Source organism: Rhinopithecus roxellana, chromosome 17, assembly GCF_007565055.1.
Source record: "Rhinopithecus roxellana isolate Shanxi Qingling chromosome 17, ASM756505v1, whole genome shotgun sequence".
In the NCBI taxonomy this organism is placed as follows: Eukaryota; Metazoa; Chordata; class Mammalia; order Primates; family Cercopithecidae; genus Rhinopithecus; species Rhinopithecus roxellana.
Window position 1 is genome coordinate 48,368,164 of NC_044565.1, and position 72,089 is coordinate 48,440,252.

A 72,089-nucleotide genomic window follows, 5' to 3' on the forward strand; every position below is an offset into this window, starting at 1 on the left:
TTGTTGAATAAAGGAATGAATAAGTGAATGAATAGATAGCAGGGGATATTTTGGATGGCAGCCTTTTCAAAGGATGTTCCTTTCATGATCAAGGCAAGGTGATGCCTTAGAACAGATGCCTGTGGACCAGAAGGGAGTATCCAGGTTTTAGGAGAATACTGCACCCTGGGGCTATGAGGTTTGGGGCAGAAGAAGGTGGAAGGTGCTGGAAGGAGGCTGAGTAAAAGGACATAGCTCCTGAACATGTGCAGGCCCCCAGAGCAAGAGTTCAAATGGGGCCCATGTGGTAAAGATCTTCATATTTAAAAAATGACGCATTTTGCTTATCCATTGTTGAGTAAAATGGTTTATCTCCTACTACCTTGACCTCGACGGCTAGGTTTGAATTTGGAATTCAGACTCCTTGAGACTTCGGGCCAGCAGAAGGCCTTGGAGAAAGCTGCTTCCAGCCCCTGCTGCCCTCGGCCTCCCCTCCCCCTCTCACATCTCCTCTTCTCCCTCCCTGGGCTGCCCTCAGCCTCTCCTCCCCCTCTCACATCTCCTCTCTTCCCTCCCTGAACTTCATTCTTCCCTGCCAGGGTGCTCCACCCACAGGGGTGGACCTTGGGCCTCCCCAGGTTCTGGGATGTCCAGGGGATCAGACTTGGGCACTGGAAGTAGGTTTGGTGACATCTGGGCTAGGAATTCTGGGGGCTTGGGTACAAGGCGTGGGTGGGATCAGGTCTCCCTAAGAGGGCTGGCACCCTGACCCATTAACTCTTCTGTCCCTCTCTTCGTGATAGGAGTGCTGGACCCAGGACAGGGGCCCCCTGGTCCCATCAAAGGGCTGTGCTGGTTCAGGGAATACCCTTCCCCTTATGGGCTGTGACAAACAAAATCATCTTAAGGGGAAGCCCCTCATCATGGGGCAGGAAGCAGGCTGCACAGGGCAGTCTCTGCTTCCCTCCGATAGGAAGGGTTGGGCTGACATTGAGCTAGGGCGGCCATGCCTCGCTCTGACCTCAGGCCGATGGGCCCGGTGGACCAGCAGGGGCACGCAGGACAGTCCTGCAGGGCAGGGCAGTAGGGTTTCTGTTGGCAAAACCCTGTGATCCTCACAGTAGCCCCAGGAGTTGGACCAACCTGGACCCTTACCCCATTTTACAGGTGAGGAGACAGAGACTCCAGAGGCTGGCAGGGCCTGGCTAGGACTGCTTTTGCAGAGAAGGGGTTCAAGGCCTCATCGAAGGGTGTGCAGCTAGCAGGAGGCCGGGTGCATCATGAATTGGCAACTTCTCATTCCGAGTCCAGGAGCCTCTTGCTGACACCAGCCCTCGGGAAGAGTGGCCTTCCCAGGCCGGTGGTCAAAATGGTTCCTGCTCGGCCCTGGGGGTGGCCTGAGCTCTGGTCCATCAGTCTTAAGAGTGGGGACAGCCATGTGAACTGCCCTAGCTGGCTTGACTCTATGGCTCTGGGTGCCCAGGAAGCTCGTATTCTTGGATGAAACCCCTCCAAGCCCCTAGATTTGTGAGTTAGCCCAGGACTGCAGCTTGGCATGGCCTCCTGTGCCTGGCCCATAACTTCTCAGAGGGACTCCAGGTCCTGTTTAGGCACAATTTTAAGGCCCCCTTGGGTTCATGAGTTCTCTGGGCCTCACTTGTCTCCAGGAGACTTGAGCTCTTGTGAAGCACCCAGGTGGCTGCTACCCTCCTACGCCCCTGATCCCTGGGAGGCGAGGACGGACTCCGAATGGCCACTCTCACACTCTGGTGGTTGAGGCTGCACTAGGCCTGGGGGGGTCTCTGACCCCTGCCCCTCCCAGGCCAGGGTGAAATGCCTCAGAGGGGGATCTGTGTCCCCTCTAGCTACCTGGAGAAGCTAGATGACCCCGTGGGAAGTATGGGTGTCACTGCCTGTGGGGTGATTGTGACTAATAGGAGGCAGGAGATGAGGGAGCTGGCAGACCACTTCCTCCGCTGGACCCCTGGGCAGGCTGCTCTAGGGCGGGTCTCTGTGCAGCCTGTTTCTAGGAGCCCCACATGGCCCAGGGACCCTTAAATCTCTTGGTGGCTTGGGAAGCAACTACCACGTGTTTACACCCCGACCTTGTGCTTGCTTTCAATCCTTCCCTTTCCTCTCATTGTTTCTGCCTGGGGATTGGATCTTTCAATAAAACATTAGCATGTAAGTCAGCCTCAGTTTCTGTTTGGTGGGGAATCTGGGCTAAGTCAAGTCTGCAGGTGGCTGCTGCCACCTGGGTTTTCTCATTCTGCAGACAATTCTCCACTCCGCTCTTGCTCTGGCACTTTTTAATTTTTCCCAGCATTCATAAACATTTGTCAGCTTTTCTTCTACTCTGACTTCCCTGGTGAAAAACAACAGCAGTGAGCCATGGAATGGTAGATCCTCAAATGGAAACCCTGAGCCTCACCAGCTTCCGTGGAGGGGTTGGAGATGTCCTGGTGCTTAAGAGAATGGCTTCTGTTGGAGGACTGTCTGTGTTTGCATCACAGTATTGACTGTGTGACTTTGGGGAAGCTACTTAATCCTTCTGGGTTTTACAGTCGTCTTCTGGAAAATGCAGATGTTGACAATATTTGCATCATAGGATTATTGAGCGGAGTAAATGAAATAAGAGTAAATGAGATAAGATCAAAGCCAAATACACAGTAAGTGTGTGATAAATGTCAGCTGTCACTTGGAGCTACTCAGTGGAAGTCTACCCTCCTTGACTTAATTTCTCTTGAGATATTTAATAATTATTAACATTTATTATCTTCCATGTATGTGCCCATAACTTTGCCCGACTCTTTCACTTGACTCTTTGGCATTTAACAGTGAAGAAACTGAGGGTTAAGGTCCCCTGGATGGCGAATGACTTGAGTTGGAATCTGTACCCAGGTTTGCCTGATGCAGAAGCCTATATTCTTTCCACTCCGTGACACTGAAACAGGTCTTCATTCTTCCCTTTCTCCCAGGAACACCAGCCCCATCTTTTCACCACGGAGTTTCCAGAACCGACCTTTGAAGTATAAAGAAAAAGATCAGATGTTGGGCCACAGTAGAGGGCTTCCACCAAAGGAGGGGTTTGGGGTTGAAGCAGGCAAACAGGCAAGCTCCAGGCAGGGGCTGCCAGCAAGCAGGCTTCTCTCGATGGGGACAACAGTGCCGTAAAGCTGACAGAGTTTAGCTTCATTTGAAGGTGTGAAAAGAACAGCCTGACTCTGAGAGGCAAGTCCACCGAGCACAGGACCCCAGGGGAACTGGTTCTCACCATGCATGCAATGCCGCAGCCACTTCCCAAGTCAGGAGGGCAGCTGAAGTCTTGCAGCGGGGACAGTTGGATCAGCTGTGTCTGTCAGACATCCCCCGATGACACAGAATGCCTCTCTCCTCTGAGAGCAGGACAGTGTGTTAGACAGTCCCTGGTAAATGTGAGCAGCTGCGAGAAAGCCAGCCTTAAGTGGGTCAAATTAACCTCTTCTATATGGATGCAGAGTTGAGCTCCATCATTTGCTGCCCACGAGAGAAAGATTGCCACGGCCTTAAGAAGTGGAAACAGAACTGTTAATATTATTTTTAAGTTGATGCAAAAAAGGACTTCTATCTCCACTTTGAATATGTTGTCATCTTGGGTGAGGCATGAGGACCATGTAAGGTGGTGACCACCACTGTTGGCTTTTTTGGGAGAGCATTGGCTGGTTCCATCCACTACTCTGGGGTGACAGGATGGGAAAAACCAGGGTTTACCAGGCAGGTGTTGGGATTGAGATACACTTTCATTTTTGAAGCACTTTGCAGTCACTAAGTGCTCACCCCTAATTCTCTTCTAGACTGAGTTTGGCCATGGTCTCCCTATGCCTCCCCTGCCTCTTCTCTGAGTCTGAAGGAACATGCTCTCACTGGCAGATGTAAGAACATCTTGTGCTTTATATATATATTTAAACCTTCCTGGGTTGCTTGTCTAACTCACCCCTCCAGTAGCTTAGTGAGATTAATGCCTCTTTCTAAACTGTGATAACTAAGAGATACTTTCCAGGCAGATGCGAATGGGGCTTTAAGGGCTGTGAGGCAGGATGACGAGATCTGGGGTGAGTTTCAGGTTTTACAAAGAACCTTTTGATTTCCTTTTTAGAGGAAACGTAGAAGGGCTTTATCAGCGTAGGTAACACTATAGAGCTGAGTGCAATGTAAATGAAATTCCCGGTTTTCATTTTCCTTCTTCATTTGATATTTGTGAGTTTTAGAAGTAGGACCAGCTGGATTCATCTGCAGAAAACACCACGTGGCTGTGGAGCTCCTTCCGTTGTTAAGAAGTGTGCCTTTGTGCGGAGGGGAAATGTTCTGAAGGCAGATCTGGATGTGAATTTTGGTTCAGACATTTATTAACAGTGGGACCCTAGGCAAGCTACTTTCTGAGCTTTGATTTCCTCATCTGTAAAAGGAGGATAATAAAGGATCTCTCAAAGAGTTGTAAAGATCAGAAGTAAAATACATGCAAAGAAGTAGAGAGGGCTGTTTCAAGTCACTTACTTTTACTTTAACATACTGCTGGTGGGCCAGCAAAGAGTGAAGACAAAGCCATTGGACAGTGAGAGGATAGAGGGTGCTCCATGGATGTGAGCTGCATCTGTGTGTTTACATAGAAGGGAGAGGGAAGGAGCAAATGTGGGCAACAGCTGTCAGTGACACATCATTTCCCCAACAGCCACAAACAAGATAAGAGCCTTGCAGGGGCCCTTAACTGCTGGGTTCTGATGGTTCAAAGAGAAAAAGCACATGATGACTTTGAAGGAGGCTGCCTGGCTGAGCTGATCGGATCACCTAGAGACTGGAAATGCTTTCTGGAAAAGTACATACATCTCTGCTACCCATCTCCCAATCCAGAACTGAGCGTCGCAGATGAAAGATACCTGCCTGTTGGTTTTTTTTTTTTTTCTTAGCTGATTGTTTCGCCCTCTGTAGAGTTTAAGTAAGGTGAGGACATGGGACTGTGGTAGAGCGCTGCCAGTGTCATTCTTGGCTCTTCCAAAGTGTGGTACTGCAGCCACTGGGTTTGAGTTTCACACCGGCAGGTGAGGGTTTGATTGGGTGATGCTCTGAGTGTCTTTCTGCTCTAGGAGTCGACTTGTCTGTGATCCCTGGGCTGTCTCTCACTTCACTGACACTCACTTACCTAAGTCCTGCCATTCAAATGCATCCATTTTAAACCTTGTTACTAAACAATTGCCAAAGTGAAGGAATTAACATCAATTCACACACAAATTCAAAAAATATAAATAAATCAGAAAACATTGGAAGGGAAGAATTCATTCATCTTTTTTCTCTAATAGCCTTAGAGATGAAGTAAGGGATTCCTAGTTATCTTATGCTGGGTTCAGAGCTTGGCTAATATCAAACACATACAATATTTGATGAAACAAATGAAGATTTCCATTTTTCTGCAAGCTGAAGATAAGAATAGCTGTTTCAGAGTTGGACATAGATTCATCAAAAGCAGGATCATGGATCTTTGAAAATTTGGGCTAGATTTCAAACAATAAAAATCCTAAAAATTCAAAGTGAAATTCCCTAAAATTTGCTCATGGTTTTCAACTGTTTTAGTACTGTCACAAAGATGATCTCACTGCATTCTCTCTTTTATAATCTCTTCCACTTACCTCATAAGGTTAACAGACCAGGAGTTATATGCATTTTATAGAATGTGGGTCCCTGTAGTTAAAAAACAAAACAACAGAAAACACATGTCTATTTTATTCCCTATTTTATCTACAGTGGTTAGCATAATAAACATGAAGATGAACATGAAAAGAACTTAAAAAAATGTATGTGAGTGACTGATTTATCAAACGAATGAATAAGAAAACTGAAGTACACACAGCAAGTTAAGCGGTACACCTGATATCATTTTGTATAAGTGCCAAGATTTTAATGAAAGAGACAAAAATGCTGTCTTCTGAAGTCAAAGCTCAAGATTCCATGATCCTATTGCAACAGCTGTCAGTTTAACAGAGCAATTAAAGAGTTCTGCCATTGTATGAGTCTACGATTTCCCTGAGAATGCTGTGTAACAAACAAGTTTGAATTCTCAGTGTCTTGTAATGAATGTGTATGTTTCTTAGCTAGCCGTGCATCTGTGGTTTGGCTGAGGTTCTGCTCATCTTATTGGGCTTGGTCAGGCTTGGTTCCAAGCTCAGTTCAGGTTCAGAGTTGCTCCAGGGGGCTTATTCTGGGGCCCACACTAAAAGGGAAGGGGCTCTCTGGGCCATATTCTTTTTTTTTTTTTTTTTTTTTTTTTTTTTTTTTTTTTTTGAGACGGAGTCTCGCTCTGTCGCCCGGGCTGGAGTGCAGTGGCCGGACCTCAGCTCACTGCATGCTCCGCCTTCCGGGTTTAGGCCATTCTCCTGCCTCAGCGTCCCGAGTAGCTGGGACTACAGGCGCCCACCACCTCGCCCGGCTAGTTTTTTGTATTTTTTAGTAGAGACGGGGTTTCATCGTGTTAGCCAGGATGATCTCGATCTCCTGACCTCGTGATCCGCCCGTCTCGGCCTCCCAAAGTGCTGGGATTACAGGCTTGAGCCACCGTGCCCGGCCTGGGCCATATTCTTCTCACGCTGGATTACAGGAATGCAAAAGGACACGCCAGCCATGAGAGCACATTTACAACCTTTGCTCCTATCAGGTTTGCTTACATTTCCTAGGCTAGAACAAGACACTGACCAATCCCCTCAATAGTCAGTGGGGCAGCAAAGTGTGTTCTATTCCAATGAGAGAGAGAGGGACTGTTTGCTAGATAATAATTCAATTTATCACCACCAGCCTGAAGGGAAGAAATTTAATTGACAAATTCTCAAGCTCTCTGTTAGCTTTGTGATTCTTTAGTTCTTGTGTAACACGTTAAAGGGAGCTTAGTCCTTTGTCAGTGGAAACTGTCTAGTCATACCCTGATCAGAATTCAAGGCCAAGCAGGGACCATTATTTGAGCTGTGGATTCTGCTGTTTGGTATTCACACGTCCCTAATCATCTTGGAAAGTATAATGTTTTCTAACAGCTGTAAAGACAAGAGATTCTAACATTACAAACTATACATAATATCCATGAAATTACATTGAATAATGTAATGATGTGTTATGCTGTCATTAACACATTATGAATACCTAATTTGAGAGGTTAATGAAATTGACAAACATATGAACACTGTGGGTATCATCAATACCACTTAATGACAAACCTCTTGTTTTCATTTACAGAATCATCTGAAATGAGAAGATTCCATCTTTCTAGCTACATTTTCTTGGTCATAAATTAAGAAGAGTCTGCACGATATGTTTTGTTTTAACGTGGAGTGCGAGGTTAGAAAGTATTTTACATTGCAGGTTTATGTAGTAACAATATTTAGAATAAATAAATTTGTGATTATTTGACATGACCATTTGTAGTTTTTTTCTGAAAAGGATTGAACTTGCTAAGGGTAAATATATTTTAGTTGGACAGATTGAAGAGGAAAGTGTCAGGACCAAGGAAAACTGCCCAGGGGAAAAGAATTCTCAACAGTATGTTGTATTCTAGTGAAGGAGCCCCCATCCAGTCTGGACTCAACGGTCTATAGTTTTTCATCTTAAAACTGGGAAGACCGATATGAGGAGGCTGTTTTCTTACTCTCCACATCACTGGTTAAGCTTTTTGTCTAACCAATTGTATTTTAAAGCAGTTCAACCTGTATCCATAGATAAATGAGTATCAGTAAAACTCAACCATATTAGAAGGGGCCCATGTTATTTTCATCTCCAATGTAATATTCCTAAAATAATGGATATAATGGATGTCAACATTTTCATATAAAGTAAAAAATGTGAATATGTTTTTTCTTGAGTGTTAATGTTTTCTGTCCATAAATGATAATAATAATACAGAAATAATAACGGGGAGGCCTTTTATATTGCAGAAAGCATGTTATATACATGATCAGATTTGACCTTTTTAGAAATGCAATGGAGTTATAGAGAAGGCATCGTGATTCCATTTTGCCAATGATGAAATGAGGTCTGGAGAGGCAAAGGGACTTGGCCAAGGTATAATGGCCCTGAAGTGGCAAGGTCATGATGTGGTTAATTCTGTGGTTTTCTCATTACACTCCACAGCTTCTCCACCATCAGCCTTCCAGAAGTCATGGCTTTCCGTTAGCCATTTGTAGTGACACATCAGTCTCATTAGAAATGATTATCTTTTCTAATTATTAAAGTAACAAGTATTCATTGCAGAAAATTTGAAAATATAGAAGAGTGTAAGGAAGAAAATAATAACCGCTCTACTTCTGGAATTTAACTGTGCAAAAATAACACACTTTTAACTCATTTTTTTTTCTTTCTCTCTCTCTCACTCTTGCTCTTGCTCTTGCTCTGCCTCTGTCTCTCTTGCTCTCTGTGTGTGTGTGTGTGTGCCCGTGTGCCATATACATACTTATCATGTGTTCTTGGCACTTTGCACATATTCAATCAATGCTGTGAAGTCGATACCATTATTATTTCTATTTTATGGATGAAAAAAATTGAGGCTCAGAAAGTCTATGTAACTTGCCCAGGGTCATGTGAGTAGGTCTTTCTTCATGTAAAATATGATTAAGCCTCTTCATGGACTCCGAATCTAAGTGCACATGTGCTGCATTTGAGACTTTTAAGGTAAACATCAAGCAAGACATAATTCCCTCTGGGTTTTATTATAAAAGAAGTTTCTCATCTTTGACAGCTTCAGACCTGCAAAGATGACTTCACTTCCCCATTCAAGGATTAAAAGAAAGTCATATGCTTCTGTGTGAGGCTACCATAATTGGCCTCTGCTCCACTCCCAGGGGCAAGTGCTGTACCAGGATAAGTTTGTAGTGAACTATGCGATGTTATTGAGGACAAATAGACCAATGCTGAGGAATTTCTGAAGGCATAGCCTTCATCAAATGGATAATGAAGAAGAGAGATCCCAAGTCAGTGCTGGAAATCACTTGGAAGTTTTGGAATCTTGTCCCTTTTTCAAATCGCCTTACTTGGTGGTCTTTTAGAGCCATATGTTGCGAATTTTCATCTCCATGCAAATCTCATGGAGCTCTCATTAAATATAGGTTCTGACTCATTGGTTTGAGTGGAACCTACTGGGTTGTGAGTTTCTAACTAACTGGCAGGTGGGGCTGATACTGCCGGTCCGTGGGCTATCTCTTTGAGAAGCAAGTGTCTGAAGCACCCCCTCTTGGAATAGTAGAAATACCATTGCTGGCCTGCCACTGCAGCCATGTGGAAACTTTAATTAAGTAAATTATTTATGCTTGCCACAGAACTCTTTCATTAAATGAAATCTCAAGTGGTACCTGGGCATGAAGACGAGTCCTTTGGTTGGGGGCTTGCCTTGCACCTGTGTTTGCATAGCAATCATCCTGTTTCTCATTAGTGGATGTGTTCATTTGTGGTGATTGGGTAAGAAATTGTGTAAGTCCTGAGAAGGTAGAGCTAAAGGCCACCTCGAAGCCCTTCTGTGACCCTCTGCTCTGTCACTGCCTTCATGGAATCCCAAGACAGAAAGAAGAGCTGCTCTGTTTGAAGAACAATTGGGAGCCCCAGGACCTGCCGCTGTGGCCACCTCTCATTTTCCCACTCACAGAAATGGTCCCTGAAGTATCCCATGGAAGGAGAGGTGCTGGTGGGTCAACCTGATGCCTCCTGGGTTTCAGCTCAGCTTCACTCCATGTTATCTGTGTGACCTTAGTCAAGTGATGGAATCATTCATGGAATTCCAGAGAAAGTTAAAAAGATAAAGTGTCTAAAATGCTCAACAGAGTGGCTGGTCCGTATTAAGTACTCAACACATGTGAGCTATTACCATGGCTGTTAGGATCATTATTATTACTGTTGTTGTTAGTTCAGGGTCTCTGTGGGCCACTGTTTGAAAGCCTTCAGTATAGGAGCAAGAATGTAAGATGCTTAATCAGAGGACCTGGGCTCAAGTACAGGTAGCTTGGGCAAGTAGCTCATGTGAGGTTGCAGAGCCCTAGTTCTTGCATCTATAAAATGGGGATAATAGCAGCTACCCTGAGAGCTGTTGAAGGATTAACTGAGATAATATAGGTAAAAAGCACATCAAAAGAAATAATGTATCCTCCTAGTCGGTTGCTGGTTTCTAAATAGATGAATTCCTGAAGATTCACCATTTACTCTGAAATATTAAACTTTGTATTGGTGCCCATTTATGCATCATGTTGATGAGCGCATTTTGAATGATACATAGATCTATTTCCCAGAATGATTGCAACATCCTTCAGGAAACTTTAAAGGCAGGTCTTAGCAGCTTGGAATGATTTAGTCTCTCCTATGAAAGCCTGGAGACAGGTGTATGCTTGGGTGGGTTCATGGAGGGGTTTGGCTTTTTGTGTGATGAACGTGGCTATCTCCACCACTGTATGTCCCTCTGGCTGGCTACTTTCTCAGTAACTAAATTACTCAGTAACTAAAGCAGGAGGCTTTCTATTCTCTGGTCTTGAATTTTTTCTACCCACAGGCTTTGTGCTTTTAATATTGTCTCCTTCTTTCTAATATTTTCAAAAACTCTTCCAGCTCATTAGGGAGAGAAAATTTCTACCACAGAAAACCTGGGACAAAGAGTCAGGTGTGGACTGTCACTCTTTGATTGGCAGTAGGAAATCAGAATGTCAGAAAACGCAGAATTTTAGAATCTAAGAATTCCGGGAAAATCAGGACACTCTTATGCCAAAATCTTCATTGTCACCTCCAAAAATATTTCAGCACAGTGCATAGAATTAGGTGTTTTACAGAGCAGGTTAAAAACAAACAGTCTTTAATGTTTTTGGAGAGTGTTTTTCGTCTACGAAAGCAGTCAAACCCTTTTATTCAACACAGTCTCAAAGATAAACCAAATATGATAAATTAATCAGAGACTCTTGCTCTGGCTGAGGTTGGGGAATGCTTGAAAAGGATGCTTGATGCCCCAAGTCTGCCCCTGAGAGGAACCCCCAGAGCCCTGGATGCTTCATTGAGTAGTGGAACTGAAGACTGCAGATTTCCAAGCAAACAGCAGTGAGTGATAAGATATGAGGCCGCTGTTGACGAGTGGTTTCTAGAGTCCACCTCAAATTGATACTATTCTTGTCCTAAATCAGCACCCACTCTGCAGGTCTGAGCAGGTCTAGCAGGCAACCCTGAGTCTTTTTTTTTTTTTTTTTTGAGACAGGGTCTTGCTCTGTTGGAGTGCAGTGGCAGATCATGGCTCACGATAACCTCTACCTCCTGGGCTTAAGCAATCCTCCCTCTTTAGCCTCCCGAGTAGCTGCAACTAAAGGTATGCACCACCATGCCTGGCTAATTACTGTTTTTTGCCATGTTGCCCAGGCTGGTCTTGAACTCCTGGGCTCTAGTGATCCACCCAACTCAGCCTCCCAAAGTGCTGGGATTACAGGCATGAGCTACCATGCCCGGCCTGCCCTGAGTCTTTGGAGACAGTCTTATCTGCATTCATTCCTTCTGGTCAAGGTCTCTCTTCCTGACTTGCATTTCTGTAGCTTCTTTTCATTCCTTATCTTGTCCCAACTGCATATCATCATGGATTGAACAGTCTCATCTCTGATCTAGGAAGATATTCCTTTTAATTTATTCCCATTTTTGGTATGAATAAACTCCACCCTTCTTTGCCCTAGGTTCTGTTAGGTGACTGGGTGTGCACAATGAGGACTCTGAAGAACACCAGGTCAGAAGACTGATCCCACTTCTGGGCCTTATAGAATCTGGAGATAGAAGAGATAAGGTGTCAGAATTGCTTTACAACATCCCAGGAAAATGTTCTTCTAACTCCTGCCTGAAAGCTTCAGTGATGGGAGGCTCACGGCTTGTGCAGCCACCTGCCCTTCTGATGATTGTCTCTTGTTGTTCGAGGCCACACATTTCCTCTTGTCCTTCAGGCTCTCAAAGTCCACTTCATAACCAATGTCCAGTGACGTCACTCCTCTTGGGCTCACTGTCTTCATTGATCACGTGGTGAGAGGAGCACTGGGTTAATTAGCATGTGTGAAAAACCCTGAACGCCATCAGACCCCCAGCTCATTCTCATTAGTGTCAATCACGTTGCTGCTATGGTTGTTGCTATTAGGATAATTGTCACGCCACTCTTTCACCTTCTGCCTGGCTCCTTTGGCACCGCTTGGCTTCATTAGACCACTTGCTGGTTCTCAGACACACCATGCACCCACACAGCACCCCGGTCCTACAGTGGCTCCTCTACAGGATGCCCAGGGCACCCTCCTTCCCAGCATTCCTGCCCTCACCATGCTCCCTCTCTCCTGAAAACCTTGACTCACCCTTTGGAGCTCAGCTACAACCCAAGTTGCCCAGGACACCCCTAACCTCATGTGGGAATCTGATGCCTTGGGGCTCAGGGGCAGCCTCTGCTGCTAGCAACTCTCTGATATTGAAAAATGTACTCACCTTCCCTAAGCCTCCATGTCCTTATTCTTAAAACAGAGATAATGTGTTTATTGCAGGTTGTTGTAAATATTAAATGAAATGAGATATTTAAGTTGTGTGTTGGATAACACATCAGCCATTCCCTCTTTCAAACACATTTTTCTACCTGATTCTCACAGCAGCCTGGGAGGCAGGGATCTTTGCAGGTGAAAACACTCAGCTTTGGGAGTGGCTGATGCAGGGCTACCCAGTTCCTAAGTGCTTCATTCAAACTTGAACCTAGGACTTTGGAATTTACATATTTTGTGTTAGCCACTGAAAATTTGCAAAATTATTGCTGATGGATCTAGTAGGGTCTCAAAAAATTCTCAAATCAATGAGATCAAACAGAACTCTGTGATATTCTGATTTTTCATTCTTATTTATTTACTTGCATTTATGTTGGGTTTTGACTGCAAGATTCTCTGGAGAAATCAACTAAAATTTTATTATGAAGTGATATGGTTTGGCTCTGTGTCCCCACCCAAATCTCATCTGGAATTGTAATCCCCACATGTCCAGGGAGGGGCCTGGTGGGAGGTGATTGAATCATGTGGGCAGTTGGCTCCATGCTGTTCTCGTAGTGAGGAAGTTCCCACGTGATCTGATGGTTTTCGTGAGTTCTCATGAGATCTGATGGTTTTAAAGTGGCAGTTTCCCCTGCTCACTCCCTCTCTCTCCTGCTGCCATGTAAGACAAACCTTGCTCCCTCTTCTGCCATGATGGTAAGTTTCCTGAGGTCTCCCCAGCCAAGTGGAACTGTGAATCAATGAAACCTCTTTAGTTTAGAAATTACCCAGTCTCAGGCATTTCTTTATAGCAGTGTGAAAATGGACTAATGCATGAAGGAATAGATGGATATAGAATAGAAGTTGCTTTCTTGTTGCTGGGCACCAAAATGGGTTTTCTAGGTTGTTTGGCTTTTGGGGGGCCTGAGAGCCCCCCAAAACAAAGGAATTTAAAAGCCTAAAAGCCAAGTAGCCTCTTCTGACATAGTTATGATGGTTTCTGTCACCCAGGATCTGCATATGGGAATAACAATACATAGCTCACGTTGAAAAAGTGCTTGAGGGTACACAGAATGTTTTTTTCAGCCCCACGCTTTGGTTGATGCAAGCCAGCCAGCAGCCCTGTGAGGCTGTGTGAGTGTGAGACTTACTACCTCCAGCCCAGCCTGCCCATGTTGACTATCCTGCTAAGCCCAGTGGGGGTGGCCTGTGCCTGGGTCTGCTGCTGTTCCTCACCCCTCACTTCCAAAGCCACATCAGGCGTGCTTCTATCTTGAAGACTGCAGATCCACCTTGAACAGGAGCCAGCTCTCATCGCGTCATTCCTGACAGATTTCTTAATTAATCTGCTCAGATTGTCAATAATGTAATTCACTGTTGATTTAGAAACTAGTTATATGAGGACTGCTAGGGCCATTGTGGGAAAACATCTGAATAATTCAGCTAATAGATGGGAAACTCACCCAGATTGCCAGGGCACAGGGAGGGAGCAGCTAATTCGAACGGGATGAGCTCAAGTAGGGTGATTCCGGCAAATTCCAGGGAGCAGGGAGAGGTTGTCATATTGCTAGGGGCAGCAGCTGCCTGGTTTAATTATTGTCATTTTGGTTTTTGGGAAAAAGCACATGGGCCCACACTTGCAGGCAGAGGCCATTAACACACTCTTGAAAAAGAGTGGAGTTTCAGTGTAAAGTACACAATGTGGCTGATTCTACCTCCGAGCTGTGCTCACATCGTTAGTGGGGCTTATTCTAGACATACTGTATTTATAATTTCAAATAATGTGACTATAATTTGAAATTTGTGAATTTAGTAATAAGTAACATAAGAGAACTGTCAACATGACCTTTCCCCCACTGGGAGATTCATAGTTGTTTGGGTTTATCCCAGGATTGTGTAGATGTCTTGAGATTACAGTAATCATCCTTGGGGCCATGGTAGAAAATGCAGTTTATAGATGGATGAGTCTAATGATGTGAAGAGTCTTACATAAACATAAAAACCCAATTCTATTTAGTTATATACATAACATTTTGTTTTTATTGGAAATAATAAAATTATATGGAGTTGAGCTATACTAAATTTTTTGCTATGGTGGCTAGAGTTTTCACAACCCTTAAGTGCAGTTAAGTTAGTGTTTAGATGTAAATGTTAAGAATTATGGGACTTCGGGAGGAAATATTAATTTGGTTGCATTTATCTGCGGCGTCATATGCTTTTCTTCTGTTTCTCTATCTTGCCTTCTCTATCTTCCAACATCCTCACATGCACAAGAGCACATGTATGCACACACACACACACACACACACGCACACGCATTGCCCTGTTGGTCACCTCTCTCCCAAATTTCTATCCTGAAGACCTTCAAAGAGAAAGAAAGACTAGCCATATCCAATTCCAATATTTTGACACTAGTACAATTCTCGCACAGCAGAGTCATCCTGCTTGAGATATCTTGCTTTATATCTTAACAACATAATGGTTGATTTTATGTCTGAACTAGATTGGGAACCTTAGGGGAGAGAATTGGATTTTGAAAGCTTAGCAAACAGAGCTTCAGCAAATAATTTGTCTGTGAATCAATGAAAGAATCACAAATACGCTGTCTGTAAATGAGCTCTGGGTTTCAGATGAATGCACCTGCTACCGACCCTAGCGTGACATGTGCATGGCAGCCCTGAGGATCAGGTGCGGGTGCACATCACAGAACACCCCACGAACAGACGCTCCGGTGACACAAAGGCTAGTTCACTCTCTCTGTAAACTCAAGCTGTGGATGGCTGGGTGACCGTGGCATGGTCACCCCCACTCAGGCCCCTCCTGTCTTATTCTTCCACTATGCTAGCTCATGGCTTGCTTAAATCTCAAGGTTATCTCATGGTCAAGATATTTGTGGGTGTTCTAGATATCACATCCATATTTCAGAGAGCAGAAAAGAGGAAGAGGGAAAAGAGTGCCACTCCCTTCCCTTCTGCTTTTATGAGGCAGCCTTTCTGAAAGCCCCCCGCCTTGCCATTTCACCCCCACATACACCTCCACATACACATTTCATCTTGCACAGCCTCTGCCAGAGCTCAGATGGCCACACCCAGCCAGAGAGAGGGTGGTAAATGTAGTCTTTCTAGTGGAACATCCATAACATTGAGTAACATATGCCGTGTTCTAGGGAGGCGGAGGGACCGGCTATTTGAAGATATTTTGCAGGATATGTCATAATACCTAACCTATTCCTAGCAATAGTACATGCTTTAAAACAAGCAATTATAACTTTAATGAAACCACAGATAAATAATTCCCATATTTTATAGAGTGCCCAAGTATTTTGAATTGAGAAAATAATTTGGAAAAAAGTATTTTGTAATGATACCCTAGGACTAGAGAGTATCTGTCTGTCACTGTCCCTGTATACATTCTCAGCTGCACTCAGGAAGACTAAGTGGTGATAAATGCTCTCAGTTGTGGGCTGGTGCTGTGGCAGGTCCCTGAGTTTTCTAACATTGGCTACTGGAAATGGTTTGTCTTTTATTGAACAATAGTTTGTTGTGATTTAAGGGTGTCATGCTTACATTTTCTGATCATGTATTCCCTGGGAATCTAATTTGTAAATAATTACTTGACAGAAACTGAACTGGCTGGAAAATTCTGAGTATGCAGAGGCAGAGGCAGGCCCCTGGGAGGGGACTTCAGCTGAAAGGCTGAGCACCTGAATGGTCTGACCATAATTTCTCATCTCAGCAGTTAACAGCTAATAAGGTCCCTTGTTTCAAAAAAAAAAAAAAAAAAAAAAAAAAAAAAAAAAAAAAAAAAAAAACAAATTCTCAGGCTCCAGAAGCAATGGACACCCTTAGCTGGTCATTAGCAGCCGTGGCTTAGGTGGAGTGCTGAGGAGACGATTTTCCCCTTTCACCTCTCCACACCAGAGAATGCGGGGAGGACAGTGTTGTTCTTTCTGTGTACAGAGCCAGGGGGGGCTAGGGCAAGAGGTTGCTATGGACTGAATGTTTGTGTCTCTGCAATTCCTATGCTAAAGCCCTAACCTCCTCTGTGGCTGTATTTGGAGATGGGGCCTCTAAGGAAGTAATTAAGGTTAAATGAGTCATAAGGGTGGGGCCTTGACTTAATCATATGTGTGTCTTTACAAGAAGAGACAGCAGAGCGCTCCCTGCCTCTCAGTTTGTGTGCACACTTCTGGCCATTTGGAGACGTAGCCAGCAGGTGGCCGTCACCAGAAACCAACCCTGCTGGACTTTGACCTTGGACTTCCAACCTCCAGAACTGTGAGGACTAAGTTTCTGGCCTCCTCACCTGCTCTCTCTCAGCAGGCGGGCCCATGTCTTCTGCCTTCCGTGGGCCACTCATTCTCTGGATTTTCCATTTCAGCAGTGCCTGAGCCTCTACTGGCTGTTCAACACTGGCTGCACTTATGGAAACCACAGACAAAAGATGGAAACAGCCTCCACCAGCATGGGGATCAGGTGTGAGGCAAACACAGGGGACAAAGCCTGTATTAGTTAACTCGCATTTAGCACTGACCATACACCCATGTTCAAGGCACTCAATCCACATGAAATCATTCAGGGCTCCAAATAACCCTCCGAGGGAGGAAGGAGAGGCTGCTGTTATCCTCATTCTACAGGGAAAGAAAGAGGCTTAGGGGTGTGACGTGGCTTTTCCAAGGACACAAAGCCAGTGAGTGGCAGAGCCAGGGGTCACACCCGGACCGTCTGCATCAGGCCTCGCGCTCAGCCAGGTGCCATAAAACCATCTCACCAACATCCAGCTGACAGGTGCTTCTGTAACTAGAGCCCAGGACCCCACCAGCACACAGAGGAGGCACCGCCTCTGATCTCGGGGACCAGCGAAAATCTCCCAGGGGAAGTCAAATCTAAGTGAAGATCTGAAAGGACAGGCAGGAGCCTGCTGTCATAAAGAACGAGAGAAGGGGCTTCCAGACATCTGGGGCAGGGGAGTCCTGGGGTCCTGTGAATGTAGAGAGCAGGAGGTGGGGCTGGGAGGACTCAGGGCATGGGCAGGGGTCCACGCCACAGGGAGAATGAAAACACACCGAGAACCATCAGAGGGTTCAATCAGGGGGATGGCAGGGTCACACTTGCCTTTTAGAAAGATTTCTGCAGCTACCCTGTGGAGAATGGGTTGGAAGCGGGGTACAATGGGAGGAGTAGCCACTGCTTTTGAGGCAGGGAGACCGAGCAGAAGGATAGAGCCGCATTCCTGCAGATGCGATGGTAGCTCAAACCACAGCTGTAGAGGTGAGTGAAGAAGTAGCCCGGAGTGTGCGAGCTGGCTTGTGTCAGTTCATTGAGAGCTAATTGTTACACTTTGAGGAAACTGGGGAGCTGGTTATTCAACACAGCCATTATTAAACATTAAATTAAAAAAATTTACAACAAAACAAATGGTAGCAAAAGCAAAGGTGATAAATACTCAGATTCATCACTTCCTAATTATTTTGCTATGATCTGTTTTCCTGAAGGTATCTATGCCCTTCCTGTCTGTAGGGTGGCACACTATACCACGGTGGCCACTGCCTGTCTCTTCCCAACTCTGCATTCAGTGAAGTCATGTTGGTCTCCACTGGTAACTTAAAATTTGCTATTCTTAAGTGGGAGTGTTTACAATAAGGAAATTGGCAAACATTGAAAATCAAGTTTTATTTTTTTCAACTGAGCACACCTCTGGATAAGCCACTGCATTCTAGAGATAGAGCACATGGAGGAACCCCATTTATCCTTCCAGATCCATCCCAGAAGCCTCCTCTAGCCACAGCCAACAGCCTCTCTGCCCTCCGGAGCCACTTAACCTGTCCTGCGCTTCCCTCTCATCACTATGGCTGGTGTCAGCCTTTCCTTTCATTCTGCAGGGTTCTTCTTGATGGCAAGATCTGTGCCTCATTCATTTCTAGAACAGAGGTAGTACAGATTTGGGCTCCTTATGCCTCTTTGAAGTGAGTGGGCAAGTGAGCAGGGGAATGAGATGGCTTTGCTTTTCGACCTTTGTCTCTCTTCTGTCTTTTTGGCAGCCCTCTCTCACTTACTGGGTAGGATACTTAGATCATGATAAACCTTGGGCAGCTTTTGGCCTCTGAAGCAGCCTGGTGGCTGATGTGATGTTTTACATAAACGTCTGTACAGCTTGATGCCAAAATGTCTACTGAGAAACTACTTCAAAGGGGCTACTTTTGAAAGAAACTACTTTGAAAACGACTTGATAGTTAGCTGGGCCAAGGAAAATGTACCCACTAGCAAGGACCAGTACTTCAAAGGCATTCTGAAGGACAATTTAAAAGGAGCATCACGTGTCCGGATCACCTTGGGGGAAGTTGTCTTTGAAACTGATCTAAATCAAGGGCAATAGGGCGCAAGGACATCAGATTTGTTTGAAGACAACAGCATCCTGTTAGTCTTGGAAAATAATTGCACAAAGCCACCAAAGTGCCACTTCCTCCCTTCCTCCCACACACCCTCCCGCCACACAAGCCTCTCTGCATCAGAGATCTTTCCAGGCCCGCTTCTGCCTTGGGTGTCACTTTGGTTAACCATTTGAGGGCAAATACTCGGAACGTTGATAAGAGGGTTAGTTAGAAAGACATCCCACTTCTCCTGTTTACTTGTGGGGTGCCCCCTTCTCTGGGGCCCATTCCCGCAGGCTTGCCTTGGTAATTTTTCTAGACCCCAGAGGTCAAGAGATCTGAGTTCAAGGACTGGTCACTCCCTCCCATGAGAGCCAAGCCTTTGCCGCCATCTATAAAGTTAAGCTGCTCAGTCCACTTGCCTGTCTCTCCGAGCTGCCGAGAAGTCGGAGGAGTAAATGGTGAGAAGCCACCAGGGTGCTGAGCTGGGGTGCTAGTCGTTCTCCACGCCACTTCTAGTTTAAGTACCCTTGTATTTTAAAGGAGGAACCCCAGGCCCAGCCACAGTGGGCGGCTTGACCAGGCCACACATAGGCACTTTACTGCAGGACTCGGGAGTGGGATCCTGTGCCCTTCTGCTCTAAACTACATCTGCCTTTCTTAATTATTAGCCCTGTCAGGTAATGATTGCCACCCATTTCGTTATAAATTTCCATCCAGGGAACGCATACATACCCAGCCACCCCCACCCCATCACCACCACATGCCCTCTGCCACTTGGTTTCAGATGGAGTAAAAGTTCCCCTCTCCTAACATAGCCATGTTAACCAGGTGATTGTTCTCTCCCTGTCATCATTTAATATACAGCACTATAAAATCAGAGTGCATATACATGCATAACTGTATGTTAATATATAAATAATATTAACAATCATGATAGCAACAACATACATAGCACTGACTATGTGCCAGGGCTTATTCAAAGTGACTTGCATATGTTACCTCTTGTAATCCTGACAATTCTGTTAGGTAGATACTGTGAGTATCCCGTTTTCATGTGAGGAAACTGAGATACAGAGAGGTTAAGTAATTTGCCCAAGGTCTCATAGCTAGTAATTGACAGAGCCAGAATTTGAACCCAAGCAGTCCAGTTTCAAAATCTATGTATGTGTGGACACATATGCTTTACTGTGTGAAATACTCAAGACTACGTGTGTCCTGGATGTTAGGGTGAAAGAAAGGATTGTCAGGGCTCTGATGTGCTAACTTCAGACTCTATCCCATTGTACTGTAATACGCCTGACCTCAGACCTGGTAAGTTGTCCCAGGAGGCTGGAACAAGACAGAGCAGATCAGGCACCGACATCCTGCCCTGGCTCTGGCCAGGGCTTCAGTCCCCAGCCGGGCCTCCCCACCTCCTGGGTTCCTGCTGCAGCTTCTTCCTTCATACTCTGGCCATCGCTGCAGCTGTGCCAATGTCCTGTTCCCTCTGCACACTGAGCATGCCGGATCCTGTTGGCTGTCCTAGAGGGTCTGGCCTGACACAGATCGCAGCTTTCCTTTTAGAACACCGCTGCCTTCTCCTGGGTCGCCAGTCTTGGTCAGCTTCTCAGCTCTTTCCCGGGGGAAGCTGATTATTTACAAGACAGGAGCTTCCAAAGCATGTCCTGGAGGACCAGAAGTAACCAGAAGTGACCCTCATCAGCACTTGCTGCCTTGTTTCCATGCTGGGTCAGTTAGCTCGGGGACCAAAGACAGGGACACAGAACTCAGAATTGCAATGCACTCCAGAAAGTACCTAGAAGTGTACCTGCCTCTTGAGAGGGGGCAAAGTTTGAGAACATCCCTGTCTTCCTGCCACCCTGTGAGTCCCACTGTCCCCTCAGTCTAGCAACAGAGTTGGCCTTCAGTAAGAGTTTATCGAATAAATGTGTTCCTGGGTTATCCCCACCTTCCCAGTTTTGCTCATTCGTTTCTTCAGTCATTCAGTTAGTCTTTTGTTGAACTTGTATTGTGTGCCAACTGTGTGCTAACTACAGAAAGTACAGACACCAACTTTTAGCCTCAGAGAAACTTCATTTCAATGGGAGAGACAGAAATGTACACAGATCATCATCTTGCAATGAGGTGAACGCAGCAATGGAGAAAAGACAGGCATTCAGGAGAGCCAGACCTGTGGCAGGGAAGGGCATGGTATGTGGGGGGTAGAGGAGGGGTCAGGGAAGACCCTGCCAGGAGGAGAGAGAACTGAGAAGTCACCCTGAGGCAGAAGAGCCAGAGAGCAGGGCCCTGAGGTCGGCAGGAGATGCACCCTGAGTCTGCAGGCCGCCTTTCCATGACCGTAATGCCTCTAAAAGCACTGATTTCCCACCAAAGCTTCTTGCTTTGGCTTCTGGGAGATCATTTGGGATCACTCGGACGAGGGAGAATAGACCTCTGGAAGTTGACCACTCGCATCCTTTCCTTTCTACCTTCTGCCTTCTTTCTACCTTTCTTTTCACTTGTCGGCAACATTCAAGTGGGCTCAGGAAAGTGGAGCTGCTTCTCCACCCAGAGCCCCCCAGAGCCCGTGTTCCAATTACGTAATGGATTCTAAAGGCTTCCCCAGATGGAAGCCATTTCACTACCAGTGGGCTTTGATGAGCGCAGGTTCTTCCTAAGGCAACGTGGGCCTTTAGTGCAAGTTTCAAATGCAATCCTCAGATAAGACCATTTTCAAAGGCCTTTAAAATGCAGATAGCCTCCGGAATAGGTTTCAGGCTCCATGTAAATCAGAAGCCACTCGGAAACAGGGAAGCCAGCCTCCATACATCCACTCACACACCGCCAAGATGCAGAGCCAGGATGTAAGCCTGAAGGGCGGCCTGTGTCTTTATACTTCGATTACTTGGATGGGCAGGAGCCCAGGTGAGTCGCTTCTGCAGCTACGTTCTTGGGTAACAATCCCACATAGAAGATAAAACCAAATTGGACTTGGATTTCACACTTGATCCAAACTCTTGATTTTATTAAGGAAGCTGAGGCTGGGGGAAGTTAAAAGAAGTTCCGAAGTTAAAGTAACTAGTGAGTGGTAAAGTGAGGATCAGTGCCTTGTCTTGCAGCCAGTGTTTTTGACACTACCTTACGTTCAGTGGCCTTAGAGAGAACGTTTTTTTTTTTTTTTTTTTTTTTTTTTTTTTTGAGACGGAGTCGCCATCTGTCACCAGGCTGCAGTACAGTGGCGCAATCTCGGCTCACTACAGCCTCTGCCTCCCGGGTTCAAGCAATTTTCCTGCCTCGGCCTCCTGAGTAGCTGGGATTACAGGTGCCCGCCATCACACCCAGCTAATTTTTGTACTTTTAGTAGAGACAGGGTTTCGCCATGTTGGCCAGGCTGGTCTCGAACTCCTGACCTCAGGTGATTCGCCTCCCAAAGGGTTGGAATTACAGGCGTGAGCCACCACGCCTGGCCCAGAGCGAACTTTTAATGTAATTTACCAACACTTATGATCACCTATGTGCCAAGCATCACACTAGGTGTTGTGGGGCTACACCTATGTGCCAATCATCATACTAGGTGTTGTGGAGCTACACCAACAAGGAGTGTAGGGCCTTGGCATGTAAGTGTATTACTACAGTTTAGTGAGGGATGAAGGTTCCCATGTATTAAATTGACAGGCAGTGCTGAGTGGCATCATCACTAAACAGAGAGGTATAGGTAGCTGCAAACTCCAAAATGTTCCTTTGAAAAAGAGAATTGAAGCCAGGGCAAACATACCGTGCTGAGTGATGGATGCAGAGGGAGTAGGGAGTTCCTGGTAAACACTGTCTCTGGAAATATACCAGAATGAATCACTCTTTTAATATCATGATTCCAGCGATATCTTTGACAATTATTCTTAAATTTTGTTTCTAAATCAAACAAAAGTTTTGAGTTGCTTTTTCTTCTTCTTTCTCACTTTCTTAGAAGGAGCAGTGCTGCCTAAAATGGTGAGTGTGCACACATACACACACACACATTTGGAGTTTTTCTTTTCAACAGAGAGAATTCTGCGCTATAAACTCTCCTTCAGTTAGATTATACACAAGTGTTGACTTTCAATTCATACCTCTGATATGAGTCATTGAGTGCTCTGATTCTTAGTTTATTTGTGCTGTTTTCAGTAAAATGGATTGAATGTGGGGTTATCCAACCATGATGTGGTGCCTTGCTGCCTCTGACACGGGACTGATGAGATCTGAGTGCTTGGCACTATCTTACAGGAATGTCAGAATCGGATTTGGTCGGTAGCCAGCTTTCTACCTTCTCTGGAACACGGACAGAACATCTGGGAAAATTCTCAACTTATTACCCAGAGCCCCAGACATTCCCATGCCACCTCATCTCTCAGAACCTGACTCCACACTGTTAACTGGCCTTATGTACCGCTTACATAGCTGACCATGGTTACGAACCTGCTTTAACATCTTATCTTTGTCTTAGAAGCATTGAAGGCTCAAGTTTTCAGAGCTCACAACAAAATCATGATATCTATTTCTAAATTAAAATTTCAGATTTCCAGACTTCCCTAGCTACTGTATCTTCTGCCTCTCTTTTGGAGAAATTGTCTTTCAACATCTCCTCCAGAGTTGAGAGTTTTAAACCAATCCTCCGGGACAGGCTTCAGGGGTTCTCTGAATCCTCTTTCACTCTGTGTAAACTTCTCCATGTTTATGAGCCTTTGTCTATATTTCTGGAGATAAGGCCCACGTGTTTATCAGCTACTCATAGTGACCCAAGGCCTCAGATGGGTTAAAAAATCTGTTGCAGAGATTTCCTATGATTTTGAAAGTAGAAAGGCTCTGAGATAGTGCTTAATTGAAACTCTCATTTCACATATGGGGAAACTGAGGCCCATAGAGATACAATTCTTTTTCTCAGGCCAATCATAGCATGGAAGTCCAGAAGCAAAAATCTGATTTTTTTAAACTTGTAAGTACCTTCCATTGTTCCTTATCTTGCCTAAGATTGACTTCTGGGAAGCCTGGTAATCTGTGTACAGGGAGTAAGGATGTTAGATGACTGTCTTTGGAAGAACTGTTTTTCTCCTTTGCTTTTTTGGTAATTTACTCTGGCAGTGGGTAGCTATTTTATTCCCAGACTTGTTCAGAAAATCCTGTTCACGCTGTTAAAGTCTTTGCCCATGCAAATACCCGTGCTGTTCTTGGCCATCAGGAACCATCACACTGGGGCATTGCTCCATTGTGCGTGTGTGCACATTTCCAGGCACGTGCGCAAGTGTGCACTTACTAATGGAATTGCAAAGCAAACTGCAAATGCCCATAATAGGGAATCAAGAGAAAAGTCTCAAGTTAGACTTTTGTTTAACACTTGGCTTCCTAGAGGTTTGTAAAGAAGGTGTCTGTTTAGGGAAAGCCTTATTAAGCCTGGATGGTTGCCCTTAGCAAATGAAAGTGTTGACTAAACCTTGCTCTCTGTTGTGAAATGTAAGTCTAGTGAAATTCAAACACATTGTAAATTTACTAATCAGCTTTAATCAAAGCAGAGGGATATAAATACTCCCAGAGGGTGGCTCCCTGTGAGGACAACTGATGAGGTGACTTGAGAGGCCCTGGGTGGCTCTTAGGAGAGTTAAGGATGTCCATGGCCATCCCTGCTGCAGCATGAGCCCGTGTTTGTATGAAAGCACTGGCTCCAAAACAGCCTGGAAGATAGCTGACAGAACACCTAGAGTGAAACTTGTATTTTACCAGCAAACTAAACCAAGGTCCCTAGAGAAATGGCTTTGCTCAGGCTTCACACTGTGGCTTAATGGCAGGTCAGAGATGAGGGCCCCACACCTTGGTGTCTAGCCAGGGATCTGGCCCTGGCACAGTGTTGCTGAGTCATGTCCGGCTGCCTAGGGGATATCGCAGAAGGAGCCCCTGGAGGACACACGCATTCGTCATCTGTTCAAAACTGCACAGCAGGTGAATGGCGACATTGACGCTCTCACAAAAACAAGACTGCATGGAGAGCAGCGTGCTCAGCACTTAACAGGAGTTATCTTAGTAAGTCTTTACTACGCTGTGATGAAGTAGGTAGCATTCTTACAACTGTCATTTTACAGACGAGGACACTGAGGTTCTAGGGGGTTAAGAAACTTGCCCAAATGATGTAATTAGTAGGTGGCCAAGCTGGAATTCCAAAGCAAGGATTTGTAAAGATTATGCTCATCAAAACTCCCACTGCCCTTGTCTGTTTTTGCTTTTCCCCTAAAGCATACCTACGTTTTCTTGTCTCAGAGAATAGGATGCGTGAAGGACTTTGGTTCTCATTGGCCAGAGACATCGAGTCCATCTCAGTCCGAAGTCCTGGGGTCTGAGGTACCCTGAGTGTGTGGAGTCCCTCCTAGGCAGGATGCAGTTTGACTGACAAGTTCCTTTTCCTTTATTTTCTCCTATTTAGCCACCTGCTTTTCCTGATATCCTCTTTTAGGAGGTTGTTAGGCCCCTGGGCCAGAGGCCTTTTACAGCAACCTAAAAATTGCCTTGTAGCAATCTGATGATAATTTTTTACAATAATTTGCATCTTATTTCTAAATACAGTAACAATTTGGGGTCTTTCGTGTTAGTTTTGTGTTTTGGCTCACCATCATTAGTTTGGATTTGTCGTGTGAAGTTCCCCAACTCCTGGCCTATTTCCACCCACCCTTTTATTCATGGGACAAACAGTAACTGTGTACCTACCCCCAGAACCTCCTATGACAAGGCACCCTGGGGCTTAGAGTAAGTTGTCCTTCCTTTTTTTTTTTTACTGTTAATAACACAGATAAGACTGCAATGACTATCTTGGTTGACACACAGCTTTCCAAATGCTTGTCGATAGCTCTCTGGTGTACGACCTTAGTCTTTATTGCGTCCCTGCCTCGCCCGCCCATCCTGCCCTCAAGGGGATACAGGGCTCCTCTTTGGGAAGATCGAGGGTTGGCAGAAAGGAAAGATTTCCTTCTGACTTGTGATATGGCCTCTGTGCCAGGCTCTGTGCTAGGCCCTGGGGATGGAGCAGGGAGTGAGGCTCAGCCCTGTCCTCTGGACAGCCTGGACTGGCTGTCTGCATCTTACAATTGATTTTTAACAACAGTAGGAGGGGACGAACGCTGGAGAGGAACAGAAACCAGAGATCTGGGCTTGCAGCCCTCTCTGTTAACCTCGACACGGCCCCCCGTGTCCTCTTGGTTTCCTGTCCCTCACCACAAGAAGCAGTGTTCAAATCGGTTTCTAGATGGCTCCAATGTAGCCATGTTTGGGTGGGTCTGGTGCATGTTGGCTCAGCTGGGAACATGCCAGTGTTTGGGGGTTGTTGTGCTAAGCCCGAGGGCCTGCTCTCTGCACAAGGTCAGGGTGTCCTGGTGGGCCTTGTTCTGCTTTGTGATGACAGTGGCCCTCCGAGACGGTCAAGCCTGACCATATAAATTACCATATAAATAACCGTGATGGGTATGAATGACTCATTTAATAATTTCATTTCTTTATTTCACACCTTTTGGTGCTACCATGCTATGCATTGCGGGTCCAGGATGTGGAAGGCACTAGTACAGCACCTGAGATATTTTTGAGTGGTGGAGCAGAGAATGTGGTACAAAAAGATGAATGAGGTTGGATGCAGTGGCTCACGCCTATAATCACAGTGCTTTGGGAGGCTGAGGGGCGAGGATCGCTTGAGGCCAGGAATTTGAGACCAGTCTGGTCAACATAGCAAGATTCCATTTCTTACATTAAAAACAACAACAACGTCATCAACAACAACCCGTGAACAAGATCTAAGGAGTGCAGGGAAGGGAGTGGGTGCCTCTCAGCACACTTTGATGCTGGTGCACTGAGAGGTTTCCCCTCATTGGGGTTTCTTTGTTCCCTTTGCTATTCCTCCCATTCAAGCAACCCTTTCTCTGCTCTTCCCTAGGTAAGGGGTGTGAGAGCAGAAAGACAAGCAGTCCTGTTTCGGCTGCAGTGACCACTGGGGTGCTCTGCCCAGGCCTCCCTGCTTGCTGCAGTGACAGTTGATGATGGCCGTGGCAGAGCGTGAACTGGATGCCCCCTCCTGCTGCAGGGAATGGCCTCATTTCAGGTCATGTCCCCCAGGTTCTGAAACTGACTGAGGAAGGAATACAAAGAACCAGCCCTCTTGCCTCAACTTGGGCAACTCTGATGGGCTGTCCCAGCTCGAGAGCTCCACTTAGGACTGGTTGGGGGTGGCCCCGAGTGTAACCTCATTGCTGCCAGCTTCAGCTTCTGCAGCATCCTGTCTTTCTCACTTCCTTACAGGAGAATCTCCCAAGAACATCCCCTGATCAGTGCTCTGCATGCAATTTCCATCTCAGACTCTGTTTCTAGGAAGCCTTTCAGGCGGCTGACACTGGACGTGGTTGTGAGTCGCAGACCCTAATGAAAAATTGGAGAGGAAGCAGGTGGCCAGCTGATGAAATGATAACCAGAAGGCCTGTGGGCTTGGGCGGCTGAGGCTGAGGCTGAGGCTACTGAATGTTGAAGAGAGGCAGAGGTGCAGATGACTCATCATGGGTTTCAGGCAAACTGTGAAACCAGAGCACTTCCTTGGCAGCATTTAAGAAAACCCCGATCATCTGCAGCTGGAAGGCAGGTTGGCTGGAGGACCAGTCTGAACCCTGAGTAGGTTAAGTTCTCAGTCCTTCAGGCACAGGGCTCTAATGGGAAAGAGGTGAGACCCTGACACTTAGGGAGCCCTAAACAGTTGGGAACCTTGAACACTTACATGTCCCTGAGTTCCCTGGGCGTGCAGAAACAGCCTACTTCTCATGTCATGTAGAAGATTGTAGACTGCTTGAACCCGGGAGGCGGAGCTTGCAGTGAGCTGAGATTGTGCCATTGCACTCCAGCCTGGGCAACAGAACGAGACTCGGTAAAAAAAAATTAAAAAAAAAAATAAGGAGGACTCTCCTTTTTTGAAGATCATACAGAGGTCTCAAATGAGGTAGGTATCATATAAGACATTGCTTGACCCATCAGGATCTACCCTTGTCTTTCCTGTTGGCAAAACCAGCTGAAGAATAAGAACCAAATCTCAGCACAGCCCGACTGGGGATGAGCTGGGCTGGCTTGGCCAAAAGGGTATATCCAGTGAAGCAGCTGTGGGATCAACCTAGTATGTCCCAGAGGACCTGGGAATATATTCATGGGATTGGATCAGAGTGTAGATATAAAATAAAATAAGGTTGAGTTTATTGAGAGGGAGCACTCTAGGTGGCACAGGATTAAGCATCTTGGTCAAGTTCCCTGGAGAGAATGCTAAGACTCAATTCAGATGATGCTTAAAAGCCTAGAGAAAGCAGTGACCCACACTCAGGCAGATGGTGGAGGGAGGGACCAAATGGCTCAGAGAAGAGGGCATGCTGGAGTGGATGTGCTAGTATCCACAGCGCTGACTATCTTCTCGAGATGACCTGGAGGATTTCCCATGTACAAAGGAATGCACTGGTGAGAGTGGTCCCAAAGCCACTCAGCTCAGGAATGGCTGTGCTCTATGTGCCAGAGCTGATGACAGATGAAATCAGAGAACTGGCTCCTGGTAGCAACAGGGATGATGGGATCCTGGGATTACAAAGGCCAAGTGGGTGCTCATCATTGGATTCAAGGCAGAGGCCGTGATCACAATGAGAGGCAAGATCAGTGGGGCACCCAGGGGGTTCCTGCCCTGCAGAGAGCCCTCAACAGGCTCATTGTTTTAGAAGGGAAATAGATGGGCATCCAACAAGGGCAATGCTTAATTTCTATAAGAAAGCAAGTGTGGATTACCAGGAGGTAAAATAGTCAGGATCTCTTGCCTAGTTTCTTGAATGGAGCTAATTCTCAGCCCCAGAATCTGTTGACTGAAGGAGAAGCAGAACTCCTCCCAGGAAGGACGGTACCACATTACAGCAGGTGCATTCAGCAATAATTCCCCCAGTTCTCTCCTAAAGGTATCTAGCACATTTATTCAAGCAAATGCACACTGGTGAAAGAGGAATGCCTTAGCTTTTCAAGGACTATTAAACTAACATTGATATTTGGAGACCCAAGATGCTACCATAACCCTCCTATTAGACTGGAGACCAGGAAGGCACATAATAAATTGAATCTTGGTTCAAGCCTAGCTCACATTCTTCATTTCCCTGGTTCTCTAGTATAATAGGAGTGAATGGCGGGTTCATTGGCAGAACCTGTGCATTGACTCCTTGGCCTAGAAGAAAAGATGTTGTAGTGAGGTAGGCCTCTTCCCCTACGAGATTGTAAACCACAGACATGACCACATCTTGTGCTGATGGCAGGAATGTCAGAGATGAGTGTTACCCTCAAAGACTTAAAGGATTCAGGGGCTGTGGTCCTTGCCATAGCCTCATTTAATTCACCAGGCTGCCCCGCACACAGACCTGGTGGGCCATGATGGGGGACACTAAATATCCATACAGTGAGTCAAGTCATATCTCCACCTGCAGTGGCTGTGCCAAGCGTGGCACTTTTGCTAGAGAAGATTAAGCGGAGTCTTTGGCCTCTCTAAGGAAGCTATTGACTTGGTGAACTGTTAGTTTTCATCCTTGAACAAAGGAGGATCGGAGGCAGTTTGCATCAACCCGGAATAGGAACAGACAAATAATACTTTTATGGTCCTACTCCAGATCCACGTGAACTCTCTCAGTTTTGTTGCTTAAAAAAGTTCTTATTTATGGTTTATTTTTTGTTTCTAAAACAGACTCCTCATATAGTAAATGAAATCATAATATTTTGATAATGGTAGAGATTAAATCATGTATTGTAGTTGTTGGTTTTATATTGTTAAATGCATCTTTAGTTTTTAAATGAGGCAAATTTCGGTTGTCTCTGAGGAGCTTAGAATTACCCAGTTATGTTTTAAGCATGCTAACTTCTGTTGTTTTTTAGTCTAAAGTCACCTGCCCTGTCTGGACATTCCATAGACTACCATTTTTACCCACGACTTCGATGTGGTACGCTCATTGGACCAGATGAGCAAGCAGTGGCGAGTGGGTTGGAGGTCTTGGTAAGCCACATGCACAGCGAGGCTGGGAGGTCAGCCCTGTGAAGACTTAGAGGGCTTCCACATTGGTGGAGTTTTTAGGGACTTAACAGGGGAGTACCTCCAAAGTAAAGAGAGATTGCATTTCATACCTCCTCCCATTAAAGAAGCAGCACAGTGCTGAGGGGCCTCTTTAGCTTTTGGAGGAAGCATAGTTGGCCCTTGGGAACGCAGCTTGAACCCATTTTCTGGGTGATGTGGAAGGCTGTCATCTTTGATTGGGACCCAGAAAGGAAAGCATTCTTAGTAGGTCCAGGTGATGATGGTGCAAGTAACCTTGTCATTTGTGCCATACGGCCCGGACAACTGTTTGGTACTCTGTGGCATTTATGGTGTGGTGTGGCAGAACTTGAAGGCACTACGTGCATATATGATACATCACAGAGTTATGGAAAGGACATTGTGTGGAGCTCATGGCAAGCCCTGGGAGAATTACTGCACTCCTGGCATTCTGGAGAAAGGCCATGCCATCAGCACCAGAGAATACATAATTTGAGAAGTGGCTCCTGGTGTGCTTCTCAGCCTTGATAGAGATGAAGCATGTCATCATGGGAGGTTGAGTAACCACATGGCTGGGCTGGTTTCTGTCAGACTCAATTGCTTCTACACTTGAGTGGGCCCAACAGAAGGGGAAGTAGGATATCTAGGACTGCACATGAGCAGGGTCAGAGAGAACGAGGAAGTTGCACAAATGGTTTGCTTGGCCCTCAGGTCATCCCCTACTCTTGTTCTGGTTTTTCTCCATCTGCTTACACTGACTGCCTTCTCTCAGGCCAGGATGACTTGTTTCACTGGTGCATGTGCATTTAACATGGATTTCAGGCAACACCACTCAGGGATGGCCTTGGGAGACAGCAGTGAGGAGAAATCTTCTGATGCACTTCTATCTGGGAAGGTCCTCTGGTCATCCACTTTGTAGGGACAGTGAGGTGGCCTGAGGTAAGCATATGTGCCCTGTGACATTTTTGGCAAAGCTCACAGGCTGGAGGATGTTAGAAAAAGAGAAAGATTGGAACACGAGAGACAGGAAAGTCTGGGGAAGGAGCCTGTGGATGGATCGGGGTGAGTGCAGAGTGTGAAGATCTGGGTGTCACATGGTGATCACCAGCAAAGAGCGCTCACTGTGGAAGGGGCAGAAACAACCAAATCGGCAGGGCGACTTGGCCGGTGGACATCAGTAAGCCTGTCATTGCCTCACCCAGTGCAGGAACAACGGATGCCCTAGTTGCAGAAATGAGGCCGTGCAAGAGCCCATCAGCACAGGCTCCCACTCTCTGTGGCTCTTCTACATGCTGCTGCTGCTGAATGTCTAATCTGTTAGCAGCAGAGACTAGAAACACCAAGCCTCCATGTTAGTCTTTTAAACAGACTAATCAACTATTTGGTAGTAAGTTGGCTCTGTGGACCTTTTCTGCCATGCAGGGGATACAGACTCCTCTAGACTTGGGTCATCAGATAGTCTTGGCATAAGTTTACCTTTCCTGCCTGCAGCGCCTACGCCAGCATCACCGTCCACCAACACGGGATTCCACCTAACAGTGCTTTAGGTCAAGAAACCTGTTTTATCACAATGGAAATTCAGCAGTAGGCACATGACCATGGGTTCCACTCTCCCCATCACATATGACGTCACCCAGAAGCTCCCTGCCTGACAGAGAGGTGGACGAGCCTTCTATAAATAGTTAAGGGCCCAAATTAGAGATGATACCCTATGAGGATGGGCCACTGTCCTTCAGGACAGTGCACATACTACATCAATGCTGCTGTATCCCAAATAGGTTGGAACCAAAGAAAAGAATAGTAGTAGGAGCCGCCTAACTTACCATCACCCCCAGTGACCTACTTAGGGAATGTGTGCTTTCTTTCTCTAACATACGAGGTTCTGTGGGTGTAGAGATCCTGGCTTGCAGAGCAAGAATGCCTCTGTAGGAGGACACAGCAAAAGTCCCAATGAACTTTAGTTTACACCAGTCACTTGGTCATTTAGAGTCTCTCATGACAAGGATCAGCCATAAAGGAAGGGAGATATCATCCTGGTGGGCACAGTTGACCAGGGGAAGTGGGGCTGAAGATGCACAGGGGCCAGGGAAGAATGTGATTGTTGCTCAGAGGATGCACTGGGGTGTCTCTTGGTGCTCCCAGGCTCAGTTTTAACTACAAGTGTCCAGGTACAGATGTCATAGCTTGCAAAGGGGATGATAACTAGAGGTGCAGACCCGTGAGAGATGATGGTCTAAACTGCCCCACCAGGCAAGCTACGTAGACCAGCAGAGGTGCAAATTGAGGATGGGGGGAATCTCCAACCAGGGGTGGAGGAGGAGAATGATGAATATTGGTTATAGCCTTGAGATCAACTGCAGCAATGGGGGTTGAAATTTATTCTACTAATCTTCCCTTGTAAATTTCCCAGGTAACCAGTCTAACCAAAATCCTGGGAGAGCTGTTCCCCAATGTGGCACACTTCCTAGAAGAAGCAAGTGAATTTAAAGGGGGGGTGAACTGTAGGGAAGTTCATCACCAAATCTGTGGTTCTTTCCCCAGATCTTTCTTCAGGGCCCACACATCCATCGCTCAGCTGTGATAGACAGGAGTTGCGGGTGGCTCACCGCTCTCACTGGGAATTGCCCTCAGCAGCAGGGAACTCATTCAGGGTTAAGGCATCTCCTTGAGGATGGCCCATGTTCAATTACTGGCTGACACAAGAATATGAAGGCCTGGTCCTTGTCTCAGCTTGGAACAAATCTGAAGGCCCATCACAGCTTCAGAGATCCTGGGAGAAGGCTGAGGTCTCCACTACAACCTTACTGGAGAGTTGTCTTCTCTCTGCCCAACTCCCCTTTCCTTCCTTAAGGTTTCTTTGAGAGCACTTCTGTTCTCATGCTGCTAATAAAGACATACCCCAGACTGGGTAATTTATAAAGCAAAGAGGTTTAATGGACTCACAGTTCCACATGGCTGGGGAGGCCTCACCATCAGAGCAGAAGGTGAATGAGGAGCAAAGTCACGTCTTACTTACATGGCGGCAGGGAAGGGGGGGGGGTGCAGGGAACTCCCCTTCATACAATCATCAGATCTCTTGAGATGTATTCACTATCAGGAGAACAGCATGAAAAAGAGCCACTCCCACGATTCAGTTCCCTCCCACTAAATTCCTCCTAAGACACGTGGGGATTATGCCAGCTACAATTCAAGACAAGATTTGGGTGGGGACACAGCTAAACCATATCACTCCTCGATAACCTTTTTCATGCAGTTTCAGGCTGTTTCCTGTAAGCTGGATTTTAGAACATCCTAGGCCTTTAGGATATTAGGCTTTATGGAATATGTCAGGTTCTAGAAAAAATGATCATGAGCAAGAGTAATAATGACGCCTCACTAAACAAAAACAAAATATAACAAAACAAAAAATGAGACTTAGGACAAAAATTTCTCAGTGAATTTTCTTTTATTATGATGCTGTGACTGTGACTCTCTTTATCCCTATGGATGTTTTGCTTTGAAATTTATTTTTGTCTGATATTCATAGAGCCAATTTGATTTTGTTGGTAGTAATATTTGCTGGAAAGTCCAAAAATCTTCGAGCTACGAGTTTTGTTTTAGTTAATGCAAATTTGCATTGATTTGAGTAGAAAGCCTATCTTTCATTGTAAATTCTCAAAGCCTTCTCCTGTTCTCAGTCCAGTCTCTCAGCACCAAGGGTGGTCCCTAGGTGTCTGTGCATGTGGGGTTTACTTTCCCTACACCCTCACAATGAGGATATAATATTTTGGGATCCCAGATTTATGGAAGAAGCCTCTCCTATTAGACCGTCCACTTTTTCATGGGACCTGGGCTTTTTCATAAAGGCTGTGAAAATGAAAGTTCACCAGATTTGCTTTCAAGGCAAAAATTATTTCATTGCTCTTATTTCTCATTACCAACTTTCCTTTAGATTTTGACCTGATAACTCCTTATTGTGTAACAAAAATGTTTTTAAGAATTTTAAAACATTTTAATCCAGAATTTTTAGTGTTTGATCAAAATACTCAGCCTTGCATGTTATTGGAAACAGAAGTCCTAGAGGCAATTTTTTAAACAAAGAAAATTTTGATAATGGTGAAATGTTATCATCTACTCACTCTGCACATGCAGGAAACTGGTTTAACTGGTATGATGCAAATACACACTTTGAAATTGGCATGATGTGCTATAGGATCCTGAGGCTGCATCATGTTCATTTTAGTTCACTTTATGAGAGACAGAGAGAGAGAGAGAGAGACTGTTTCACATTTATTGGATGGTGTTTCCAAACCATTTCAACAATTGATTTGCATTATACAGTCGAGACAATAAAATTGAAAATAAATTAAAGCCACTTAAACAACTGTTTTGTGGAATAAATATGTAAAATTTGAATATTTATGATGGTAAATCAGATTAAGTTGCTGAATACTTTTTTTCTAATCTTTCATCAATGATGCAAAGCTCTCAGGAGTAAGTTTATCAAGTTTTTGTAGTGTGTTTTGATTAAATATAAATAAACTAATCACATTTTTATGGTAACAAAATAGTTCATTAAATGGGGAGGCAGTGATAGCAGACTTTTCCTCTGGAAACACACGGTTAGCAATGTAGATTTGCATTCCACAAAGGCTAAGAAATAACAGGTTTTATATAGCTGATGAGAAAGCTTCATGTTGGCTTTTAATAACCATTACACTGAACACTAAGTTTTAATATTTTGAACTTGTTCCAGAGAACCTCGAGTTGTACTCATTAATTCTTTGGGACCAACTTACTGATGTTCAAGTTCATGAAACAGGCTTTGCCTTTAAGATTTATTTTCCTCAAAATACAAGGTATGACATTTGGGAGAATTTGTAAGTTTTTTACTCAGGGATATAAGAGAAAACCCATGATTTCTTTGAGTGTCCTTTCACCTTGGACTGTTGATTCTTCGGTTTTGAAGTGGATTCTGCACTCAAGAAACATACCATTGAAGAATGGGACTGGTGGGAAGGTGAGGAAATGGAAACTCTGCCGTTAAGTAACTTGTCCTTGGTCTTTTACCTGATAAATGGTGGGACACTTTTCTGCTCTGCCAAATGACACCTTCACTTCTTGGATCCCCTCCAACCTCCTAAACCCCTTCCCTTCCCTTCCTTTCTCCTCCATCTCACGTCCCTAAGCGGACAGAGGCAACCAGGTAACGACTTCATCTTTTCACCCATGTCTTCCTACACACATTCCATACTTGAGATCAATTGCAGCAGTGGTGTTTGAAATTTATTCCTCTAATCTTCTCTTGTAAATTTCCCGGGTAACCAGTCCAACCAAGATCCTGGCAGAGCTGTTCCCTGATGGGGCACACTTATTGGAAGAAGCAAGTGAATGTAAAGGAGGGTGGACTTAGAGGAGACTGTGGAGCTCTACCCAGATCTTTCTTCAGGGCCAACACATCCATTGTTGAGTTGTGACAGACAGGAGCTGGGGGTGGCTTGCCTCTCACCCTGGGAATTGCCCTCAGTCATAGGGAACTGCCTTACTCAAGGGTCAGTCACCTTCCAGAGGTTAGCTCATGTTCAATTCCTGGCTGATACAGGAATACGAAGGACCAGTCCTTGTCTCAGCTTGGGACAAATCTGAAGGCCCATCACAACTTCAGAGATGAAGGGTGGGAGCTGCCTCCACTGCCGCGTTTCCTCCTGTAGCTTCTTTTCATGGCCAGTGTCTTGCGGTGTGCCCTGCACTCCATCCCCCCAGCACTCCTTGGCCTTGCCTCTGTGTGAAGATCTGTTCTTCAGTTTCTGCTGCACTTCCCCATCAGCATTCAGACTCCTCTAAAGTAAACCCAGGACGCTTGTTTGACCTCCCGTGCCTCTCAAGTTCCTTACACGAGACCTCTGCTGAGATGCCTCACTCTCTAATCCTCTCCAATCAACGCAGGTTGGGAGCCTATACTTGATGAAGCTGTTCCACCGAGGTTCCCTCTACCTTAACAAATCCTATGCAAAGTTCTTTCTCTACATCAGTGGAATCTTTCCGCAAAGTCTGGCACAGAGCTCTGCTCCTTTCTTTTAGAAATAGTTTCCCCGACGGATTTGTGGGACACAAACAATCTCATGGCTGCTGTTCTCCCCGGGTTCCCTGGCCACTCTTTCTCTCGTAGTGACTCCCTGCATTAATTGCCTGTTCTGCTGTGAAAAATCACCACAAACTTAGTGGCTTCAAACAATGTGGATTTGATATTTTACCCTTTTGTAGGTTAGAAGTTCAACAAGGATCTTTCTGGGCTAATACCAAGGGGGTGGCAGGGCTGTGTTCCTGCTGGTGGTTATAAGGGAGAAATTCCTTGCTTTTTTCCAGATCCTAGAGGCCACCAGCAGTCCTTGGCTTGTGACCTCTTCCTCTATCTTCAAAGCTAAGAGCCCAGCGTCTTCTCTCCTCTTTGGCCTCTGCTTCCGTCTTACGTCTTCTTTCTCTGCTTTGAACTCTTCTGCCTCCTCTTCTAAGGGCCCTTGTCAACCAGGTGCCCACCCAGGTGATCCAGGATAATCCTCCCCATTGCAGCATCCTGAGCTCATCTGCAAGGTCCCTTTTCCCACATAATAGAATGACTCACAGGTGCTGGGAATGAGGACGTGGACACGCCTTGGAGGGGCCATTATTTAGCAGACCACAATCCCTCTCCCTAAATTCACCTCTTAATTTTGGGGCATCCTAAATTTGGTTCTCTGCTCACTTCTCTTCTCCATCCATACTCTCTGAGGAGAAGAGCTCACCAAGGACCATGGCTGTAAATGCGTTCTTTGAGCTGGCGTTTTTCAAATTGTATTTCCACTCCGGACCTCGTCCCTGAGTTCCAGGTTTGTATTCATATCCACCTGTGTGCATTGTCTACCCGACAATTCATGTGGATGTTTAATAATGATCTCAAACTCAAATATCTACAAAAGCCTCTGAATTTCTCCCCCAAACTTGTTTTTCTGCACCCTTCCTCTCGCTGTTAATGGCTCCACCATCCACTTTGTTACCTGAAGAAAAAACTCAGGAATCTTCTGGATTATTCTAATTTACTTTATCTACCTCCCACATCTAATCTATTAGCAAAGTATCTCAGCTGCCATCACTGATTCCACGCTTCCTTCACCTCCTGCCTGGGCTTGGGAAGCAGCTACTCAACTACTCTCTTTGCTTCTGCTCTTCCCGTCTGAGGTCTACCTTTCACCCAAGATTGAGGTTTTCGTTTTTGTTTTGTTGTTGTTGTTGTTATTGTTGTTTTGAGATGGAATCTTGCTCTGTTGCCCGGGCTGGAGTGCAGTGGCACAATCTCAGCTCACTGCAACTTCTGCCTCCCAGGTTCAAGCAATTCTCCTATCTCAGCCTCCTGAGTAGCTGGGATTACAGGTGCACACCACCACGCCCAACTAAGTTTTGTGTTTTTAGTAGAGATGGGGTTTCACCATATTAACCACGCTGGTCTCGAACTCCTGGCTTCAAGTGATCCACCCACACTGGCCTCCCAAAGTACTGGGATTACAGGCATGGCTCATCCTGCCTGACCCCAAGAGTGATTTTTTTGTAACCACTTTTACTAGCAAGAATTTCAAACCTTCCAAACAATACAGAAAATGATGAAGTGAGCATCCAGGTATTTATCACCTAGATTTAATATTGTTAACATTTTATTTTATATCACTATCTTTTTAAACAAAGAAATGATCACATGCTTGTGAAGGTCTCTACTTATTCCTCCTTAATCCCATCCCCAGCTCTCAGCAAGGATAGATGGCATTGTGTGATATGTTTTTACACTTTACATAAGTGTTTTGTATTCGATGTTTCTGGCACTTAATTTTTTGAGAATTATATTTGAAGTGTATACATGTATACGTGTATATATAGATTGGCTTCATTCATCTTAATAACTGTTTATCATTATATAAACATGGGACAGCATAGTTAATCATTTTCCTTTTGTTAGGCATTTAGTGATAAAATTCACTGCACACCACTGCAGTGAACATCTATGTGCCTAAATCTTTGTGCACAAGTGTGAGAAACAGTAGAACAATTTGAAATTTTAATGTAGCTAAGTTTATCAATCTTTTTCTAAAATGTTAGTGCTTTCGTAACTTGTTTAGGAAAGCTCTTCCCAACTCTATGAAGGCATTCAATTAAATCTTCTAAAATTTTACTTTCTAAATTGAGGTCTAATCATTCTGGAATGTGTGTGTGTGTGTGTGTGTGTGTGTGTGTGAGTTAGATATGGTTAGCCAATTGTTCATCACAATTTAATGAATATTCTAGTTTTTACCCACTGAATTTTAAGGCTGCTTCTGTGGAGTACCATGTTTCTAAAAGACATGGTACAGCAGCGGTCGCGGAGGCATACAGCCTGGCTCCAAAATCTGGCTCTGTGACTGATGAGGAGGTAGGTGTGCCATCTTTGACTGCTTACACACACTGTCTGCATCTCTGCCCCAGTTCCCCCCATTTGTAAAAGGAGAAACTATGAGTAACTACTTTTTGAGTATTAAATGAGCAATACTGCACTTTGATTTCTTCATGCGGAACCTGGCACTAATACTCCGTGAATGTTAACTATCATATTTAAAGTATTATACTTTTTATTTTATGTAAGTCTGCTTTTGGGTTCTCTATTTTGTATCATTGGTTTAGTATACTATACCTATATCAATGATGAGCAATTCAATTACTGTAGCTTTAGGGTAATCTTGCTATGAGAGTAAACATAGCAAACATTGCTATTTTTCTGCTTGCTCTGAGAAAAGCAATATTAAGATTTTGATTGCAATAGTATTGAATTTATAGATTATTTTGAGAGAATTGCATAGATTATTGAGTCTTTCCACATGTAAACATACACTTCTCAACTTACTTTGTCTTCATGCCTTTGAAAAATGCTCTCTATTATTCTTCATAAATGTCTTACCCACTTTTTGTTAGATTATTTCCAGGCAACTTATAGTTTGTTGCTACTGAATAATTTTTATGTTGTTACTTAAACATTATTTTATTTTGTTTATTTTAACTTAAAAATCGTGTTTTTTTTACTGCTATTGATTTTTTGTTTTGTTTTGTTTTATTTTTGAGATGGAGTTTTGCTCTTATTGCCCAGGCTGGAGTGCAATGGCGTGATCTCAGCTCACCACAACCTCTATCTTCCGGGTTCAAGTGATTCTCCTGCCTCAGTTTCCTTAGTAGCTGGGATTACAGGCATGCACCACCAAGCCTGGCTAATTTTGTATTTTTAGGAGAGATGGGGTTTCTCCATGTTGGTCAGGCTGGTCTTGAACTCCTGACCTCGGTGATCGCCTGTCTCGGCCTCTTAAAGTGCTGGGATTACAGGTGTGAGCCACTGCACCCAGCCTATTACTGCTGTTGATTTTTAAAATTGGTTTTGTACTCCAGCAACTTTATCTTTAATAATTTATTTGTGGTTTTCTCATACTTTTTCTAACATTTTTCTCGATTGCTTTCTACTCGTTTATATTTTTAATGTATAACTGTACGATAATAATTATTAATGTTTATAGAGTTTTTTTAAGTGCTAGATACTCTTCTCAACACTTTTCATGCATTAACTCTTTTCATCCTTGTGATAACTCTATGAGGTATGTTATATTGTTATTCCTGTTTTATTGGTAGTGGTAAAGAAAAAATAATTCAGACATTTGTTAAGACAGTAAGGAAGACTTTATTTGGGACGATATGAATAGGTGTCAAGACTGTGGCAATCGGGAGAGAGATGGGGCTCAACCATGAATACAACAAGACAATTGGGCCTTTATGGCCAAGGAGCAGAGTGGGAGTGGGGTGGGGTGTAGATAGAGAATGACTAAGAGGAGACATCAAGAGTAGGGCATTCTTGCTGAAGGTAGGTCGAAGACTCAGACATCACAGGTGGAAGATGTGGAACTAATCACATATGGAGGGTGATCAGATATCAAGGCAGGGATGTCCAATAAACTGACTTAGTGGAATTCTTGCTACGACTGGAAGACGCGGGCTAAAGGCAGGGCCCAAGGATGAGGCTAAATTGAAAAGAGGGCTCAGAGGAGCTTGACTGAAGTTTGGTGGAGGAGAGAGTCTGCCAGGAAGCAACTGAGGTGCATAGAATTTAAATCTTGCCTGAGATGACACAATAGTAAGAGCCCAGCCAGGTTTGAAATCCTGACAGTTTGGCTTTAGGGTCCATGTTTCCCACCCCTCTTATGTGAGCAGCAGTGGCATCTGTAGGGACTATTGCTATACGACATGGTTGGGCTGTGTCCCCACCCAAATGTCATCTTGAATTGTAGCTTCTGTAATTCCTACATGTTGTGGGAGGGAGGAGGGAGACAATTGAATCATGGGGGCGGTTTCCCCCATATTGTTCTCGTGGTGGTGAATAAGTCTCATGAGATCTTATGGTTTTATAAGGGGAAACCCCTTTTGCCTGGCTCTCATTCTCTCTTGCTTGCTGCCATGTAAGACGTGCCTTTCACCTTCTGCCATGATTGTGAGGCCTCCCCAGACATGTAGATCTGTGAGACCATGAAACCTCTTTTTCTAAGACGGAGTCTCGCTCTGTCGCCCAGGCTGGAGTGCAGTGCCACTATCACGGCTCACTGCAAGCTCTGCCTCCTGGGTTCACACCATTCTCCTGCCTCAGCCTCCCGAGTAGCTGAGACAACAGGTGCCCGCCACCACGCCTGGCTAATTTTTTTGTATTTTTAGTAGAGACAGGGTTTCACCATGTTAGCCAGGATGGTCTCGATCTCCTGACCTCGTGATCCACCTGCCTTGGCCTCCCAAAGTGCTGGGATTACAGGTGTGAGCCACCACACCTGACCCCATTAAACTACTTCTTCTTCTTCTTCTTTTTTTTTTTTTTAAAGAAAGTGCCCAGTCTTGGGTATGTCTTTATCAGCAGCCTGAGAATGGACTAATATACTTTGTTACTGATATTGATGGGAAGGAGGTCAGTTTGCACTATTTAGGATGATAGTGTGGAAAGTTTGGCTGAACACTATTTCCGTAGCTGAAGAAATTCTTATGTATTGCTCAGAAGCTTTTTTTCTTAAAGGAATTTTGAAATTTATTGAATGCTTTTTCTGCATCGATTGAGCTACTCTTATAACTTTTCCCCTTAAATCTGTCAATGTGGTGAATTCCACTGATATATATTTTTATATTGAACCATCCCTGTATACATAGGAAAAATCATAAGTCAAAGTAGAAATAAATTTGTTCTAAATCTTAAATATCTTACTTTAGCTTTAACGTTTGAAACATAGTTACAAGATTTTTGCTTGTTTTTTCCTTCAAAAGAATCCTTGAAAAGCTGTTGACCAAGTATCTTTGTGAATACAAAGCGCTCAATTCTCATTAATAATAATAATGATAATTAGCATTATCCATTACTTAGAAACAAAGATAAGAGCAGAAGTCAGTGATTATTTGCCATGTAAAGTTAACATAATGTTTAGTTAATCGATGTTGACTTTGCATTTTATCATCAAAACGCTGAGTAAAGGGGAAAGAGCTTTCCTCTAATGTTTCATGATTTGTTGAATTAATTCCAATGTCTACTGACCATAATGTGGAAACTATAAAGGGTGCTCTTGTTGTTTCTTTTCTTTCATGGAAATTGTACAAGCTTTCTGGGTGTGTAGGTCTTGGTGATACAGTAATCAGCTGACGGGACCAGTTGCTGTGTGCTTGGGGTTTAGAAGACCTGAATAGGAGGCATCTCTCTGCTGTAACTACTACTATTTGTAGTGTGTGCTTGGCTGTAAAGTAGGGGTGACCACGCCACCACCCAGCCCCACCTGCAGCTTGTGTGAAGATTGAATGAGATCAGGCATTAATATCCCTTAGAAACACTCTCCAAATGGGATACGTCCCCCTTGCCCTGGGGGTAATGAGGACTAGGGAGGAAAGCCAGCAGCTTCGTGGCTGAGAACAGTTAGACTGAGGGGTGCTTCCATCCACGCTTTGACCGTGACCTCTCTCAGCAGCTCCCCCTCTGCACAGTCTCCACTCCTGATCAGGCAGGGACTGAGCCATGCCATATCACTTATTTTGCAAAACAGGTTCTGAGACTCAAGTCCTGGTCAGGCTATACTTGCTCCTTCAGTTGGGGTCAAATCCTGTGAGTTTTCCATGCTCTGTGATGATCTCTCTGCTCTCTCCCTGCTCTTTTTCTCCTCTCCCTCTAAAGCACATTTGCCGGTGCAACTGTGGCAGGGTGTCCTTGTGTCAGGAGCGCCACCTTTGAGCTGCCCCCGCGCTTCGGACCCCAGCCCTTCCTGGGCCCGATTCCTGTCACTCTGACAATGTTCCATTCTCCTTTGGCAGCTGGGATTCTTATAAAGGGGCTCAATTGCATTAATGCCCATGTTCTGGTTTTGTTTGTTCAAAGGGAAAAAAAACTAAAAGGAAACACATTTTCTAGTTGCACATCATGATCAGGCACAGAGTCCAGATACACTTGGTGTAGCAAGCATCCATCCTTGTGGAGATGCACATGAACCAGGACTCTCTACACCCACCCCTCTCAAGTTTTATTTTCTGATGGCTGGAATGTTCCAGGACACCTGCCATGATGGAAGGTTATCCAGGACCTGGCGGATACCTGCTACCTGTGAGCTTCCTCCAAATTGTTTTATTATAATTTTTGTCATTACAGGATTAATTTGTTTTAATGGGGACATTTGTCTTCTCGCTGTTTGTGTGCGTCATAAATCTGAAGGGGAAAATACAGAAACAGAAGGGCGTGTGTCTTTACAAGTGTGTTTGGAGGCAAACCAAATGGTGCATTTCTTTTCAGATGCTTTCTGCTTTGCTTTCTGATTTTTTGGTCCAGGACTTTTGGGATAAAAATAGGATGCCTTCTTGTTATAAGGACTGCTAGTGTGGCTCCTCCACGGGCTGTGTGTGTACAAAAGCCGGTTCCTGGGCTTGGGTGTGTTGACTCATGAGCCACTAAGGGATTTATGCCTTGGCCCTAAAGAATAACGTAACACAGGTTTAATTACAGTGAAAGCTTAACGTTGATGTTAATTTAACAGTACAGTCAACTTTCAGTTATCCATGCTGCTGAAAGATGGGGTGGCATGGATCATTACAATTAATGAATGGCCTGGATTACTCTTTTCCCTTCAATTCATCAGACTTGCTGCTCTAATTTTGCTACAAGGGACTAACGTTGAAATGATCATGAAAGTCGATTTCTGGGAAAGCTGGTAGGAAGGTCATGGTGTGCCATGGATTGTGTGAACCCCTGTAGCTGTCCGAGGCGAGTTGCTAAGACTCAGTGGAATAAGTGATTTTCCTGGTTCGGTCTAACCCAGGTGTTGTGCAGAAGAAAATGAAAAGTTTTAATGCAGACTTCAACTGCAATGTGTTGTGGTTAAGAGAATAGTGTGAGGCTGGGCATGGTGGCTCATGCCTGTAATCCCAGCACTTTGGGAGGCCGAGGTGGGTGGATCACCTGAGGTCAGGAGTTCGAGAACAGTGTAAATTCTCTTTGGAGTATATGCTGTTTTCTTTTTAAGCAAAATTCCTGCTTGGGATGAAAGGCATAGTTTGGAAGAAAACCATAAACAGAGATAAAAGTACCCTATTTTGCATGAAGAAATGAGTAATTGAGGGTGGAGATGGGAAGGAGAGGCCTATGGAGGTGAGCAAACATATTTTCTTACAGAGTTGATGGGACTCTTGAGAACAAGGGCATCTAAAAGTCAAGATACATGTCCCTGGCAGTGAAGGCCTCTGATGTAACAAAACCCCTTTACTCCAAATCTTTGGCCAAGTGTGCTGTGAACAAAACCTTAGCATTCATTGGTGTGATGGTGTCTGGGGACAGGTCAGCTGGGAGCTGCCATGGGTTTGTTGTGAGACAGAGGAACGAGAGTCCCTGATGGGGTCAGATGAGGTGAGGTGTGGGCAAGAACCACCCCTGGCAGTGTCAGTGACTCAAATTAACAGGCATCTGGGGAGGACTTGGAGCTGCTCCCTAGGCATGGAGGAGGGAGGTCAAAGCGATTTCATGCAAGTCATCAGGGACAGGGTGAAGTTTGTGGATTTATGCCTTACATAGTCTAGACAGCCAAACAATAGGACTGGTGGCCAGTTAGGTATTCACTGACTTTTAGCCTGACTTAGAGCTATGCAGATGTCTAATGAATCCTAGAACCTTTTATTCGAAGTGTGGTTCCTGGGCCAAGGCAGAGGCACCACCTGGGAGCTCATTAGAAGTGTGGAATCTCAACTGGGCACGGTGGCTCATGCCTGTAATCCTAGCACTTTGGGAGGCCGAGGCGGGCTGATCACCTGAGGTCGGGAGTTTGAGACCAGCCTGACCAACATGGAGAATCCCCGTTTCTACTAAAAATACCAAATTAGACGGGCATGTGGCACATGCCTGGAATCCCAGCTACTCAGGAGGCTGAGGCAGGAGAACCGCTTGAACCTGGGAGGTGGAGGTTGCAGTGAGCTGAGATTGCGCCATTGCACTCCAGCCTGGGCAATAAGAGTGAAGCTCAGTCTCAAACAGAAAAAAAAAAAAAGTATGGAATCTCAAACCTTTGGAGCCCTGGCTTCATGTAAACAAGCCGCCAGCCCATCCCTGGGGACTCTAGCCACACGTGTGAGCCTGAGAAAGGTTGACCTGGAACATACCACACGTGGTGCCGGGGAGAGGTCGACGTGGAAGGGGGAAATGAGGGTCACCCTGGGGCAGTTAAATCAGCGTTTTCAAACGTTTTCCTGGTATTCTGAGTGGCTCCCCTCTCCCCATGTGCTGAGACCCTGGCCTCCAGACCAATGCCCCTCATGCGCGTCCAATCCTGTCCTGGATTCCTCGGTTCCTCTAGCTCCTCTCTAGAGGTCCAGCCTGCAGGGGGAGATATTTGTTCTCTTTCCTCTTTCTTTTCCTCCCCCTTGAAATCCAAGTGTGTTTGTGTGGTTACCTTTACTGTTTAGCTCCTAGGACATGATCGTAAAGGGAAATCCAGGAGGGTCACCAGGGACCTTGGACTCTGACGAGCTCTGATGTTGGAGTGGCAGTGGCATGGCCTTGCCTTGGGAGCAACTTGACCTGTCTTCGTTGGGAAGGGGAATGTGTTTCCATCAGTATATTGTGTTAGGCAGGGATATTTCTGAATGCATGGGATAATGTTATGGGTGTCTGTGTTGTGTTGTGTTTCCTGTGTAGCTAAATGATAGGAAGCAGTTGAATGACTTTTGGGGTGCCTGCTCAATTCATTGTTTCTTATTTTGGGGAGGCTTCGTGGTTCACTGGGCGAAGGTTCTATGGTCCTTTTCCCCTGACCAAGGCTGATTCAACCTGGCATTATGTGGGATAATCTGACACTCCTCTTAGGGGACCTGAGACTTGGAACAAAGGGCCACTTTGATTGGGAATGACTGCAGCTGAGTCACAGTAATCCCGCGATCTGACTTCTGTCTGTGCATCACGTGGAGTAGGACTGTAGTTGGGAAAATAGCATCAGACTCTTCGTGTCCTTTAACTAGGCTGGGCGCCTATATTTTTCATCTATGGAATATATGAGGAATGTTTATTACGTGCTGGTTACTTACTGTGCTAGATCCTAGGGCTATCTAGCATTGGCTCTCATGGAACTTACTCTCCAGGGAAGAAGATAGGCTCTAATCAAATAACCACTGAAATAAATGTGGAACCATAGCTGCAATAGGTGATGTGAGAGAAAGGGTGTGCAGTGCTGGGAAGCAGTGTAAGAAGGAGAGTTAATCTAGGAAGAGAGACCAGGAAGGATCCCTGGGAAAGGGACAGTTGGAGGGAAGTCTCAAGGAGGACTAGGGGCCCCTGAGACGTGCAGGCCGGGGTGAAAGTGCTCTAGGAGGGAGCAGTGTATGCAAAGATGTGTGTTAGAAGAGATGAGAGAGGACCAGCCTGGCTGAAGCCAGGGTAGCGAAGGGGAGGGACTTTGGGTGAAGTAGGTGGGGACCAGTTTAAGGACTTTAGCTGCTGCGGTTGATTCCCACTAGTAATGAGAAGTCTCCAAAGCAATTTAAGCAGAAGGTGGTGGCTGGTGGTGACTGATGGGATGTGTCCCAGGGCTGGGGAAGGTTGGTAAGAAACAAGCAACTAATGATTTTTGCAACTTGGAGAGAAAGATGAATGCAAGACCAAATCACAAACCTTTAAAAAGGATCAAGGCAAACTGTGGGAATAAACCTGAACTGCGCACCTGCATGTTGATGGCTATGAACACACTTTAGAAAAGGGACAGAAGGGGCCGGGCACGGTGGCTCATGCCTGTAATCTCAGTGCTTTGGGAGGCTGAGGCGGGTGGATTGGCTGAGGTCAGGAGTTCGAGATCAGTCTGGCCAACATGGTGAAACTTCGTCTCTACTAAAAATACAAAAAAATTAGCTGGGCCTGGTGGTGTGTGCCTGTAATCCCGGCTACTTGGGAGGCTGAGGCAGGGGGATTGCTTGAACCAGGGAGGTGGAGGTTGCAGTGAGCTGAGATTGTGCCACTGCGCTCCAGCCTGGATGACAGAGCGAAAGTCAAAAAAAAAAGAAAAGGAACAGAATGTTGAAATGCCACATGCTGCAACTACAGGCTGCGGAAAAGACACACGAATGGAGTGTTCAGTGAGAGAGAGCTTTCTCAGTGTTAGCAAAATCACAACTATATGGGCTGTGTTCTTCTTTCTTAAGTAAAATGGGAAGAAATTTTGTTTCGCCAGGATATCTGCAACTTCATTTCTCGAAGCAAAAGTCAAGGTCTGATAATCGCCTCAAGATGATAGATTGTGGCTTAGTAGAGTCTCACCGTGCCCTTGGCCCTGGTGTTTCCTTTGTGTTCCCTCTTGCAGTCACTTCAATTTATTGATTTCATTAGGAGATAAGGGTGACAAAGATGGGTTATAATACTTGGGAGAAATGTAAAACCATTAGCAGGTCATTGTTGAAGTCAGAACATGCCCTTTTAAGCTTCTTAGGAAACCCGTGGCAGCCAATGATACAGGGATTAACCTGTTCGTTGTGTGTGCATGCATGTGAGTGTGCGGGCCTACGTGTGTGCACAGGCCATGCGCCCGTCTGCCATGAGGAACTTACATGCGATAAGCTCTGTCAGTGAAGTGATGAATACATGGGTTATTGACCAAAACAGTGACTTTTTACTTGCCTTTCTATTTTCTGTCTTTCTAGGTTTGAGGCTCCAGTTAAACATGCATCTGTTTGGCCTTAGGGCTGTATTTGGGTGGGCAGGCAGGAGGCTCTCTGAGCTTGGTTCTGCTAACCAGCTGGGTCAAAAGGTATAATTGGATATGACGGTTAATTTTAAGAGTCAACCCGACCGGGCTAAGGGATGCAGGGGCAGCTGGTAAGCATGACTTCTGGGTGTGTGTGGGAGGAGCTGAGACTGAGTAAAGAAGGCCTGCCCTCCCCAGTGTGGGTAGGCATCAGCCAGCCTGCTGAGAGCCTGAACCCAGCAAAAAGGGGGAAGACGCGGGGGTTCTCTTTTCTTGGATGGAGCGGGGACGTCTGTCTTTTCCGGCTGTCCTACCCTGTGCTCCTGGTTCTTGGGCCTTAGGACTGGAACTGAACCACACCCCCAGCTTTCCTGGTCTCCAGCTTGCAGACGGCAGATCATGGAACTTCTCAGCCTCCACTGTGTGAGGCACTTCCCAGAATAAACCTCCTCTTCTCTATTTATAATCTATCCTATTCATTCTGTTCCTCTGGAGCACCCTGGCTGATACACGGGATGGCCACCGCAGCTCCTGTGTGACCCGCCCGGTGGCCAGCAGGTGACACAAGTTGGCACTGTGGGTTGTGATGTGGCATCTGAGAGGCTGTCTCGGTGACTGCTCCTCAAAGCTGGAGAAGCGACCAGAGGGTCAGTCTCTCCTGACCTTTGCCCCACGGAACGAGACAGGATGGACCAGCTGGCTGGTGGAGGGTGTGTCCTCACTTGAAGTCTTGAGACTTAATAAACAAAACTGAAGACATGTTTTAACACTCAAGGTTGTTAGTGCTTGTGGGAGATTAAAGAGCAGGAAGGGAATTTTCCTCCATCTCTGTTGTCCTTGTTTATTTTTGGTGCAGGCAGTGTAACAATTTGCCAATACCTGATGTGGACATTTCAGAAGATCATGGGTTGAGGGGTTTTCAATACTTGTTTGAAATTGTTGAAGTTGTCTGAATCGTTATGATAATTGTGTGGAAGTATTATGCTCCGAGGAAGGTGGGGAGCTGCTGTGTTTTCGAGGGCAGGGCAGGAAGAAACAGGCTACAAGTATAGCAAGCAAAGGGTGAGGCGGGCGGACAGTTGTGGAGTCTTGGGTGGGGGCTGAAAGCCAGGACCCCTCCTCACCTTTCTGAGTGGAGCTGGCTGAACACAGGGCCACGACCATGGGCTTCCTGAAGGCCTGCCTTTCTTGAGGGTATGGTTTTACGAAATAAAATTATTTCAATTATTCAGCTAGCCATTCATTTACTGCTTTTAAATATGTGAACTTTGGAGCTGAGATAATAAAATGTAAGAGTGAACCTTCACCCTTAGCAGCGCTGTATCTTCTAAAAATCAACATTGATACTAAAATATGTGGCTTCTAGTTCTGCCCAGATCCATGTGGCTTTGAATGATTAGCACTGTCGAGCTTGTCCATCTGTAAATGGGGAATAATAGTACCAAATCTGTTTCTCTTATATGTTGGTTGTGAGAACCAAAAGATAATAAATATATACAAAATGCGCTGAAAAATCTCCAGTGCAGTGCCAGCCTGGACTGAGAGATTTATTATTAGGCACATAAAAAAGTAGGCACACAGAGGTCTAGAAAACTCACCTGGGCTGGGTGCGGTGGCTCATGCCTCTTATCCCAGCACTTTGGGAGGCCGAGGTGGGCGGATCACTTGAGGTCAGGAGTTCAGAACCAACCTGCCTAACATGATGAAACCCAATCTCTACTAAAAATACAAAAATTACACGAGTGTCGTGGTGGGCACCTGTAATCCCAGCTGCTTGGGATGCTGAGGCATGAGAATCACCTGAACCCAAGAGGCAGAGGTTGCAGTGAGCTGAGATTGCACCACTGCATTCCAGCCTGGGCAACAGAGTGAGACCCTGTCTCAAAAAAAAAAAAAAAAAAAAGCTCACCTGTCTTTATTTTATTTTTTGCAGTATGGACATTCTGTTTGTGAGTCTTAGTAAATATGCGACTATGCAGGTAAAGTCAGGGCAAGAGTCAAATTTTACGTAACAACTTGAAAGCACTTTCTGGGGATTTGTCTTCTAATAATATAAGACTATTACAGTCTTCTGTTGATGTTGATTTACTGGAGTAGAGTTGCCAGATAAAATACAGGATGCTTAGTTACATTTAAATTTCAGATTAACAACAAATATTTTTTAGCATGAGTATGTCAAATATTTGAGACATACTTATACCACACAAAGTACTTGTTATTGATCTGAAATTCAAGTGTAACTGGGTGTCTTGCATTTTTACTTGCTAAATCTGGCCACCCTACACTGGAGGTCCTTACAGCAGACACCTGAGACAGAAATCCCATTCTCACATAAACTGCTTTTTAAAATCTATTTATTTATTTATTTATTTTTGAGACGGAGTTTCACTCTTGTCACCAGGCTGGAGTGCAGTGGTGTGATCTCGGCTCACTGCAACCTCTGCCTCCCAGGTTCAAGCAATTCTCCTGTCTCAGCCTCCCGAGTAGCTGGGATTACAGGCGTCTGCCACCACACCTGGCTAATTTTTGTATTTTTTAGTAGAGATGGGTTTTCACCATGTTGGCCAGGCTGGTCCTGAACTCCTGACCTCAGGTAATCCACCTGCCTTGGCCTCCGAAAGTGCTGGGATTATGGGTGTGAGCCTCTGTGCCCGGCCTTTTTTTATCTTTTTTAACAGAAATGGGAATCAATGAATTTATGTTGGCATGTGTGGTAATTTTTTTCACCTCTCTTCTTTATTTGCAAAATGGAGAGACTATTACCTTACTTAGTTGTCCTCAGTCTTGACTGCATATTGAAATCCCAAGGAGACCATTTACAGCTTCTAATGCCCAAACGCCAGAGTCCACATACATGAGGATCTTGGGTGGAACCTGGGGGCGTTATATTTTACAGCGCCTCCAGGTGACTCTCAGGCATGCAAGGCTGAGCTGGTGTTCTCCTCAGCGATGCTGTGGGGTTAGATGAGGTAGCATCTGTAAAGCACTTCACAGACTATCAGGCATGCAATTAGAATGCAGCAACTGGCCCATGCCTTGCATTGGGAAGAGGGTCGGCAGAGCAGGAGAGGAAGAGGAAGAAGAAAGGCGCCCCAGGTGGGTGGCAGGCTGAGCAATGCCCCACACAGGAGTTCCAGGTGGATCTCATGGATCTGTGTGACTGCAGCACAACTGGGGGTGGGGCAAGAAATGTGGGAAAGGTGGGCAGAGCCAGTCATGGAGGCTTCGAACTTGGGCTTCATCTTGTAGGAGATCAGGAGCCACGGGACAGGATCCACGTGCTTGAAGGAAAGTGTTTTCTTGGGGAAGCCAGGGTGGGGAGACCGCCTTACATCTGTGCAGGGGTCCCATGTTTGGTGGGCTGACGCGGGCCATGTGGGATGTGTGGAACATAAAATCCCCGGGGTCGGAATCTTACCTTGCTCCGTGTTGTATCCCTAAGTGCTAGAACCGTGCAGGGCACATAGTAGGCACTTGGTAGAGTGGTAGAGGGTATCGATTGGGAGAATACATGAAGGACAAAAAACCCAAACGAAGGAGAAGCTCGGCAGAGGCGGGGGGGAACAGACTGCAGGACCAGCCCTGTGAAAGCAGAATCCAAGGAGAAGCTCTGCAGAGGCGGGGCGGAGGCGGGGCGGGGGCGGGGCGGGGGCGGGGGGGGGGGGGGGGGACGGACTGCAGGACCAGCCCTGTGAAAGCAGAATCCCACTCCCAGCCCTGCACTGACCTGCTGGTGCCCCTGGACAAGCCTATCCCTGCTTGGCCTTTCTTTCTGCTGCTTAAATGGAGGGCAGGGCCCTTCTAGCTCTAATGTCCACCAATAATTAAATGCTTCTGGTCCTGAATGAGTTTATGACCTTCCTACTGATGTCCCAGGTCCTAGGTGGAAACTCCATCAGAAGCCTTCCTGTTTCCCTGAGTTCTGGAAGCCGGGCCCCAGGAGGCAAAGTTGCGGCAACTCATCCTGGCTGTTAGGAAACCCAGGCTTGGAGGGAAGGCAGCTTGCCCCTGTGGCTGGTGACCTTATTAGCAGTGATTGGACCAGATCCTCCGAAGTCCTTTTCGGGGTTGTAGGTCCAAGTGCTGTGATGGTGGGAGGCAGGTCTTCCCAGGCAGGGAAGGGGCACTGGCCGGGGTGGGGAAGTCTAGCTCCTAGTCTTGGCTGCTGTGCCTCCCCTCTGAGAAAGTCATCTAATCTGTTTGCATGTTAGTTTCCTTAGTTGTAAAACGAGGAATTTATATTAAGTTAACTCTAGCAGACCATTTTCGGTTTTCAACTCCTATGATTTCGTAGCGTGCTCTCGGGTTTCTTTTATCTCCATGTATCTTTGTTTCTAAAAGATCCAGGCCTTGATGACACCTTTTCCCCCCTGGTACTTTCAGCCCACGAGAGAATCTAAAAGCTGACTCTGCACCTCCGGGTGCTGCCGAGCCTTTTGCACAGAAAGAGGAGAAAGCTGGATAGTTTTTTTTTTCTTTTGCTTCTTCGTTAACAGATATTTTTAGCTTTTCTAAAAGCTTCTCATTCTGAGCCTTAAAAAGAAATAAGAACCTGTTCCAAAAATGCAAATTCTCTGGCAAGAAGCAAGAGGGGTGTTTTCAATCTTTCCTGAACGATTGTTTTCTCTCCCACAGACCCTCGTGGTACAGCGAGGGGCAGCTGGGGTGCGGGAGGAGGTGGGAGGGTGAGGCTGTGGCCAGCAGGAGCCCAGCCCCAGGGTGCCAGCCTGGATTGGGACCTTGCACTGGGGGCTTGCTTTCTGCAAGCAGGCACTTTTTTCAAGTTGGTTCTGAACAGTTCTGGACTGGATGGCGGGCTGCTGTATGTGACTGAGAATGTTGCCTGTCTGAGCCCTGAGATGAGCTGAGGGTTCCTCCTCCCCAGCCAGTGCCATCCTCACATAGCCCTTGTAAACCTGAAAGTGCTGTTGGTAGCAACCAGGGATGGGCAGAGGCGGCCCCGTCCTGAGGGTGACGTGAAAGTGAGGGCAAGCTGAAACTCCAGTTGCCTTAGTCTTCAAAAGTGTCCCTTTCAGATTGGACCCTTCAACTTGCAAATGTCCTTCTTTGGAGTCCATCTTGCTCTGCCCATTACTGGCCCCGGTGGTCACTTCCTCCTCTGTGCTCCCGTGGCCTGGGATTCACACCAGGAAAGAACGCCACGAAAAAGGAACGGTGAGTTGCAGCCGTGTCTGCTTCCCATGGGGATGGAAAATGGAGGGAGAACTGCCCAATGGGATTGTTACTTTGCCCGACACCTTGCAGCAACCTTGCAATCACTTCTCATTTACATTTTTTATTCCCTAGCCTCTAGCTCAAGTAGATACTCACTAATGCACTAATGCTTGATTGTCATATCTAAGATTTTTCATATGTATCTTTCAGAGCTAATTCAAAGGTTGCTTGTATTCTGAAGTAATAATCTGTCCTAAAATCTCTTTGAATAACAACACAATTTAGTTCCCTTTTAGGTTAAATTCAGGGAATACTGTGAATGCAGCCTTCGAAAGGAAACCCAGGTTAGCAATTATTTTGCAGAAAGTGATTATATTGGCATCTTGATATAAAAATGATGGATACCAGCCTCTGTCCTTTACACACTCAGTTCCATTTCTCAAAGGTTAATGATGGAGATGGAGACAGTCAGGGTGTGTTCTGGGGAAGCAGGGTGGGCAGTGAGGCAATGTGACCACTTTTAGATCCCTCAGTCTCTTCTTTTTATAAGCATAGCTCAGCTTTCCTGTAACTGAAAGCAGAGAATGATTCTGGTTCTTTAATTGAGGCTTTAGGAGACAGTTTTATCTATGCACAGTTGTTTCTAAACATTAGAAGTAAAGCCAATTACACTCACTATAGGAAAATGCTGAGGTGTAGACATAGGATCTGCATTCACAACTGCCTTTAGGACTGAGGAGAAATAGCAGAAGTTCTTACATTATTAACAGCAATGCCCGTGTTTCCTGATTCTGCATCTTGTTTCAGTACGGTGGTCAGAACATTAGCATGGGTATCCTTATTTGCAATCTGACTGCTTCCCAGAAACTATGTTAGTTGCTTTAAATACATCTTTGTAACAATATTCCAGAGTAGACATTATTATTCCCACTTTCTAGATTAAGAATCTGAGACTCAGAGAAACTGAGGAACATCCTGGGCCTGGTCCTCAGGTCCTCCTGAACACGCAGCTCAGGTGCCTTGCTCAGTTACTTTGATGATCCTAACAGACTCCAGTGTCACAGACGGGAAAGCTGGCAGGAAGGGAAAGGCGATGTTTGCCCAGGAATGGGGAGTGGAAGACAGAGGAATAGATGTATAGATCTCAGTGTATTGTGCTTAGAACAAATCCTATTGTCCATTAAACTTTATCATAATCATGCATGGTAGATGATATTATCTTCCATTTACAGGTAAGAGCTTTGGCAAACACCCCCAGACATTTATATGAAACCCCAGAAAGCCATGCCCAGGAATAAAAAGTAAACCGGGTGTATAAGCCTGCTCTCATGCTGCTAATAAAGACATACCTGAGATTGGATAATTTATAAAGGAAAAGGGCTTGATGGACTTACGCTTCCATACAGCTGGGGAGGCCTCACAATCATGGTGGAAGGTGAATGAGGAGCAAAGTCACATCTTACATGGTGGCAGGAAAGACAGCGTGTGTAGGGGAACTCTCATTAATAAAACCATCAGATCTCATGAGACTTATTCACTATCAAGAGAGCAGCATGGGAAAAACCCACCCTTCATGACTCTATTACCTCCCACCGGGTCCCTCCCATGACATCTGAGAATTATGAGAGCTACAATTTAAGATGAGATTTGAGTGGGGACACAACCAAACCATGTCCCCCAGGGACTAAGGACAAAACCAAAGCAGACTTCCCTAAGAAAACTGAAATCCAAGAATTGACAGGATCAAAATGACCCACTGGTATTTATCTGCCTGCCAGGAAAACACCCCACCTCATTACAAAGAAGGCATAATTCAGAGCCTCTGTATTGTATCATCCACAATGTACATCACACGAGAATAAATTACTAGAAGTGCGAAGAAGCAGGGAAAAGCAACCAAAAGTCAAAGTTTAAAAAACAGTCCATGAAAGCAAATGGATGAGGTTAGAAGACAGACTTCAAAATAACTGTGATCCATTTGTTAAAGGAAAGAGACCAAAAGACGGACAACATGGAGGAAGAGAGGGAGTATTTCAACAGAGAATTAAAATCTATATGAAAAAGAAGCAAACAGGAATTTTGCAACTGCCAAAGGCAATATCCGACATTAAGAACAATGTCTAACATATTGCCAAGGCAAGATCTAACATTCATTGGATGGCTTTAATAGTAAAGTGGACACAGCAGAGACAGGAAGAGTGAGCTTGAATTCCTCAAAGCAAGTCAATACATTTCCAGACTGAAGCACATATGAAAAAAAATATATAAGAATGGGACAACAGCAGAAGAGATTATAAGGGAGATGTCGGACCCAGTCACAGGGTTAGCATTTATAACTTTGGGGTCCCCAGAGGGGAGGAGAGAGATGTGACAGGCGCAACACTTGGAAAAACATTGATGTACAGGAATTCCTTGTTTTATTGTGCTTTCCTTATTCAACTTTCCAGATATTACCTGCTTTACAAATAACTGAAGGTTTGTGGCAACCCTGGGTCGAGCATTTCTATTGGCCCATTTTTCCAACAGTGCGTGTTCGCGTTTGTCTCTGTGTTACATTTTGGTAATCCTCGCAGTATTTTAAACTTTCTTCATCATTATATATGTTATGGTGATCTGTGATCAGTGGCTTTTGACGTTGCTATTGACATTGTTTTAGGGCACCACAAACCAGGCCCACGTAAGATGACAAACTTCATCCGTCAATGTGTGTGTTCTGACTGCTCTACGGACCAGCCACCTCGTCTCTCTCCCTAGGGCCTCTCAATTCCCCAAGACACAACAGTATTGAAATTAGGCCATTAATAACCCTACAACGGCCTCTAAGTGTTCAATTGAAAGGAAGAGTTGTATGTCTCTCACTTTAAATCACAAGCTAGAAATGATTAAGCTCAGTGGGGAAGGCATGTTGAAACAAGAGGCAGGCTGAAAGCTAAACCTCTTGTACCTAACGGTTAGCCATGTTCCAAATGCAAAGGAAAAGTTTTTGAAGAAAATTAAAAGTGCTACTCTAGTGAGCACACAAATGATAAGAAAGCAAAACAGGTTGATTGCTGAAATTGAAAAAGTTTTAGTGGTCTGGAGAGAAGACCAGAGCAGCCACCACATTCCCTTAAGCCAAAGTCGAATCCAGAGCAATGTCTTATTTCTCTCCAATTCTATGAAGGCTGAGAGAGGTGACGAAGCTGCAGAAGAAAAGTTTGAAGCTAGCAGAGGTTGGTTAATGAGGTTTAAGGACAGAAGCCATCTCCAGAACATGAAGTGCAAAGTGAAGCCGCAAGTGCTGGTGAGGAAGCTGCAGTAAGTCATTCAGAAGATGCAGTTAAGATCACTGATGAAGGGGGCTCCACTAAACAACAGATTTTCGATGTAGATGAAACATCCTTCTCCTGGAATAAGGAACTATCCAGGACTTTCCTAGCTGTAGAAGAAAAGCCAATGCCTGGCTTTAAAGCTTTAAAGGACAGGCTGACTTATTAGAGGCTAATGCAGCTGGTGACTTTTAAGTGGAAGATGATGCTCGTTTGTTATTACAAAAATCCTAGGGCCCTTAAACATTATGAGAAATCGACTGTGCCTCTGCTCTGTAAATTGAACAATGAAGCACCTCTGTTTACAGCACGGTTTACTGAATGTTTAAAGCCCACCGTTGAGACCTACCACAAGAAAAGATTCCTTTGAAAATATTACTGTCTATTGACAATGCACCTGGCTACCCAAGAGCTCTGATGGGAGTGTACAAGGAGGTTAATATTGTTTCCATGCCTGCTAACACAACATCCATCCAACAGCCCATGGATTAAGGAGTAATTTTGACTTTGAAGATATCTTACCTAATGAGTACGTGTTGTAAGGCTATAGCCGCTGTAGCCGCTGTATACATAGTGATTCCTCTCTGACACATCTAGGCAAAGTCAATTGAAAACCTTCTCGAAAGGATTCCTCATTCTAGATGCCATTTAGAACATCAGTGATTCATGGGAGGAGGTTAAGATAGCCACGTTAACAGAAAGTTGGAAAAAGTTGAATCCAATCTTCATGAATGACTTTGAGGGGTTCAAAACTTCTGTGGAGGAAGTAACTGCAGATGTGGTAAAGATAGCAGAAGAAGTAGAAGTGGGGTCTGAAGATGGGACTGAATTCCTGCAATCTCATGATGAAACTTGAGTGGATGAGGAGTTGCTTCTCGTGGATGAGCAGAGAAAATTGTTTCTTGAGATGGAAACTAATCCTGGTGATGGTGCCATGAACATTGTTGAAATGACAAGAAAGGATTTAGAATATTCCATAAACTGGGTTGATAAAGCAGTGGCAGAGTTTGAGAGAAGCGACTTGAATTTCGAAAGAAGTTCTACTCTGGGCAAAATCCTGTCAAACAGCATCACTTGATACAGAAAAACCTTTCATGATAGAGAGTCAGTTGATGTGACAAACTTCATTGTCTATTTTAAGAAATTGCCACAGCCACCCCAGCCTTCAGCAACAACCACCCTGATCAGTCAGCAGCCATCAACATTGAGGCCAGACCCTCCACCAGCAAAAAGATTACGACTCACTGAAGGCTCAGACGATCTTCACATTTTTTAGCAATAAAGTATTCTTAAATTAAGGTGTGTCCATTTTCAGGCATAATATTATAGCAAGCTTAATAGGCTACATAACTTTGATATGCACTGGGAAAGTAAAAAATTAGTGTGACTCTCTTTATTGTGGCCTTAGCTTTATTGCAGTGGCCTGGAACTGAACCTGCAATATCTTTGAGGTAATGCTGGTGTTTATCATGTAACATAGAAACTGAATTATGTTACATTCCTTTAAATAGGCTTGCATTTCACTCTGAGTGTGTTTTAAAGGTAATGTCAGTGCGATTTATGGGCAGATAAGATTGGAGTACAAGAAGAAAAAAAGAGGATTCAAGAGAGAATCTAAATCTAAACTCTTTGGTCAAGAGAGAATTGAAACCTAAACTCTTCGGCCTGAGAAACTGGAAGACAAATTTCCATTAACTCAAAGGACTTCAAGTGGGGCACGGTGAGGGGTGGAAGATCAAGCCTTAATTTTGGATAGATTATATTTCAGATTTCTGTCAGATAGTCAGATATCCAAGCAGAGCTATCAAGCAGATAGGTGGCTATATGCATCTAGAGCTTCCTGGAGAGGTTCAGAGTAGAGATACACAATTTTAGAATCCTCAGCACATGAGACCAGATGAGACAAATGTATACTGAAGGGAGATGAATTCCAAGGACTGAGCCCTGGGGAAGTGCCATATTAAGATGTTGGGGGAGAAATTTACAATCAGCAAAAGAGACTGAAAAGGGGTATCCAGTGAGAAAAGCAAGGGCATGTGGTGCCCTAGAAGGCAGGTGAGCAAAGCGTTTCTAGGAGTAAGGAGAGGTCAGCAATGTCAACTGCTGCTTTTGTGACTGCGTTCCATGGTGGCTATTGGCCACCTTGCCAGGGGCAACTGCAGTCTGTGAAGACGATGCAAGTCTGAAGACACAGGGGAGGATGGGAGTGGAGGATTGATGCCCTTTGTATAGAACACACTCTCAGGAAGATTTCCTGAAAGGGAAACAGAGAAAGGGATGAGAGCTGGAGGGGCAAGTGGTGTCGGGAAAAGACTTTCTCAGGATGAGAGGAGCAATATCGTGTTCACGCTGCTGTGAGTGTCCTAGTGCAGATGGAAAAGGAATTGTATTGTGGGGAGGGGTTGTTGCTGGAATGATGTCTTTGGATGGGTGAGGTCTGGTCAGCAGTTTTGAGTTTTCTGTTTTCTTCACTCCATGCGTTCTGTCAACCTGTCCTGCTATTCACCTCTTAATGTAATCTCTCACTGTTCCAGACTAAACTCCATCCTCTCAATGTCTTCCCATCTCCTTACAGTCAGTACCAAAGAGTCAAGGGACTTGATCACAGATCCAAGACTTTCATATGTAGCCCAGAGGCCCACGAGAATGCTGCCTTCCCTGAAATACCCAGCTAAACAGGGCCTGAGCCACAGGGCTAAAGTCTATGTCCAGAGAGTCATGAGTTAACCAACAAAAGCTCATGAAAAGTTTCCTTAGAGAGCCTCAAACCCCACTGATGGCTCCAGAGGGAAGTAATGACTTGGATATCCATGATCTCCTTCATAGAGTCTTGGCTTCCTCTTGGCTGAGGCAGAGTTCCCACTTCTTGTCCTCTGCCTTCCACTCTACCCATGCCAGCCTCCCAACCCTTGCCACTGATAAATCGTGTTTAATTCGTCCTCCTGTTGTTATTGACTTATTAGCTGTTCCACTTAGAAGAAGCTAGAAATGAACCCATCATGTTCGAATATCAAATACAAATTTATATCAAATGGGGATTGAGCCAGCTCTCCCTCAATTCTTTTGAGATACAATGAAGGAAGATGCTAAAATCACGTGGGTGACACATACCTTTTATGTCTGTCATCAGAGTCATCATAAATTGAGTAACTCTACCAAGAAAGGGGTCATAGGAAGGCAGTCACATTCAAACTATACTTCCTTAAAAAAGAACCTATTCTTCCATAGAACACCCAGCAGTGTTCTAAATATTGATGTGTTTAGAACAGGGTCATTGGCTTGCAGGCCAGAGAGATGCAATGAGCATCATGAACAGAATGAGAGACAAGTTCAGAGGCACTTGCTGGAGATTTCTCGAGCAGTCACTGTGGACCAGATCTTTTTGTGCTTTAGTTCACTGAATGCCCCCTGGACCTGAGAAGGGAAACGTTGTCCATATCTTACAGGTGAGGGAGCTGGGGCCCAGAAAGGTGGAGTAACTGGCTCCAGGCCATGAAATTAGTGTCAGACCCAGAATTCAAATCTAGGTCAATCTGACACCAAAGTCCAGAGTATTCCACCACTGAAGAGAAATGCTCTCAAATTTCCAGTGCCCCTCATTTGATCCATGAGGTTCATCTTAGCTTTACCCCAGAGAAGCCTCATATGTTCCATTGTCTGTGGCCTCAAGGAACAGAGCTGTTTTCTAGTTGAAGTTGTCTGGATACCTACCATACATTCAATAATAGTTCAGTCAGGTCTTCACCGAACGTTCATTTTTTGGTCCTAACCCATAGGTTCAAAGAGATTCACAGAGCCCTCAAGTACTGAGGGAAAGATCTGCTCAGGGCACTTGATCTCTGCCTGGAAGTATAATGAGGGTCTGCATCTGGACAGGTAGGGGATGGAAAGCGGTCATTCCAAGTGGACGTAAGACTGGGCTGAAGAAAGAAAGGTATGGGTAAAAATATGGCTTTTAGTTAATAAAAGTCCCCAGACTTGTTCACTATCTCCTCTGTGCTGGCTGTTTGAAAGGCATATGGGGAGAAATGGCAAAATATGGTTCTTGAAACACAGGGTAGTGTACACCCACAGCACCAGGCTCCTTACCCTAAGACTAGAATAGAATGTCCTTGGATGAGGGATCGTCCTCTTCTTCCTTTAGTCACATGAAAGCACCTAGGAAACTGTCAAGTACTGCAAAGGTAAGCCTTCCTCTGATTACGAGCATCAGAGTAGTTTAAAGCCATATTATTATGCCATTGGGGATTGTATTTCAGCCATGAGAAATGTAAGGGAATCAGGTATCTCTTTTCTTTTTTTTTGAAGATGGAGTTTCGCTCTTGTTGCCCAGACTGGAGTATAGTGGTGCGATCTTGGCTCATTGCAACCTCTGTCTCCTGGATTCAAGCAATTCTCCAGCCTCAGCCTCCCAAGTAGCTGGGATTACAGGCCTCTGCCACCATGCCCTGGTAATTTTTGAAGTTTTAGTAGAGATGGAGTTTTGCCATGTTGGCCAGGCTGACATCAAGCTCCTGACCTCAGGTGATTGGGGTGGGATTACAGAAATGGAAAAGTGCTGGGATTACAGAAACGAGCCATCATTTTCTTTCTATAATTATCCAGACTTTTATCTCTTTTAACAGTTGTACAATTATTTGAATCTTCATCACTGTCAATAAAGTATTGTTAATAAATTATTTATGTATAATTATAAATGATATATCATTGCATTAACGTATAATGCTTTAAAAACATAAGCTAAAATTGAAATCTTAAACTAATGAGATATCTAGAAGTCCTAGAAATTTCTTCCTGCACTTCAGTGAATCTCCTTGCAAATATTTGGAGAACATTGGCTTAGGGCCTGAACCCTAGGGGGCTGCCTTCCAAGACGGCAAACCTGTTGTCTTAGGGCTGCAATAACCAAGTACCACAGACTGGGTCACTTAACAACAGAAAGTTATCATCTCAGAGTTATGGAGTCCAGAAGTCAGAGATCAAGATGTTGGCAGGGGTGGCTTTTTTGGAAGACCATGAGGAAGAGTCTCTTCCATGCCCATCTCCCTGCTGACGGTGGTTTGCCAGCAATCTCGTGTTCCTTGACTTGTGGAAGTGTCAGCCCGGCCTCTGCCTTCATCTTCCCGTGACGTTCTCTAGTAAGGGTATAATTGCTAGTAGGAGGCATAATTTATAAAACAGCTAGCAGGGGCATCATTTATAAATGTCTCCGTGAAGCCCCTCCAACTTCGTTCCCAGTGAGAGTTAGTAAGTTCTTTCTCTGTTCTTTTATAGAAAGTTTCTGTAATTTTTCTTTAACTCCTATGTATTCTGTCTTATATAATGGTCGCCCTTGCGGATTTTCTCCACAAAATTAAAAGCTTGTTAGGGAAGAGACATTTTCTTTGACATTTTTGTTCACTTCCTTTCATCACAAGTCCCTATTTTTTCACATACTGATCCCAAACATTTTTTTTTTTCAGAATCTCCTCGTACGTGGTGGTAGATGATCAATAAGTACATCTTGAATTACATTGACCTTTCTGTGGAGCATAAAATCCTTAGATATAGTTAATGGTAACTTCCTGGCCAATTACCTTTGTACAAATAATTGACATTCATGAACTGCCTTTGATTCTCGCGCATGTGCCAGCACACAATTGCTCCCCCTTGTCCAGCGTTATTTTTCCCACAGTTGTTAAAGGGGAAGTGCAGGCATTGCTGGTACGTGTGCAGGCTCACAGAATTTTACTTAATTAAGCAGAACTTGGCTAACATCTGGGGTGGAGACACGTTTTCCCCACAGAAAATTGCCTTGTTCACTCCAGATGAGTCATGCCCTGATCTCTTGGTCTGGGAGTGGGTGTTCAAGGGAACTGTGTCCCAGCCACTACCACCACGAAATGCTCTTTCTGTAAGTGGCAGGGATTTGGGATGATGCAGAAGCACCTGCATTTCTCTATAAGCTTTGGAAGGAGTTATATTTTCCTGGGTGTCATGGAGACTTTAACTTAAACCTTCCGCATCCCTGCTTACCTGCTGACTTGGCTGTTAGACAGAGGTGGAATATATGATTATTGTTGCTATTCTTACTTATTTGGCCTTTATTAAATAACTAGTTGTTGCATTAGAATAGGCTATGATTTCCCAGTTTTATGATTAACTATTTCGCTATACATCAGCATTCTGCCAACTCCAGCAGGTGTCTGTTGCTACATACATTGCCCAATGTTAAGCAAGAAAAAGATTAATTTCTTTTAATCAGTTTTTCACTTCCACGTCACAGATCAGCTGGATTCACCACATAATTTTCTAGGGTTTTCACTCCAATGTTGTCTTGTTGTTGTTGTTTGTTTGTTGAGAACAAGGTCAAATTGGGCAATAAGCTGTTCTGATAATAGTAATTGGAATACAGGAATGACCTCTGCCTTCTTGACTGCCTGGTGAAGTCATTTGTTCTAGAGAGCTGGCCTTGTTCATGTTGGACAAACTCAGTGTTCTCATGGCAGCGTCCAAGACTGTGTCCACACTGGAGCAGTGTGAGGAAGCCATGAAGAATCTCACTACTGTTTCAGTAAAATGGGCATAAAGGGCTTTGTTCTTCTAATGAAACATGGATGAAATATTTTTAAACCATACATACACTTTGAGACAACCAAATAAAGTTCTAGTAAAAGTGCCTGACATGTAGTTACCCACCCTTACAGTACATATTTTGTGTCAGACACTTCACGATGATCTTAGTTAATTGTTACAATGAGCTTTTGATACTATTTGATAGATGAGGAAATTGAGGCACAGAGAAGTTAAGTCATTTGCCAAAGGTCACATAGCTGGTGAGTGGCAGATCTGGGATCAGAAGCCAAGGATGGGCCAAACCTAGAATCCACACTCTCTGTGCTCTGCTGGGCCCACAGGCTTTCCGAAGATTTTGCTCCCCTCTGCCTATTCCAACAGGTGAGGAGTTTGCACACCCATATGGATTTTTAATATGGATTGTGTCTAGTGTAGACAGAGATCACCAGCCTGGTGTATGGCTCACTCCTCAACTCTGCAATGTATTGCCATGCTTTTGAGGAGTTGCTTCACACAATGCCATAATGGAACGATTCCATTTCCCTTCTATGAATGACCTTTTATTAGCTTGAGAGAGCAGCTTACATACCAGTGATTCAGTATCGAAAAGCAGAATTATTTGTTTTTGAGAAGGCTCACCACCCACCTGCGTGTTCCCTTCTGCTAAACCCCTTCCCTCAGACTTGAAGACAGCAAGTTACAGGGGATAAAACATAAGGCCCTTGTTAATTACAAATTAACAGTGCCAGGAGTATATGCAGATGACACCTGAGGTCAATTGCTGACAGCGTCCTATTCTGGTTATATTTTTCTTTTCTGCTATGCAACTGTGCACTAAGCAAAGAGAGGGTGGTCTTAGGTTCTTGTTTAGTTCTGCATTTCTGCAGGATGAAATCCGTGTTCTTGGCCTACCACTGTTTTTATCTTATAAAGTCAGTGGTTTTTGCTTGTATTTACTCGTTCACTTAAACCAGTTTCAGGCTCTGGTAGTTTCCAAAGGTGTGGCTCTCTGGACATGCATGATGCATGGAATAGATGACACTTGCTTAGCTAGTAAATATCAGGCTGCATGAATTTGCACATTCTCAAGCGATCAATTGTGAACCTCCAATATTTGCAATAGACCCATGGGAACATTTGTGCTTTTGCTGACACTTAGATTACATTCATCAGATGATTTTTTTTTTTTTTTCAAGGCTGGCATTTCAGTAATTTTTTTAAAGGTTGCATGCCAACTGACAAAGTCAATTAATTAAATGCAAAATTCAAAATTTGTAGAAAATAATGATCACTGTACCAAACTGGATGACCTGGGGAAAAAAAAAAAAACAAAACAAAAACAACATTTCTGACTTCCAGCTGATGAAAGGAATGCTTTGGCTGGGACTCTGACGTAGAAGGGATTCGATATCGGCCACATTAACAGCTACTTGGAAAATAAGCCTTGTGCCAGGATTTTGACAGAACTGTAGGCTCCACAGCTTAGGACAAGTGACAGTGCAACTGGTGATACCTTCTGAACCTCTGCTAGGCTACTGGACCACATCTTAGCCCAACCTTCTGAAACATCCATCTATCCTCCCATCTTCGTGATTGTGTCCCAGAGAAGAGCCGGGTCAGATCCAGGCCTGTCTGGCTATAAACTCTTAGATCTGGAGGGAGCAGTTGGAGTATTCTATTGTAGCAACCCACCTTTTTCTAGGGAATCGGAAGCCCCTGCTTGGCTCTCCCATGCTGATATTCAGCACAGCCAGCCTGGGGATGGGCGTTTGTGCAGGAGGCAGTGTGAGCTAGGCCATGGACAACTCCTGAGCCTCGGGTCCTCAGGGAGGCTGGAGGCAGCATAAATAGCTGATGTGATGGGCAGCAGGTTGGAAATCTGAAGTCAGGGGGAGCTTGGCTCGCCCTTCCTGGCGCAGTATGAACCCATCCATGCCCACCTCTCACCATGTTAAAAATGGAACCAGTCATGACCACCCATGGGCGTTCCTTGTTTGTGGCTCTTCTGTAATTAAAAGTGCTGTGCAAATTCTGAATAGTAGCAGGAACAGACGTTTAAAATCTGGGCTTTCCTCCAGCCATGCCCCCCCAAAATGCCCTTCATGACACCCTCTTCAAGTTCCCTTTCCAATGCATCTCACTTTGCTATGTGGGTGTGTCCTGCCCACCCCCTCTGTGCTCCGGAGTGTGTCCTCCCACCTCCTTCCGAGCTCATCATCATGGTGGGATTTCAGCCCTGGGTTCAGGCCCACAGGGAGGCACTTGTGTGCAGAGCGCGTTCCAGCCCGCTTTGTTTCTTACTACCTCTGCTTGTATAATACCATTAAGGAGAGTAAAATCTCCTGCAGGCCATTGTTGTGCAATGAACTGAGAAAATGTGTGCTAAAGCACATATAGAGAAATGCAGAAATACAAGTATAGATTCCAAATGCCAAATGCCAGCATTGAAGATCCTTCCTGAAGGATATCAGTTCCCTAGATCTCATCCTTCCTGCAGAGAAAGGAGAGAGTCTGGGGTTGGGGATGGGGGGTGGTGAGGTGATGGAATAAAAAGCCCAGCTGCTAATGGCTGAGTTCTTGTGAAATGGTCAAACTTGGGTGGTTTGCACGTGCTTTTGGTAGTCCCCACAGCCACCAGCCAGCCTCCAAAGCTGCAGGTGGCAAGGTCCAGGCACTCCTGGCAGGGATGCTTCGTGGTCTCTGTGGGTAGGTCTCCTGCTGGAGCAATGTTGAACTGAGACTCCCCAACTCCATTTCTGCCTTGGTTCTTTTATCCCCACTTCTCCACCTAGGCATCCAGCATGCTGGGTTTTCAGGGAAAAGAAGTGCTATTGTGCATGGGCAGGCCTAGGCTACAAAAATAAAGAGATGGGATCAGTATGAAGGACGACACAATCTTTAGTAAAGGCAGAAATAAAAGGGTCCCTGCATGTTCCTCCCATCAACTATACCTGGCAAACAGTGGAACCTTGATAAATACTCAGCTATTCAAGGATCAGATTCAGAATTGGGGCTGTGGAGTTTGGACAGGAAGAGGTAAGAAAAGCCTTTTAGGAGATAAGAGTCTGCACAGGTGCTGAAAGGTGGAGAGACTTTGAGAGAAGTGATGGAAGAAACTTGGCTTTGCTGGGCTGGCTCCATGGATTAAATATCTTGGAGCAGGATATGAACTAATGGAGGGTCTTACATTTACTCGAGCCCTTGGGTGAGTCCCCAGGTAACAGGGCACGGGACAGATTGCTACAATCTAGGATGATAAAGAAGACTTCTTCACTACGAAAGACTTCTGTCAGTGGTGTGCTCGATGGACTAGAGTCAAGAGAGGCTAGAGGGTACTGAGGAAGAGAGGGTATTTTCTGCCATAGGTGGGGCTCCTAAAACAGGGAGTTTGAAAACCATTCAGAATTGGCTAGTGTTACTCTCATTTTTTTTTTTTTTTTTTTTTTTTTTTTTGTAGACTTTGTTACTCATTTGGCTTGGGAACACCCAGAGCCTCCACATTCCCTTTATACTGTAGTTCTTTAAGCAGATTTGATTTATTATTTTTGCCTTTGGGGAGAGAGAGGTACCCAACAACCTCTAGGGTCTATGCTCCCCTTCTTTAGCGGATTTTGTTTGCCCCTAGATGAATTTACCTGATTAGCTTCTCCCAGATGACAAAAGGCCTTTGTGGAGTGCTGACGGGCCATTTAACCCCTTGTCTTCAGTTTCACGGGCAACAAAACCAAGCTGATAATACCTGCCTCCGAGGATTGGTGTGGGGTCAAGAGATCATTGATGGGAAAGTGCTTTTAGCCTTTTCAGGAAGAACAACTTTGCATGCCACAAAAGGATTCGTTCCTTTGAAGAGGCTTTCCTGTTTTATCCATTTAAACACTCTTTAAAGGGACTTTCAGGGTGTCCTTTGAAGGGAAACTTGAGGTGGCTCCGGTCAAGCCTTTGAGAGTGGGATTCCTTCAGGTCCTTTTCTGTAGCTAAAGGGTTGGGGTTGAAGATAATCATAGTAAGACGGGGCGCCTCTGTGGGAGTGTTCTCTTGCAAGGATGGGGCAGATTACAGAGGAGGAGGAAGAGGTGAAGGAAGAGGAGGAAAATCCATCTGGGTTTGTTGAGACTTTTACTCTGGGAAACTGGAATTCTAGTGAGGAATCATGGATTCCAACAACTAAAATCATGTTTGCATGCCGAATAGTTATAGTAATAGGCATTGGCAAAGTGCTTTAGAATGTATGGAATTATTTTTGTTGTTATCATATTTTGATCCTGTTAACAGCTCTTTGGTACTGTTATTACTGGGATCTTTCTTTAACATCCTTTTTTTAAATGAAGGTACAGAAAGCAAACATAATTTATAATTTGCTCAAGAGGCAGATGTTATCACCCTGTTTCTGTTTCTTCATGTTAAAATTGCCCACCATGTGGCCCAGTTTCCCAAGAGCTTACAAGATGACCGACACAGATGAAAATGAAACTATTATGCCAAGGCCAAAATGACATGAGAGACCCACCAACATGTATTATCAGAAGCAGTCCTCAGTTCTGGCTGCTGAGCGACCCTTGGAGCATTTACAGAGTAAAATCATTTACACTTCATAATGACCCTATGCAGCCGATATTTCTACTATCCCTATTTTCAGATTTGAAAATGGAGAATTAAGAAATGAAAAACATCTAGCCTAAAGTCACACAATTAGCAGATGGCAGCCAGATCTGTTTCCCAGGCAATCTTGTGTGACCACTCTATTGAATGGGCTCAGGAATTGAGGGTAGGTTTGGGGTGGGAGAATGTGCCCCTTGGTTAGAGGAGAAACCTATTCAAAGAGAGCCACGCTCCTCTTTTTCCTCCTTACTGTACCGGATGCATCATAAGGTTCAGGGATGAGATGTGGTGGAAGGACTGGAGAGATGAGAAGCTGCTGGCTCCCCGGCCAGCCCTGCCTGCCAACCTGTGGGCACGATTTGGTCTTTGCCTTCCTTTTACCTGGCATGTTGGAGCCACGCTCAGCACTGGGGTCTTTTCTCGGTACACAGGCAGGCTGAGTTACCAGATTCAGGATTAGGAGAGCACCTGTGCCCTGGACATAAGCAGCAGAGTGGGCCACCCAGAGCTGAGCAGTAGCACAGGTAATGCACAGTTTTGTTTTGTTTTTTTTTTGTTGTTTTTTTTTTTTTTTTGAGACAGAGTCTTACTCTGTCACCCAGGCTGAAGTGCAGTGGTGCAATCTTGGCTCACTGCAACTTTTGCCTTCCGGGTCAAGCAATTCTCTTGCTTCAGCATTCTGAGTAGCTGGGATTACAGGCATGCACCACCACACCTGGCTAATTTTTGTATTTTTAGTAGAGATGGGGTTTCACCATGTTGGCCAGGCTGGTCTCAAATTCTTGACCTCAAGTGATCTGCCCTCCTCAGCCTCCCAAAGTGCCGGGATTAGAGGTGTGAGCCACCACGACCAACCAATAATGCACAGTCTTCAAACACTCCCTGAATTGCATCCTTCTGCATCCCGTGCTCTGAAATGCCTTTGGAGAGATGAGTCCTGACGCACAATACAACTGCATTTTAGAATGTGCTGGAAATGCCCCCAATCCAGTATAGAATAATTAGCCCATATGACTGCAGTTCAGCTGCTGATAAGGCAGCCCCTTGCACTGGTCATGTTGTCTTTTTCCTAGTAGTTACATAAAATCCAAACAACTCTAAACGCACTGCCTACACGGGCTGCATTAAGCTTGGCAAATGGAGTGATATATTCCTAGCATGCATCAACTTCGATTGTGTCCTTTGCTGCCTTTCAACACTCAACTTAAACTTGAAAGGGGTTTTTCTCACTGGGGGGGGGGGGGGGGGGGGGGGCGGGATGAAAAAGCACCACTGGAAAAAAAAAATCATCTCACTGGCATATTAACAGATAAGGGTCTACCCTGCTGACCCAGTGCCAAGCAGAGGTAAACATTCAATCCTTTTATCACAGCAAAGGCATTTCTCCTAAACTGGAGCAATAATGTAGGTTGGAACACAGGAACAGTTTCTCCTTTTAAATGTGTTTTTCAAGTTCAAGATCTAAAACTACAACTGAAATGGGCACTTATTTGTAAATGACAACCCTATTCTTCTTTAGATTATACCACATTTATTAAATTTTTATGATAATTTATAAAGATGGCCAAGCAATAAAAGTTAGGCCATGATAGCAAAGTGAACTATGAGGCTATTTCTAAATAGCATTTTCAGCATGTTAATTGTTGCTTAGTCCTATCTCTTTGGGGCCTCTGTTTGGGTTTAACACCAGAGCCAGCAAATTAATCCAGTCATTATATGGCCGAAAGCTGTATCATTTACCAGTTCATTATTGTTCAAATCAAAATCCATACTTTTCTGGATCTCCCCAGGGTTATGAACTAGATAGGGAAGCTTTATCATTCTGCAAAATAATCTCTTGTGGTTCTCTCTCCCCTGCATTAAAAGAAACAGCCCATTATATTACATTAATTTTCATATTAATATGAAACTTGCTGAAGAGCAAGTTGAGGCATCATCCTTTCTCATTCCATCCCACCACCCTCTTCTTTGACTCTGCCGCCTGCCCGGCAGGTAGAGTGGAAGCCCCGATTCCTTGTCTTTCTCCAAATCTCAAGTCACAGACATGACCCAGCTTAATTTTAATCAAAATGAACATCTATCTCTCTACCTCCTAATTTTCAGATTGTGGCTACTCAAATGTGGATGCAGTCTTGTGAACTTGGGTTCCTAAAAGAGTTTCTCTAAGAGCAGGTGCAGGTCTACATGCTGCCGAGTGTTCCTTCCATGCAGAGAGTGGTAGGCAGAGCCAGTGAGCTGCATTAGAGGGAGATTAGGAAGCTATAATAAAAGATGCTAAATTCCAGTTTCTTACAGATTAGCACATTTTAAACCAAGCGCAGCTTCCCACGCCATGGAACCAATTTTACCCTTATTCTAGCCCTTAGCTCTTAATGAGTTCGATTAAACAACATTTTACCTGAACAAATAATGTTGCAAACTTGAGATCAAAATCTGAAATTTTCTTTATTTTATTTAGAGTATGAGCAGGGACAGGAGGAGAATTGTTGATTTCCAAGTGGGTTATTGTCTGTTCGACTCACTGAGCAGCGTTCCTTTTTTTTTTTTTTTTTGTTTTCTTCCTGCTCGCTAGCATTTGCCACCTCCGTTTTTACCTAGTGCCCATAGGAAGTTGAATGTGGAAGGGTGCAGAGTGGAATCACAAACAACACATGTTTCAGATGGAGCATTTTTCCCTAGAATTTTTCAGCAGCCAGAGAAACACAGTGAGTATTTCGGGTACTCTCTGCATATGATCATTTCACTCCTACAACCCAGTAAGAGGCAGCTCTGGAAGGCTCCAGGGAAGGGAAGGTGCTGCTGGCTGAACATGTAGAAAGCCGAGAGCGGGTGTGTGTTTTGGGGACAGAATCTTAGCACCTTTCTGAAGCTGGCATGTGGTTATCTTAGCTGCGAACACATGATGCTCCCCTGCTTCATTTGCCTAGGACTCCCCGTTCTAGGACACCACCTACATCCCAGCATATGACTTTACGGCAAGCTTCATTTCTTTCTGATGGAATTAATCATCAATGTGCTCTAGGACTGGGCCTTTCTACATTGGCGTGTGAAGAGCATTTATTTCTTGTTTAGACAATCCGTGATTTTCTCCATTGCTTTGATGGTAAAGCTTTTTATACCAAGCACTGTTCATTATCGGAGTTTCTTTTCTAGAAAGACAATGGGATGAAGACATTTTCCAAAAACACTATATTGCAGGGAATGAGATGATGGGGAGGATGATGAGAACGCCATCCCGTGGGGACCAGTTATAATGACTTACATCAGTCCCGTTGGAGCAATTTCAGAATTTATTCGAATGGCAAAACACTCTTTTTAAGATGAAACAAGATTCAGTTCAGCAACCCAAGTTGGCACCAATGTGCCGAGGCCCCATTTGATAGTTCTCTGTAAATTAAAGTATAACCTCGCTCCGTTTACTGCCCCGAGTTACAAGAAATGGAATTCTACTTGGGTTTCTTGATGCCGTGGGCTCTCACGTTCAGTTTGGAATGGCTGTGGGCTCTGCGGGGATATTAACCACACCGAGGGGCTTAGACTGATGCTTCTAGTTGACACTTCCACTCTGGGGCACTGGAGGCCAGCCAAACACATTTTTCTGCTGCGTGTTTTGCTATGAGGAAGTCTCCCTTTCAGAAATCTGCTCTGATGGGCGCTTTTATTTTTATTTACATGTGGAATGAGAATCTACTAAGAGGAAGGCCCAGCAAGATGCATATGTGTCGGTAAACCTTGTAGACCTGGGCTAAATTCATTTTAAAATTGAATTGGATTTTTTCATTATGCACTGGCCTGGAATGTGCTTTATTGAATCAGTCATTTTCTAAAAGTGTTTGTTCTTATTTCAGTGGAAATGGAAATTGGAGCACCACGCAGGATCAAAGAATAATATATTTTGTGGTGTTTCATGCAGTTGGAAGGGACAAACAAGAACTGGCTAGAATGGACACAGGCTTTTCTTCTTCAGTGCTGCCACTGTTCCAGAATCAGATCAGACAAAGTGGTATTGTTTTCTCTTTCCGTGTCTTGTGGAGAAAAGGAAAGAGAGGGGGCTGGCAGATGGTTTCGTGCAAAAAGATACATTAAAGACAGTACTCACTAGCTGCATTAGTCTAGGACTTGGTTTCTTCAGCCATTAAATGGGCAGAATAATTAGGCCTCATAGGGTTGTCATGAAACTAATTGATAAATTAAAGTGAGTTTAGAACAGTGCTGGCACATAAAACGAAATACGTGTTAACTACTATGCTACTGTTACTACTACTAGTACTACTATTACTACTACTACAACTACTAGTACTATTACTATTACTACTACTACTGCTACTACTACTAGTACTATTACCACTACTACTGTTACTACTGTAATGCTATTACTGCTGCTATGACTACTCCTACTATTAATTACTACTACCACTACTGCTACTACTACTGCTACGACTATTGCAACTGATTGTCATCACCACAATCATTATTGATCATATCTAAACTGCTTTTTGGAGGCTACAGATGTTTTTAGCAGAAGCTGTACAAGTCCATGTATGTCAGATGGCTTCCATTCCTTACTGGCTCTGTAATTTGGGGAAACCTACTTAAACTATGTGGATCTCAGTGTCTTCACCTTTAGGTGGAGATAACAATGGCTCCCGTGCACGGGAAGCGCTGTGTTGATGTGAGTTAGTGATGGTGGTTACCGCTGTTCTTTCATTCACGTGCAAGCCATTCGGTCATTCTTCCTCACACTGTAACTCTCACTGTGATTCACCCCAGAGGCATCTTTTGATCAACTTCTTTGTACCAAGTACATTGCTGTTTTTCTCACGTCAGTCTCTGACCCACATCTGCACCTTTACACTGGCCTGAGATACTGTAAATTGGAGTGAAGGTTATATCTACTAGATATTAATTAGCTATGTACAGATGATTAATTTTCCTATAATGACTGTGTTTGTTCTTCTGAATTTAAGGTGACAATTGGCTTCTTTTGGTTCATAATCATGACAATTTTTCTTCAAAATGATCCAAACGTTAACCTGGTGATATGCTTTCTTTTTCTTGTGAGGATGTCTAAGAGTTAAGAGGTTTGAGCCAAAGGAGAAAAGCAGAAGAGGTAAGATAACCATTCCAACAGCAGCTTTGGGTGAAATTGAGTCACATTGTTCACCTATTCAACAGAGTGCTGAGTATGAGATAGATATACTTCCTGGTGTCTGTTGATTGCCCTGATTAGAGATACTCAGAGTTAGAGTTCTCAGAGTCTTTGTGTACCTCCTTCTAACTCTTCTCTGGAGGAAAGGG

At 44.8% G+C, this 72,089-nt stretch overlaps 1 protein-coding gene across 1 annotated transcript; it reads left to right on the forward strand.

Moving 5' to 3' along the window:
- Positions 1 to 4,736: 4,736 nt before the first annotated feature.
- Positions 4,737 to 52,721, forward strand: LOC104659052 (putative uncharacterized protein encoded by LINC00299). The gene is given in 7 exon segments (XM_030920519.1): positions 4,737 to 4,825; positions 16,861 to 16,986; positions 29,764 to 29,881; positions 32,328 to 32,411; positions 51,790 to 51,839; positions 52,191 to 52,329; positions 52,626 to 52,721. Coding segments are annotated over 7 exon segments (702 nt in total).
- The last annotated feature ends 19,368 nt before the right edge of the window (positions 52,722 to 72,089 follow it).